Consider the following 72,089-nt stretch of genomic DNA (forward strand, 5'->3'; position numbering starts at 1 on the left):
ATGACATCATGATGGAATTTTACATTATGACATCATAATGGAATTTTGCATTATGACATCATAATGGAATTTTGCATTATGACATCATAATGGAATGTTACATTATGACATCATAATGGAATTTTGCATTATGACATCATAATGGGATTTTGCATTATGACATCATAATGGAATTTTGCATTATGACATCATAATGGAATGTTACATTATGACATCATAATGGAATTTTGCATTATGACATCATAATGGAATTTAAATTATGAGCTCATAATGGAATTTGGCATTATGACATTATAATGGAATGTTACATTATGACATCATAATGGAATTTTGCATTTTGACATCATAATGGAATGTTACATTATGACATCATAATGGAATTTTGCATTATGACATCATAATGGAATTTTACATTATGACATCATAATGGAATTTTACATGATGACATCATAATGGAATTTTGCATTATGACATCATAATGGAATTTTACATTATGACATCATAATGGGATTTTACATTATGACATCATAATGGAATTTTACATTATGACATCATAATGGAATGTTACATTATGACATCATAATGGAATTTTTTCATTATGACATCATAATGGAATTTTACATTATGACATCATAATGGAATTTTACATTATGACATCATAATGGAATTTTGCATTATGACATCACAATGGAATTTTACATTATGACATCATAATGGGATTTTACATTATGACATCATAATGGAATTTTGCATTATGACATCATAATGGAATTTTACATTATGACATCATAATGGGATTTTACATTATGACATCATAATGGAATTTTACATTATGACATCATAATGGAATGTTACATTATGACATCATAATGGAATTTTTCATTATGACATCATAATGGAATTTTACATTATGACATCATAATGGAATTTTTCATTATGACATCATAATGGAATTTTGCATTATGACATCATAATGGAATTTTGCATTATGACATCATAATGGAATGTTACATTATGACATCATAATAGAATTTTGCATTATGACATCATAATGGAATTTACATTATGACATCATAATGGAATTTTACATTATGACATCATAATGGAATTTTGCATTATGACATCATAATGGAATTTTACATTATGACATCATAATGGAATTTAAATTATGAGCTCATAATGGAATTTGGCATTATGACATCATAATGGAATGTTACATTATGACATCATAATGGAATTTTGCATTTTGACATCATAATGGAATGTTACATTATGACATCATAATGGGATTTTGCATTATGACATCATAATGGAATTTTACATTATGACATCATAATGGAATTTTGCATTATGCCATCATAATGGAATTTTGCATTATGACATCATAATGAAATTTTACATTATGACATCATAATGGAATTTTAAATTATGACATCATAATGGAATTTTGCATTATGACATCATAATGGAATGTTACATTATGACATCATAATGGAATTTTGCATTATGACATCATAATGGAATGTTACATTATGACATCATAATAGAATTTTGCATTATGACATCATAATGGAATTTTACATTATGACATCATAATGGAATTTTACATTATGACATCATAATGGAATTTTGCATTATGACATCATAATGGAATTTTACATTATGACATCATAATGGAGTTTTACATTATGACATCATAATGGAATTTTACATTATGACATCATAATGGAATTTTGCATTATGACATCATAATGGAATTTTGCATTATGACATCATAATGGAATTTTGCATTATGACATCATAATGGAATGTTACATTATGACATCATAATAGAATTTTGCATTATGACATCATAATGGAATTTACATTATGACATCATAATGGAATTTTACATTATGACATCATAATGGAATTTAAATTATGAGCTCATAATGGAATTTTACATTATGACATCATAATGGAATTTAAATTATGAGCTCATAATGGAATTTGGCATTATGACATCATAATGGAATTTTGCATTATGACATCATAATGGAATGTTACATTATGACATCATAATGGAATTTTGCTTTATGACATCATAATGGAATGTTACATTATGACATCATAATGGAATTTTGCATTTTGACATCATAATGGAATGTTACATTATGACATCATAATGGAATTTTGCATTATGACATTATAATGGAATTTTACATTATGACATCATAATGGAATGTTACATTATGACATCATAATGGAATTTTGCATTATGACATCATAATGGAATTTAAATTATGAGCTCATAATGGAATTTGGCATTATGACATCATAATGGAATTTTGCATTATGACATCATAATGGAATTTTGCATTTTGACATCATAATGGAATGTTACATTATGACATCATAATGGAATTTTGCATTATGACATCATAATGGAATTTTACATTATGACATCATAATGGAATTTTACATTATGACATCATAATGGAATTTTGCATTATGACATCATAATGGAATGTTACATTATGACATCATAATGCAATTTTGCATTATGACATCATAATGGGATTTTGCATTATGACATCATAATGGAATTTTGCATTATGACATCATAATGGAATGTTACATTATGACATCATAATGGAATTTTGCATTATGACATCATAATGGAATTTAAATTATGAGCTCATAATGGAATTTGGCATTATGACATCATAATGGAATGTTACATTATGACATCATAATGGAATTTTGCATTTTGACATCATAATGGAATGTTACATTATGACATCATAATGGAATTTTGCATTATGACATCATAATGGAATTTTACATTATGACATCATAATGGAATTTTACATTATGACATCATAATGGAATTTTGCATTATGACATCATAATGGAATTTTACATTATGACATCATAATGGGATTTTACATTATGACATCATAATGGAATGTTACATTATGACATCATAATGGAATTTTTCATTATGACATCATAATGGAATTTTACATTATGACATCATAATGGAATTTTGCATTATGACATCATAATGGAATTTTACATTATGACATCATAATGGGATTTTACATTATGACATCATAATGGAATTTTGCATTATGACATCATAATGGAATTTTACATTATGACATCATAATGGGATTTTACATTATGACATCATAATGGAATTTTACATTATGACATCATAATGGAATGTTACATTATGACATCATAATGGAATTTTTCATTATGACATCATAATGGAATTTTACATTATGACATCATAATGGAATTTTTCATTATGACATCATAATGGAATTTTGCATTATGACATCATAATGGAATTTTGCATTATGACATCATAATGGAATGTTACATTATGACATCATAATAGAATTTTGCATTATGACATCATAATGGAATTTACATTATGACATCATAATGGAATTTTACATTATGACATCATAATGGAATTTAAATTATGAGCTCATAATGGAATTTTACATTATGACATCATACAGGAATTTAAATTATGAGCTCATAATGGAATTTGGCATTATGACATCATAATGGAATGTTACATTATGACATCATAATGGAATTTTGCATTATGACATCATAATGGAATTTTACATTATGACATCATAATGGAATTTTGCATTATGACATCATAATGGAATTTTGCATTATGACATCATAATGGAATTTTGCATTATGACATCATAATGGAATGTTACATTATGACATCATAATGGAATTTTGCATTATGACATCATAATGGAATGTTACATTATGACATCATAATGGAATTTTGCATTATGACATCATAATGGAATGTTACATTATGACATCATAATAGAATTTTGCATTATGACATCATAATGGAATTTTACATTATGACATCATAATGGAATTTTACATTATGACATCATAATGGAATTTTGCATTATGACATCATAATGGAATTTTACATTATGACATCATAATGGAGTTTTACATTATGACATCATAATGGAATTTTACATTATGACATCATAATGGAATTTTGCATTATGACATCATAATGGAATTTTGCATTATGAAATCATAATGGAATTTTGCATTATGAGATCATAATGGAATTTTGCATTATGACATCATAATGCAATTTTACATTATGACATCATAATGGGATTTTACATTATGACATCATAATGGAATTTTACATTATGACATCATAATGGAATGTTACATTATGACATCATAATGGAATTTTTCATTATGACATCATAATGGAATTTTACATTATGACATCATAATGGAATTTTTCATTATGACATCATAATGGAATTTTACATTATGACATCATAATGGAATTTTGCATTATGACATCATAATGGAATTTTACATTATGACATCATAATGGGATTTTACATTATGACATCATAATGGAATTTTGCATTATGACATCATAATGGAATTTTACATTATGACATCATAATGGGATTTTACATTATGACATCATAATGGAATTTTACATTATGACATCATAATGGAATGTTACATTATGACATCATAATGGAATTTTTCATTATGACATCATAATGGAATTTTACATTATGACATCATAATGGAATTTTTCATTATGACATCATAATGGAATTTTGCATTATGACATCATAATGGAATTTTGCATTATGACATCATAATGGAATGTTACATTATGACATCATAATAGAATTTTGCATTATGACATCATAATGGAATTTACATTATGACATCATAATGGAATTTTACATTATGACATCATAATGGAATTTAAATTATGAGCTCATAATGGAATTTTACATTATGACATCATACAGGAATTTAAATTATGAGCTCATAATGGAATTTGGCATTATGACATCATAATGGAATGTTACATTATGACATCATAATGGAATTTTGCATTATGACATCATAATGGAATTTTACATTATGACATCATAATGGAATTTTGCATTATGACATCATAATGGAATTTTGCATTATGACATCATAATGGAATTTTGCATTATGACATCATAATGGAATGTTACATTATGACATCATAATGGAATTTTGCATTATGACATCATAATGGAATGTTACATTATGACATCATAATAGAATTTTGCATTATGACATCATAATGGAATTTTACATTATGACATCATAATGGAATTTTACATTATGACATCATAATGGAATTTTGCATTATGACATCATAATGGAATTTTACATTATGACATCATAATGGAGTTTTACATTATGACATCATAATGGAATTTTACATTATGACATCATAATGGAATTTTGCATTATGACATCATAATGGAATTTTGCATTATGAAATCATAATGGAATTTTGCATTATGAGATCATAATGGAATTTTGCATTATGACATCATAATGCAATTTTACATTATGACATCATAATGGGATTTTACATTATGACATCATAATGGAATTTTACATTATGACATCATAATGGAATGTTACATTATGACATCATAATGGAATTTTTCATTATGACATCATAATGGAATTTTACATTATGACATCATAATGGAATTTTTCATTATGACATCATAATGGAATTTTGCATTATGACATCATAATGGAATTTTGCATTATGACATAATGGAATGTTACATTATGACATCATAATAGAATTTTGCATTATGACATCATAATGGAATTTACATTATGACATCATAATGGAATTTTACATTATGACATCATAATGGAATTTAAATTATGAGCTCATAATGGAATTTTACATTATGACATCATAATGGAATTTAAATTATGAGCTCATAATGGAATTTGGCATTATGACATCATAATGGAATGTTACATTATGACATCATAATGGAATTTTGCATTTTGACATCATAATGGAATGTTACATTATGACATCATAATGGAATTTTGCATTATGACATCATAATGGAATTTTACATTATGACATCATAATGGAATTTTGCATTATGCCATCATAATGGAATTTTGCATTATGACATCATAATGAAATTTTACATTATGACATCATAATGGAATTTTAAATTATGACATCATAATGGAATTTTGAATTATGACTTCATAATGGAATGTTACATTATGACATCATAATGGAATTTTGCATTATGACATCATAATGAAATGTTACATTATGACATCATAATAGAATTTTGCATTATGACATCATAATGGAATTTTACATTATGACATCATAATGGAATTTTACATTATGGCATCATAATGGAATTTTGCATTATGACATCATAATGGAATTTTACATTATGACATCATAATGGAGTTTTACATTATGACATCATAATGGAATTTTGCATTATGACATCATAATGGAATTTTGCATTATGAGATCATAATGGAATTTTGCATTATGACATCATAATGGAATTTTACATTATGACATCATAATGGGATTTTACATTATGACATCATAATGGAATTTTACATTATGACATCATAATGGAATTTTACATTATGACATCATAATGGAATTTTACATTATGACATCATAATGGAATTTTACATTATGACATCATAATGGAATTTTGCATTATGACATCATAATGGAATTTTGCATTATGACATCATAATGGAATGTTACATTATGACATCATAATGGAATTTTGCATTTTGACATCATAATGGAATGTTACATTATGACATCATAATGGAATTTTGCATTATGACATCATAATGGAATTTTTCATTATGACATCATAATGGAATTTTACATTATGACATCATAATGGAATTTTGCATTATGACATCATAATGGAATTTTGCATTATGACATTATAATGGAATTTTGCATTATGACATCATAATGGGATTTAAATTATGAGCTCATAATGGAATTTGGCATTATGACATCATAATGGAATGTTACATTATGACATCATAATGGAATTTTGCATTTTGACATCATAATGGAATGTTACATTATGACATCATAATGGGATTTTGCATTATGACATCATAATGGAATTTTACATTATGACATCATAATGGAATTTTGCATTATGCCATCATAATGGAATTTTGCATTATGACATCATAATGAAATTTTACATTATGACATCATAATGGAATTTTAAATTATGACATCATAATGGAATTTTGCATTATGACATCATAATGGAATGTTACATTATGACATCATAATGAAATTTTGCATTATGACATCATAATGGAATGTTACATTATGACATCATAATAGAATTTTGCATTATGACATCATAATGGAATTTTACATTATGACATCATAATGGAATTTTACATTATGACATCATAATGGAATTTTGCATTATGACATCATAATGGAATTTTACATTATGACATCATAATGGAGTTTTACATTATGACATCATAATGGAATTTTACATTATGACATCATAATGGAATTTTGCATTATGACATCATAATGGAATTTTGCATTATGACATCATAATGGAATTTTGCATTATGACATCATAATGGAATTTTGCATTATGACATCATAATGGAATTTTGCATTATGACATCATAATGGAATGTTACATTATGACATCATAATGGAATTTTGCATTATGACATCATAATGGAATTTTACATTATGACATCATAATGGGATTTTACATTATGACATCATAATGGGATTTTACATTATGACATCATAATGGAATTTTACATTATGACATCATAATGGAATGTTACATTATGACATCATAATGGAATTTTTCATTATGACATCATAATGGAATTTTACATTATGACATCATAATGGAATTTTTCATTATGACATCATAATGGAATTTTGCATTATGACATCATAATGGAATTTTGCATTATGACATCATAATGGAATGTTACATTATGACATCATAATAGAATTTTGCATTATGACATCATAATGGAATTTACATTATGACATCATAATGGAATTTTACATTATGACATCATAATGGAATTTAAATTCTGAGCTCATAATGGAATTTTACATTATGACATCATAAAGGAATTTAAATTATGAGCTCATAATGGAATTTGGCATTATGACATCATAATGGAATGTTACATTATGACATCATAATGGAATTTTGCATTATGACATCATAATGGAATTTTACATTATGACATCATAATGGAATTTTGCATTATGACATCATAATGGAATTTTGCATTATGACATCATAATGGAATTTTGCATTATGACATCATAATGGAATGTTACATTATGACATCATAACGGAATTTTGCATTATGACATCATAATGGAATGTTACATTATGACATCATAATGGAATTTTGCATTATGACATCATAATGGAATGTTACATTATGACATCATAATAGAATTTTGCATTATGACATCATAATGGAATTTTACATTATGACATCATAATGGAATTTTACATTATGACATCATAATGGAATTTTGCATTATGACATCATAATGGAATTTTACATTATGACATCATAATGGAGTTTTACATTATGACATCATAATGGAATTTTACATTATGACATCATAATGGAATTTTGCATTATGACATCATAATGGAATTTTGCATTATGAAATCATAATGGAATTTTGCATTATGAGATCATAATGGAATTTTGCATTATGACATCATAATGCAATTTTACATTATGACATCATAATGGGATTTTACATTATGACATCATAATGGAATTTTACATTATGACATCATAATGGAATGTTACATTATGACATCATAATGGAATTTTTCATTATGACATCATAATGGAATTTTACATTATGAGATCATAATGGAATTTTTCATTATGACATCATAATGGAATTTTGCATTATGACATCATAATGGAATTTTGCATTATGACATAATGGAATGTTACATTATGACATCATAATAGAATTTTGCATTATGACATCATAATGGAATTTACATTATGACATCATAATGGAATTTTACATTATGACATCATAATGGAATTTAAATTATGAGCTCATAATGGAATTTTACATTATGACATCATAATGGAATTTAAATTATGAGCTCATAATGGAATTTGGCATTATGACATCATAATGGAATGTTACATTATGACATCATAATGGAATTTTGCATTTTGACATCATAATGGAATGTTACATTATGACATCATAATGGAATTTTGCATTATGACATCATAATGGAATTTTACATTATGACATCATAATGGAATTTTGCATTATGCCATCATAATGGAATTTTGCATTATGACATCATAATGAAATTTTACATTATGACATCATAATGGAATTTTAAATTATGACATCATAATGGAATTTTGAATTATGACTTCATAATGGAATGTTACATTATGACATCATAATGGAATTTTGCATTATGACATCATAATGAAATGTTACATTATGACATCATAATAGAATTTTGCATTATGACATCATAATGGAATTTTACATTATGACATCATAATGGAATTTTACATTATGGCATCATAATGGAATTTTGCATTATGACATCATAATGGAATTTTACATTATGACATCATAATGGAGTTTTACATTATGACATCATAATGGAATTTTGCATTATGACATCATAATGGAATTTTGCATTATGAGATCATAATGGAATTTTGCATTATGACATCATAATGGAATTTTACATTATGACATCATAATGGGATTTTACATTATGACATCATAATGGAATTTTACATTATGACATCATAATGGAATTTTACATTATGACATCATAATGGAATTTTACATTATGACATCATAATGGAATTTTACATTATGACATCATAATGGAATTTTGCATTATGACATCATAATGGAATTTTGCATTATGACATCATAATGGAATGTTACATTATGACATCATAATGGAATTTTGCATTATGACATCATAATGGAATTTAAATTATGAGCTCATAATGGAATTTGGCATTATGACATCATAATGGAATGTTACATTATGACATCATAATGGAATTTTGCATTTTGACATCATAATGGAATGTTACATTATGACATCATAATGGAATTTTGCATTATGACATCATAATGGAATTTTTCATTATGACATCATAATGGAATTTTACATTATGACATCATAATGGAATTTTGCATTATGACATCATAATGGAATTTTGCATTATGACATTATAATGGAATTTTGCATTATGACATCATAATGGGATTTAAATTATGAGCTCATAATGGAATTTGGCATTATGACATCATAATGGAATGTTACATTATGACATCATAATGGAATTTTGCATTTTGACATCATAATGGAATGTTACATTATGACATCATAATGGGATTTTGCATTATGACATCATAATGGAATTTTACATTATGACATCATAATGGAATTTTGCATTATGCCATCATAATGGAATTTTGCATTATGACATCATAATGAAATTTTACATTATGACATCATAATGGAATTTTAAATTATGACATCATAATGGAATTTTGCATTATGACATCATAATGGAATGTTACATTATGACATCATAATGAAATTTTGCATTATGACATCATAATGGAATGTTACATTATGACATCATAATAGAATTTTGCATTATGACATCATAATGGAATTTTACATTATGACATCATAATGGAATTTTACATTATGACATCATAATGGAATTTTGCATTATGACATCATAATGGAATTTTACATTATGACATCATAATGGAGTTTTACATTATGACATCATAATGGAATTTTACATTATGACATCATAATGGAATTTTGCATTATGACATCATAATGGAATTTTGCATTATGACATCATAATGGAATTTTGCATTATGACATCATAATGGAATGTTACATTATGACATCATAATGGAATTTTGCATTATGACATCATAATGGAATTTACATTATGACATCATAATGGAATTTTACATTATGACATCATAATGGAATTTTGCATTATGACATCATAATGGAATGTTACATTATGACATCATAATGGAATTTTGCTTTATGACATCATAATGGAATGTTACATTATGACATCATAATGGAATTTTGCATTATGACATCATAGTGGAATGTTACATTATGACATCATAATGGAATTTTGCATTATGACATTATAATGGAATTTTACATTATGACATCATAATGGAATGTTACATTATGACATCATAATGGAATTTTGCATTATGACATCATAATGGAATTTAAATTATGAGCTCATAATGGAATTTGGCATTATGACATCATAATGGAATGTTACATTATGACATCATAATGGAATTTTGCATTTTGACATCATAATGGAATGTTACATTATGACATCATAATGGAATTTTGCTTTATGACATCATAATGGAATGTTACATTATGACATCATAATGGAATTTTGCATTATGACATCATAATGGAATTTTCCATTATGACATCATAATGAAATTTTGCATTATGACATCATAATGGAATGTTACATTATGACATCATAATGGAATTTTGCATTATGACATCATAATGGAATTTTGCATTATGACATCATAATGGAATGTTACATTATAACATCATAATGGAATTTTGCATTATGACATCATAATGGAATTTTCCATTATGACATCATAATGAAATTTTGCATTATGACATCATAATGGAATTTTTCATTATGACATCATGATGGAATTTTACATTATGACATCATAATGGAATTTTGCATTATGACATCATAATGGAATTTTGCATTATGACATCATAATGGAATGTTACATTATGACATCATAATGGAATTTTGCATTATGACATCATAATGGGATTTTGCATTATGACATCATAATGGAATTTTGCATTATGACATCATAATGGAATGTTACATTATGACATCATAATGGAATTTTGCATTATGACATCATAATGGAATTTAAATTATGAGCTCATAATGGAATTTGGCATTATGACATTATAATGGAATGTTACATTATGACATCATAATGGAATTTTGCATTTTGACATCATAATGGAATGTTACATTATGACATCATAATGGAATTTTGCATTATGACATCATAATGGAATTTTACATTATGACATCATAATGGAATTTTACATGATGACATCATAATGGAATTTTGCATTATGACATCATAATGGAATTTTACATTATGACATCATAATGGGATTTTACATTATGACATCATAATGGAATTTTACATTATGACATCATAATGGAATGTTACATTATGACATCATAATGGAATTTTTTCATTATGACATCATAATGGAATTTTACATTATGACATCATAATGGAATTTTACATTATGACATCATAATGGAATTTTGCATTATGACATCACAATGGAATTTTACATTATGACATCATAATGGGATTTTACATTATGACATCATAATGGAATTTTGCATTATGACATCATAATGGACTTTTACATTATGACATCATAATGGGATTTTACATTATGACATCATAATGGAATTTTACATTATGACATCATAATGGAATGTTACATTATGACATCATAATGGAATTTTTCATTATGACATCATAATGGAATTTTACATTATGACATCATAATGGAATTTTTCATTATGACATCATAATGGAATTTTGCATTATGACATCATAATGGAATTTTGCATTATGACATCATAATGGAATGTTACATTATGACATCATAATAGAATTTTGCATTATGACATCATAATGGAATTTACATTATGACATCATAATGGAATTTTACATTATGACATCATAATGGAATTTTGCATTATGACATCATAATGGAATTTTACATTATGACATCATAATGGAATTTAAATTATGAGCTCATAATGGAATTTGGCATTATGACATCATAATGGAATGTTACATTATGACATCATAATGGAATTTTGCATTTTGACATCATAATGGAATGTTACATTATGACATCATAATGGGATTTTGCATTATGACATCATAATGGAATTTTACATTATGACATCATAATGGAATTTTGCATTATGCCATCATAATGGAATTTTGCATTATGACATCATAATGAAATTTTACATTATGACATCATAATGGAATTTTAAATTATGACATCATAATGGAATTTTGCATTATGACATCATAATGGAATGTTACATTATGACATCATAATGAAATTTTGCATTATGACATCATAATGGAATGTTACATTATGACATCATAATAGAATTTTGCATTATGACATCATAATGGAATTTTACATTATGACATCATAATGGAATTTTACATTATGACATCATAATGGAATTTTGCATTATGACATCATAATGGAATTTTACATTATGACATCATAATGGAGTTTTACATTATGACATCATAATGGAATTTTACATTATGACATCATAATGGAATTTTGCATTATGACATCATAATGGAATTTTGCATTATGACATCATAATGGAATTTTGCATTATGACATCATAATGGAATTTTGCATTATGACATCATAATGGAATTTTACATTATGACATCATAATGGGATTTTACATTATGACATCATAATGGAATTTTACATTATGACATCATAATGGAATGTTACATTATGACATCATAATGGAATTTTTCATTATGACATCATAATGGAATTTTACATTATGACATCATAATGGAATTTTTCATTATGACATCATAATGGAATTTTGCATTATGACATCATAATGGAATTTTGCATTATGACATCATAATGGAATGTTACATTATGACATCATAATAGAATTTTGCATTATGACATCATAATGGAATTTACATTATGACATCATAATGGAATTTTACATTATGACATCATAATGGAATTTAAATTATGAGCTCATAATGGAATTTTACATTATGACATCATAAAGGAATTTAAATTATGAGCTCATAATGGAATTTGGCATTATGACATCATAATGGAATGTTACATTATGACATCATAATGGAATTTTGCATTATGACATCATAATGGAATGTTACATTATGACATCATAATGGAATTTTGCATTATGACATCATAATGGAATTTTGCATTATGACATCATAATGGAATTTTGCATTATGACATCATAATGGAATGTTACATTATGACATCATAATGGAATTTTGCATTATGACATCATAATGGAATGTTACATTATGACATCATAATGGAATTTTGCATTATGACATCATAATGGAATGTTACATTATGACATCATAATAGAATTTTGCATTATGACATCATAATGGAATTTTACATTATGACATCATAATGGAATTTTACATTATGACATCATAATGGAATTTTGCATTATGACATCATAATGGAATTTTACATTATGACATCATAATGGAGTTTTACATTATGACATCATAATGGAATTTTACATTATGACATCATAATGGAATTTTGCATTATGACATCATAATGGAATTTTGCATTATGAAATCATAATGGAATTTTGCATTATGAGATCATAATGGAATTTTGCATTATGACATCATAATGCAATTTTACATTATGACATCATAATGGGATTTTACATTATGACATCATAATGGAATTTTACATTATGACATCATAATGGAATGTTACATTATGACATCATAATGGAATTTTTCATTATGACATCATAATGGAATTTTACATTATGACATCATAATGGAATTTTTCATTATGACATCATAATGGAATTTTGCATTATGACATCATAATGGAATTTTGCATTATGACATAATGGAATGTTACATTATGACATCATAATAGAATTTTGCATTATGACATCATAATGGAATTTACATTATGACATCATAATGGAATTTTACATTATGACATCATAATGGAATTTAAATTATGAGCTCATAATGGAATTTTACATTATGACATCATAATGGAATTTAAATTATGAGCTCATAATGGAATTTGGCATTATGACATCATAATGGAATGTTACATTATGACATCATAATGGAATTTTGCATTTTGACATCATAATGGAATGTTACATTATGACATCATAATGGAATTTTGCATTATGACATCATAATGGAATTTTACATTATGACATCATAATGGAATTTTGCATTATGCCATCATAATGGAATTTTGCATTATGACATCATAATGAAATTTTACATTATGACATCATAATGGAATTTTAAATTATGACATCATAATGGAATTTTGAATTATGACTTCATAATGGAATGTTACATTATGACATCATAATGGAATTTTGCATTATGACATCATAATGAAATGTTACATTATGACATCATAATAGAATTTTGCATTATGACATCATAATGGAATTTTACATTATGACATCATAATGGAATTTTACATTATGGCATCATAATGGAATTTTGCATTATGACATCATAATGGAATTTTACATTATGACATCATAATGGAGTTTTACATTATGACATCATAATGGAATTTTGCATTATGACATCATAATGGAATTTTGCATTATGAGATCATAATGGAATTTTGCATTATGACATCATAATGGAATTTTACATTATGACATCATAATGGGATTTTACATTATGACATCATAATGGAATTTTACATTATGACATCATAATGGAATTTTACATTATGACATCATAATGGAATTTTACATTATGACATCATAATGGAATTTTACATTATGACATCATAATGGAATTTTGCATTATGACATCATAATGGAATTTTGCATTATGACATCATAATGGAATGTTACATTATGACATCATAATGGAATTTTGCATTATGACATCATAATGGAATTTAAATTATGAGCTCATAATGGAATTTGGCATTATGACATCATAATGGAATGTTACATTATGACATCATAATGGAATTTTGCATTTTGACATCATAATGGAATGTTACATTATGACATCATAATGGAATTTTGCATTATGACATCATAATGGAATTTTTCATTATGACATCATAATGGAATTTTACATTATGACATCATAATGGAATTTTGCATTATGACATCATAATGGAATTTTGCATTATGACATTATAATGGAATTTTGCATTATGACATCATAATGGGATTTAAATTATGAGCTCATAATGGAATTTGGCATTATGACATCATAATGGAATGTTACATTATGACATCATAATGGAATTTTGCATTTTGACATCATAATGGAATGTTACATTATGACATCATAATGGGATTTTGCATTATGACATCATAATGGAATTTTACATTATGACATCATAATGGAATTTTGCATTATGCCATCATAATGGAATTTTGCATTATGACATCATAATGAAATTTTACATTATGACATCATAATGGAATTTTAAATTATGACATCATAATGGAATTTTGCATTATGACATCATAATGGAATGTTACATTATGACATCATAATGAAATTTTGCATTATGACATCATAATGGAATGTTACATTATGACATCATAATAGAATTTTGCATTATGACATCATAATGGAATTTTACATTATGACATCATAATGGAATTTTACATTATGACATCATAATGGAATTTTGCATTATGACATCATAATGGAATTTTACATTATGACATCATAATGGAGTTTTACATTATGACATCATAATGGAATTTTACATTATGACATCATAATGGAATTTTGCATTATGACATCATAATGGAATTTTGCATTATGACATCATAATGGAATTTTGCATTATGACATCATAATGGAATTTTGCATTATGACATCATAATGGAATGTTACATTATGACATCATAATGGAATTTTGCATTATGACATCATAATGGAATTTACATTATGACATCATAATGGAATTTTACATTATGACATCATAATGGAATTTTGCATTATGACATCATAATGGAATGTTACATTATGACATCATAATGGAATTTTGCTTTATGACATCATAATGGAATGTTACATTATGACATCATAATGGAATTTTGCATTATGACATCATAATGGAATGTTACATTATGACATCATAATGGAATTTTGCATTATGACATCATAATGGAATTTTACATTATGACATCATAATGGAATTTTTCATTATGACATCATAATGGAATTTTGCATTATGACATCATAATGGAATTTTGCATTATGACATAATGGAATGTTACATTATGACATCATAATAGAATTTTGCATTATGACATCATAATGGAATTTACATTATGACATCATAATGGAATTTTACATTATGACATCATAATGGAATTTAAATTATGAGCTCATAATGGAATTTTACATTATGACATCATAATGGAATTTAAATTATGAGCTCATAATGGAATTTGGCATTATGACATCATAATGGAATGTTACATTATGACATCATAATGGAATTTTGCATTTTGACATCATAATGGAATGTTACATTATGACATCATAATGGAATTTTGCATTATGACATCATAATGGAATTTTACATTATGACATCATAATGGAATTTTGCATTATGCCATCATAATGGAATTTTGCATTATGACATCATAATGAAATTTTACATTATGACATCATAATGGAATTTTAAATTATGACATCATAATGGAATTTTGAATTATGACTTCATAATGGAATGTTACATTATGACATCATAATGGAATTTTGCATTATGACATCATAATGAAATGTTACATTATGACATCATAATAGAATTTTGCATTATGACATCATAATGGAATTTTACATTATGACATCATAATGGAATTTTACATTATGGCATCATAATGGAATTTTGCATTATGACATCATAATGGAATTTTACATTATGACATCATAATGGAGTTTTACATTATGACATCATAATGGAATTTTGCATTATGACATCATAATGGAATTTTGCATTATGAGATCATAATGGAATTTTGCATTATGACATCATAATGGAATTTTACATTATGACATCATAATGGGATTTTACATTATGACATCATAATGGAATTTTACATTATGACATCATAATGGAATTTTAAATTATGACATCATAATGGAATTTTACATTATGACATCATAATGGAATTTTACATTATGACATCATAATGGAATTTTGCATTATGACATCATAATGGAATTTTGCATTATGACATCATAATGGAATGTTACATTATGACATCATAATGGAATTTTGCATTATGACATCATAATGGAATTTAAATTATGAGCTCATAATGGAATTTGGCATTATGACATCATAATGGAATGTTACATTATGACATCATAATGGAATTTTGCATTTTGACATCATAATGGAATGTTACATTATGACATCATAATGGAATTTTGCATTATGACATCATAATGGAATTTTTCATTATGACATCATAATGGAATTTTACATTATGACATCATAATGGAATTTTGCATTATGACATCATAATGGAATTTTGCATTATGACATTATAATGGAATTTTGCATTATGACATCATAATGGGATTTAAATTATGAGCTCATAATGGAATTTGGCATTATGACATCATAATGGAATGTTACATTATGACATCATAATGGAATTTTGCATTTTGACATCATAATGGAATGTTACATTATGACATCATAATGGGATTTTGCATTATGACATCATAATGGAATTTTACATTATGACATCATAATGGAATTTTGCATTATGCCATCATAATGGAATTTTGCATTATGACATCATAATGAAATTTTACATTATGACATCATAATGGAATTTTAAATTATGACATCATAATGGAATTTTGCATTATGACATCATAATGGAATGTTACATTATGACATCATAATGAAATTTTGCATTATGACATCATAATGGAATGTTACATTATGACATCATAATAGAATTTTGCATTATGACATCATAATGGAATTTTACATTATGACATCATAATGGAATTTTACATTATGACATCATAATGGAATTTTGCATTATGACATCATAATGGAATTTTACATTATGACATCATAATGGAGTTTTACATTATGACATCATAATGGAATTTTACATTATGACATCATAATGGAATTTTGCATTATGACATCATAATGGAATTTTGCATTATGACATCATAATGGAATTTTGCATTATGACATCATAATGGAATTTTGCATTATGACATCATAATGGAATGTTACATTATGACATCATAATGGAATTTTGCATTATGACATCATAATGGAATTTACATTATGACATCATAATGGAATTTTACATTATGACATCATAATGGAATTTTGCATTATGACATCATAATGGAATGTTACATTATGACATCATAATGGAATTTTGCTTTATGACATCATAATGGAATGTTACATTATGACATCATAATGGAATTTTGCATTATGACATCATAATGGAATGTTACATTATGACATCATAATGGAATTTTGCATTATGACATTATAATGGAATTTTACATTATGACATCATAATGGAATGTTACATTATGACATCATAATGGAATTTTGCATTATGACATCATAATGGAATTTAAATTATGAGCTCATAATGGAATTTGGCATTATGACATCATAATGGAATGTTACATTATGACATCATAATGGAATTTTGCATTTTGACATCATAATGGAATGTTACATTATGACATCATAATGGAATTTTGCTTTATGACATCATAATGGAATGTTACATTATGACATCATAATGGAATTTTGCATTATGACATCATAATGGAATTTTCCATTATGACATCATAATGAAATTTTGCATTATGACATCATAATGGAATTTTTCATTATGACATCATGATGGAATTTTACATTATGACATCATAATGGAATTTTGCATTATGACATCATAATGGAATTTTGCATTATGACATCATAATGGAATGTTACATTATGACATCATAATGGAATTTTGCATTATGACATCATAATGGGATTTTGCATTATGACATCATAATGGAATTTTGCATTATGACATCATAATGGAATGTTACATTATGACATCATAATGGAATTTTGCATTATGACATCATAATGGAATTTAAATTATGAGCTCATAATGGAATTTGGCATTATGACATTATAATGGAATGTTACATTATGACATCATAATGGGATTTTACATTATGACATCATAATGGAATTTTACATTATGACATCATAATGGAATGTAACATTATGACATCATAATGGAATTTTTCATTGACATCATAATGGAATTTTACATTATGACATCATAATGGAATTTTTCATTATGACATCATAATGGAATTTTGCATTATGACATCATAATGGAATTTTGCATTATGACATCATAATGGAATGTTACATTATGACATCATAATAGAATTTTGCATTATGACATCATAATGGAATTTACATTATGACATCATAATGGAATTTTACATTATGACATCATAATGGAATTTAAATTATGAGCTCATAATGGAATTTTACATTATGACATCATAATGGAATTTAAATTATGAGCTCATAATGGAATTTGGCATTATGACATCATAATGGAATGTTACATTATGACATCATAATGGAATTTAGCATTTTGACATCATAATGGAATGTTACATTATGACATCATAATGGAATTTTGCATTATGACATCATAATGGAATGTTACATTATGACATCATAATGGAATTTTGCATTTTGACATCATAGTGGAATGTTACATTATGACATCATAATAGAATTTTGCATTATGACATCATAATGGAATTTAAATTATGAGCTCATAATGGAATTTGGCATTATGACATCATAATGGAATGTTACATTATGACATCATAATGGAATTTTGCATTTTGACATCATAATGGAATGTTACATTATGACATCATAATGGAATTTTGCATTATGACATCATAATGGAATTTTTCATTATGACATCATAATGGAATTTTACATTATGACATCATAATGGAATTTTGCATTATGACATCATAATGGAATTTTGCATTATGACATTATAATGGAATTTTGCATTATGACATCATAATGGGATTTAAATTATGAGCTCATAATGGAATTTGGCATTATGACATCATAATGGAATGTTACATTATGACATCATAATGGAATTTTGCATTTTGACATCATAATGGAATGTTACATTATGACATCATAATGGGATTTTGCATTATGACATCATAATGGAATTTTACATTATGACATCATAATGGAATTTTGCATTATGCCATCATAATGGAATTTTGCATTATGACATCATAATGAAATTTTACATTATGACATCATAATGGAATTTTAAATTATGACATCATAATGGAATTTTGCATTATGACATCATAATGGAATGTTACATTATGACATCATAATGAAATTTTGCATTATGACATCATAATGGAATGTTACATTATGACATCATAATAGAATTTTGCATTATGACATCATAATGGAATTTTACATTATGACATCATAATGGAATTTTACATTATGACATCATAATGGAATTTTGCATTATGACATCATAATGGAATTTTACATTATGACATCATAATGGAGTTTTACATTATGACATCATAATGGAATTTTACATTATGACATCATAATGGAATTTTGCATTATGACATCATAATGGAATTTTGCATTATGACATCATAATGGAATTTTGCATTATGACATCATAATGGAATTTTGCATTATGACATCATAATGGAATGTTACATTATGACATCATAATGGAATTTTGCATTATGACATCATAATGGAATTTACATTATGACATCATAATGGAATTTTACATTATGACATCATAATGGAATTTTGCATTATGACATCATAATGGAATGTTACATTATGACATCATAATGGAATTTTGCTTTATGACATCATAATGGAATGTTACATTATGACATCATAATGGAATTTTGCATTATGACATCATAATGGAATGTTACATTATGACATCATAATGGAATTTTGCATTATGACATTATAATGGAATTTTACATTATGACATCATAATGGAATGTTACATTATGACATCATAATGGAATTTTGCATTATGACATCATAATGGAATTTAAATTATGAGCTCATAATGGAATTTGGCATTATGACATCATAATGGAATGTTACATTATGACATCATAATGGAATTTTGCATTTTGACATCATAATGGAATGTTACATTATGACATCATAATGGAATTTTGCTTTATGACATCATAATGGAATGTTACATTATGACATCATAATGGAATTTTGCATTATGACATCATAATGGAATTTTCCATTATGACATCATAATGAAATTTTGCATTATGACATCATAATGGAATTTTTCATTATGACATCATGATGGAATTTTACATTATGACATCATAATGGAATTTTGCATTATGACATCATAATGGAATTTTGCATTATGACATCATAATGGAATGTTACATTATGACATCATAATGGAATTTTGCATTATGACATCATAATGGGATTTTGCATTATGACATCATAATGGAATTTTGCATTATGACATCATAATGGAATGTTACATTATGACATCATAATGGAATTTTGCATTATGACATCATAATGGAATTTAAATTATGAGCTCATAATGGAATTTGGCATTATGACATTATAATGGAATGTTACATTATGACATCATAATGGGATTTTACATTATGACATCATAATGGAATTTTACATTATGACATCATAATGGAATGTAACATTATGACATCATAATGGAATTTTTCATTGACATCATAATGGAATTTTACATTATGACATCATAATGGAATTTTTCATTATGACATCATAATGGAATTTTGCATTATGACATCATAATGGAATTTTGCATTATGACATCATAATGGAATGTTACATTATGACATCATAATAGAATTTTGCATTATGACATCATAATGGAATTTACATTATGACATCATAATGGAATTTTACATTATGACATCATAATGGAATTTAAATTATGAGCTCATAATGGAATTTTACATTATGACATCATAATGGAATTTAAATTATGAGCTCATAATGGAATTTGGCATTATGACATCATAATGGAATGTTACATTATGACATCATAATGGAATTTAGCATTTTGACATCATAATGGAATGTTACATTATGACATCATAATGGAATTTTGCATTATGACATCATAATGGAATGTTACATTATGACATCATAATGGAATTTTGCATTTTGACATCATAGTGGAATGTTACATTATGACATCATAATAGAATTTTGCATTATGACATCATAATGGAATTTTACATTATGACATCATAATGGAATGTTACATTATGACATCATAATGGAATTTTGCATTATGACATCATAATGGAATTTTACATTATGACATCATAATGGAGTTTTACATTATGACATCATAATGGAATTTTGCATTATGACATCATAATGGAATTTTGCATTATGACATCATAATGGAATTTTGCATTATGAGATCATAATGGAATTTTGCATTATGACATCATAATGCAATTTTACATTATGACATCATAATGGTATTTTACATTATGACATCATAATGGAATTTTACATTATGACATCATAATGGAATGTTACATTATGACATCATAATGGAATTTTTCATTATGACATCATAATGGAATTTTACATTATGACATCATAATGGAATTTTTCATTATGACATCATAATGGAATTTTGCATTATGACATCATAATGGAATTTTGCATTATGACATCATAATGGAATTTACATTATGACATCATAATGGAATTTTACATTATGACATCATAATGGAATTTAAATTATGAGCTCATAATGGAATTTTACATTATGACATCATAATGGAATTTAAATTATGAGCTCATAATGGAATTTGGCATTATGACATCATAATGGAATGTTACATTATGACATCATAATGGAATTTTACATTATGACATCATAATGGAATTTTACATTATGACATCATAATGGAATTTTACATTATGACATCATAATGGAATTTTGCATTATGACATCATAATGGAATTTTGCATTATGACATCATAATGGAATGTTACATTATGACATCATAATGGAATTTTGCATTATGACATCATAATGGAATTTAAATTATGAGCTCATAATGGAATTTGGCATTATGACATCATAATGGAATGTTACATTATGACATCATAATGGAATTTTGCATTTTGACATCATAATGGAATGTTACATTATGACATCATAATGGAATTTTGCATTATGACATCATAATGGAATTTTTCATTATGACATCATAATGGAATTTTACATTATGACATCATAATGGAATTTTGCATTATGACATCATAATGGAATTTTGCATTATGACATCATAATGGAATTTTGCATTATGACATCATAATGGGATTTAAATTATGAGCTCATAATGGAATTTGGCATTATGACATCATAATGGAATGTTACATTATGACATCATAATGGAATTTTGCATTTTGACATCATAATGGAATGTTACATTATGACATCATAATGGGATTTTGCATTATGACATCATAATGGAATTTTACATTATGACATCATAATGGAATTTTGCATTATGCCATCATAATGGAATTTTGCATTATGACATCATAATGAAATTTTACATTATGACATCATAATGGAATTTTAAATTATGACATCATAATGGAATTTTGCATTATGACATCATAATGGAATGTTACATTATGACATCATAATGAAATTTTGCATTATGACATCATAATGGAATGTTACATTATGACATCATAATAGAATTTTGCATTATGACATCATAATGGAATTTTACATTATGACATCATAATGGAATTTTACATTATGACATCATAATGGAATTTTGCATTATGACATCATAATGGAGTTTTACATTATGACATCATAATGGAATTTTACATTATGACATCATAATGGAGTTTTACATTATGACATCATAATGGAATTTTACATTATGACATCATAATGGAATTTTACATTATGACATCATAATGGAATTTTGCATTATGACATCATAATTGAATTTTGCATTATGGCATCATAATGGAATTTTGCATTATGAGATCATAATGGAATTTTGCATTATGACATCATAATGGAATTTTACATTATGACATCATAATGGGATTTTACATTATGACATCATAATGGAATTTTACATTATGACATCATAATGGAATGTTACATTATGACATCATAATGGAATTTTTCATTATGACATCATAATGGAATTTTACATTATGACATCATAATGGAATTTTGCATTATGACATCATAATGGAATTTTGCATTATGACATCATAATGGAATTTTGCATTATGACATCATAATGGAATTTTGCATTATGACATCATAATGGAACGTTACATTATGACATCATAATGGAATTTTGCATTATGACATCATAATGGAATTTACATTATGACATCATAATGGAATTTTACATTATGACATGATAATGGAATTTTGCATTATGACATCATAATGGAATGTTACATTATGACATCATAATGGAATTTTGCTTTATGACATCATAATGGAATGTTACATTATGACATCATAATGGAATTTTGCATTATGACATCATAATGGAATGTTACATTATGACATCATAATGGAATTTTGCATTATGACATTATAATGGAATTTTACATTATGACATCATAATGGAATGTTACATTATGACATCATAATGGAATTTTGCATTATGACATCATAATGGAATTTAAATTATGAGCTCATAATGGAATTTGGCATTATGACATCATAATGGAATGTTACATTATGACATCATAATGGAATTTTGCATTTTGACATCATAATGGAATGTTACATTATGACATCATAATGGAATTTTGCTTTATGACATCATAATGGAATGTTACATTATGACATCATAATGGAATTTTGCATTATGACATCATAATGGAATTTTCCATTATGACATCATAATGAAATTTTGCATTATGACATCATAATGGAATTTTTCATTATGACATCATGATGGAATTTTACATTATGACATCATAATGGAATTTTGCATTATGACATCATAATGGAATTTTGCATTATGACATCATAATGGAATGTTACATTATGACATCATAATGGAATTTTGCATTATGACATCATAATGGGATTTTGCATTATGACATCATAATGGGATTTTGCATTATGACATCATAATGGAATTTTGCATTATGACATCATAATGGAATGTTACATTATGACATCATAATGGAATTTTGCATTATGACATCATAATGGAATTTAAATTATGAGCTCATAATGGAATTTGGCATTATGACATTATAATGGAATGTTACATTATGACATCATAATGGAATTTTGCATTTTGACATCATAATGGAATGTTACATTATGACATCATAATGGAATTTTGCATTATGACATCATAATGGAATTTTACATTATGACATCATAATGGAATTTTACATGATGACATCATAATGGAATTTTGCATTATGACATCATAATGGAATTTTACATTATGACATCATAATGGGATTTTACATTATGACATCATAATGGAATTTTACATTATGACATCATAATGGAATGTTACATTATGACATCATAATGGAATTTTTCATTATGACATCATAATGGAATTTTACATTATGACATCATAATGGAATTTTACATTATGACATCATAATGGAATTTTGCATTATGACATCATAATGGAATTTTACATTATGACATCATAATGGGATTTTACATTATGACATCATAATGGAATTTTGCATTATGACATCATAATGGAATTTTACATTATGACATCATAATGGGATTTTACATTATGACATCATAATGGAATTTTGCATTATGACATCATAATGGAATGTTACATTATGATGTCATAATGGAATTTTGCATTATGACATCATAATGGAATTTTACATTATGACATCATAATGGAATTTTGCATTATGACATCATAATGGAATTTTGCATTATGACATCATAATGGAATTTTACATTATGACATCATAATGGAATTTTGCATTATGACATCATAATGGAATTTTGCATTATGACATCATAATGGAATGTTACATTATGACATCATAATGGAATTTTGCATTACGACATCATAATGGAATGTTACATTATGACATCATAATAGAATTTTGCATTATGACATCATAATGGAATTTACATTATGACATCATAATGGAATTTTACATTATGACATCATAATGGAATTTTGCATTATGACATCATAATGGAATGTTACATTATGACATCATAATGGAATTTTGCATTATGACATCATAATGGAATGTTACATTATGACATCATAATGGAATTTTGCATTATGACATCATAATGGAATGTTACATTATGACATCATAATGGAATTTTGCATTATGACATCATAATGGAATGTTACATTATGACATCATAATGGCATTTTGCATTATGACATCATAATGGAATTTTGCATGATGACATCATAATGGAATTTTGCATTATGACATCATAATGGAATGTTACATTATGACATCATAATGGAATTTTGCATTATGACATCATAATGGAATGTTACATTATGACATCATAATAGAATTTTGCATTATGACATCATAATGGAATTTACATTATGACATCATAATGGAATGTTACATTATGACATCATAATGGAATTTTGCATTATGACATCATAATGGAATGTTACATTATGACATCATAATGGAATTTTGCATTATGACATCATAATGGAATGTTACATTATGACATCATAATGGAATTTTGCATTATGACATCATAATGGAATGTTACATTATGACATCATAATGGAATTTTGCATTATGACATCATAATGGAATGTTACATTATGACATCATAATGGAATTTTGCATTATGACATCATAATGGAATTTTGCATTGTGACATCATAATGGAATGTTACATTATGACATCATAATGGAATTTTACATTATGACATCATAATGGTATTTTACATTATGACATCATAATGGAATTTTGCATGATGACATCATAATGGAATTTTACATTATGACATCATAATGGAATTTTTCATTATGACATCATAATGGAATTTTGCATTATGACATCATAATGGAATTTTGCATTATGACATCATAATGGAATTTTGCATTATGACATCATAATGGAATGTTACATTATGACATCATAATGGAATTTTACATTATGACATCATAATGGAATTTTGCATTATGACATCATAATGGAATGTTACATTATGACATCATAATGGAATTTTGAATTATGACATCATAATGGAATGTTACATTATGATATCATAATGGAATTTTGCATTATGACATCATAATGGAATGTTACATTATGACATCATAATGGAATTTTGCATTATGACATTATAATGGAATTTTACATTATGACATCATAATGGAATGTTACATTATGACATCATAATGGAATTTTGCATTATGACATCATAATGGAATTTAAATTATGAGCTCATAATGGAATTTGGCATTATGACATCATAATGGAATGTTACATTATGACATCATAATGGAATTTTGCATTTTGACATCATAATGGAATGTTACATTATGACATCATAATGGAATTTTGCATTATGACATCATAATGGAATTTTTCATTATGACATCATAATGGAATTTTACATTATGACATCATAATGGAATTTTGCATTATGACATCATAATGGAATTTTGCATTATGACATCATAATGGAATTTTGCATTATGACATCATAATGGGATTTAAATTATGAGCTCATAATGGAATTTGGCATTATGACATCATAATGGAATGTTACATTATGACATCATAATGGAATTTTGCATTTTGACATCATAATGGAATGTTACATTATGACATCATAATGGGATTTTGCATTATGACATCATAATGGAATTTTACATTATGACATCATAATGGAATTTTGCATTATGCCATCATAATGGAATTTTGCATTATGACATCATAATGGAATTTTACATTATGACATCATAATGGAATTTTACATTATGACATCATAATGGAATTTTGCATTATGACATCATAATGGAATTTTACATTATGACATCATAATGGAGTTTTACATTATGACATCATAATGGAATTTTACATTATGACATCATAATGGAATTTTGCATTATGACATCATAATTGAATTTTGCATTATGGCATCATAATGGAATTTTGCATTATGAGATCATAATGGAATTTTGCATTATGACATCATAATGGAATTTTACATTATGACATCATAATGGAATTTTGCATTATGACATCATAATTGAATTTTGCATTATGGCATCATAATGGAATTTTGCATTATGAGATCATAATGGAATTTTGCATTATGACATCATAATGGAATTTTACATTATGACATCATAATGGGATTTTACATTATGACATCATAATGGAATTTTACATTATGACATCATAATGGAATGTTACATTATGACATCATAATGGAATTTTTCATTATGACATCATAATGGAAATTTACATTATGACATCATAATGGAATTTTGCATTATGACATCATAATGGAATTTTGCATGATGACATCATAATGGAATTTTGCATTATGACATCATAATGGAATGTTACATTATGACATCATAATGGAATTTTGCATTATGACATCATAATGGAATGTTACATTATGACATCATAATAGAATTTTGCATTATGACATCATAATGGAATTTACATTATGACATCATAATGGAATGTTACATTATGACATCATAATGGAATTTTGCATTATGACATCATAATGGAATGTTACATTATGACATCATAATGGAATTTTGCATTATGACATCATAATGGAATGTTACATTATGACATCATAATGGAATTTTGCATAATGACATCATAATGGAATGTTACATTATGACATCATAATGGAATTTTGCATTATGACATCATAATGGAATGTTACATTATGACATCATAATGGAATTTTGCATTATGACATCATAATGGAATTTTGCATTGTGACATCATAATGGAATGTTACATTATGACATCATAATGGAATTTTACATTATGACATCATAATGGTATTTTACATTATGACATCATAATGGAATTTTGCATGATGACATCATAATGGAATTTTACATTATGACATCATAATGGAATTTTTCATTATGACATCATAATGGAATTTTGCATTATGACATCATAATGGAATTTTGCATTATGACATCATAATGGAATTTTGCATTATGACATCATAATGGAATGTTACATTATGACATCATAATGGAATTTTACATTATGACATCATAATGGAATTTTGCATTATGACATCATAATGGAATGTTACATTATGACGTCATAATGGAATTTTGAATTATGACATCATAATGGAATGTTACATTATGACATCATAATGGAATTTTGCATTATGACATCATAATGGAATGTTACATTATGACATCATAATGGAATTTTGCATTATGACATTATAATGGAATTTTACATTATGACATCATAATGGAATGTTACATTATGACATCATAATGGAATTTTGCATTATGACATCATAATGGAATTTAAATTATGAGCTCATAATGGAATTTGGCATTATGACATCATAATGGAATGTTACATTATGACATCATAATGGAATTTTGCATTTTGACATCATAATGGAATGTTACATTATGACATCATAATGGAATTTTGCATTATGACATCATAATGGAATTTTTCATTATGACATCATAATGGAATTTTACATTATGACATCATAATGGAATTTTGCATTATGACATCATAATGGAATTTTGCATTATGACATCATAATGGGATTTAAATTATGAGCTCATAATGGAATTTGGCATTATGACATCATAATGGAATGTTACATTATGACATCATAATGGAATTTTGCATTTTGACATCATAATGGAATGTTACATTATGACATCATAATGGGATTTTGCATTATGACATCATAATGGAATTTTACATTATGACATCATAATGGAATTTTGCATTATGCCATCATAATGGAATTTTGCATTATGACATCATAATGGAATTTTACATTATGACATCATAATGGAATTTTACATTATGACATCATAATGGAATTTTGCATTATGACATCATAATGGAATTTTACATTATGACATCATAATGGAGTTTTACATTATGACATCATAATGGAATTTTACATTATGACATCATAATGGAATTTTGCATTATGACATCATAATTGAATTTTGCATTATGGCATCATAATGGAATTTTGCATTATGAGATCATAATGGAATTTTGCATTATGACATCATAATGGAATTTTACATTATGACATCATAATGGGATTTTACATTATGACATCATAATGGAATTTTACATTATGACATCATAATGGAATGTTACATTATGACATCATAATGGAATTTTTCATTATGACATCATAATGGAAATTTACATTATGACATCATAATGGAATTTTGCATTATGACATCATAATGGAATTTTGCATTATGACATCATAATGGAATTTTGCATTATGACATCATAATGGAATGTTACATTATGACATCATAATGGAATTTTGCATTATGACATCATAATGGAATTTACATTATGACATCATAATGGAATTTTACATTATGACATCATAATGGAATTTTGCATTATGACATCATAATGGAATGTTACATTATGACATCATAATGGAATTTTGCTTTATGACATCATAATGGAATGTTACATTATGACATCATAATGGAATTTTGCATTATGACATCATAATGGAATGTTACATTATGCCATCATAATGGAATTTTGCATTATGACATTATAATGGAATTTTACATTATGACATCATAATGGAATGTTACATTATGACATCATAATGGAATTTTGCATTATGACATCATAATGGAATTTAAATTATGAGCTCATAATGGAATTTGGGATTATGACATCATAATGGAATGATACATTATGACATCATAATGGAATTTTGCATTTTGACATCATAATGGAATGTTACATTATGACATCATAATGGAATTTTGCATTATGACATCATAATGGAATTTTACATTATGACATCATAATGGAATTTTGCATTATGACATCATAATGGAATTTTGCATTATGACATCATAATGGAATTTTACAGTATGACATCATAATGGAATTTTGCATTATGACATCATAATGGAATTTTTAATTATGACATCATAATGGAATTTTACATTATGACATCATAATGGAATTTTGCATCATGACATCATAATGGAATTTTTCATTATGACATCATAATGGAATTTTACATTATGACATCATAATGGAGCTTTGCATTATGACATCATAATGGAATTTTGCATTATGACATCATAATGGAATGATACATTATGACATCATAATGGAATTTTTCATTATGACATCATAATGGGATTTTAGTTTATGACATCATAATGGAATTTTGCATTATGACATCATAATGGAATGTTACATTATGACGTAATAATGGCATTTTGCATTATGACATCATAATGGAATTTTGCATTAAGACATCATAATGGAATGTTACATTATGACATCATAATAAAATTTTGCATTATGACATCATAATGGAATGATACATTATGACATCATAATGGAATTTTTCATTATGACATCATAATGGGATTTTACATTATGACTAGAGATGAGCGAACGTGTCCGTTACGGACACATCCGCACCCGGACACCGGCTTTAGCGAACACTGCAGTGTTCGCGCGTAAGTGTCCGGGTGCCGCCGGGGGGCGGGGAGATGCGCGGCGGCGCGGCCGGCAGTAGCGGGGAACAGGGGGGAGCCCTCTCTCTCTCCCTCTCCCCCCCACTCCCCGCCGCACCCCCCCGCGCTGCCACGGCGGCCCCCGAACTTTTTCGCCCGAACACCGAGGTGTTCGCAAAGTTCGGTGTTCGGGCGAAAAAGGGGCGGGGCCGAACGTGTTCGCTCATCTCTAATTATGACATCATAATGGAATTTTGCATTATGACATCATAATGGAATTTTACATTATGACATCATAATGGAATTTTACATTATGACATCATAATGGAATTTTGCATTATGACATCATAATGGAATTTTGCATTATGACATCATAATGGAATGTTACATTATGACATCATAATGGGATTTTTATTATGACATCATAATGGAATTTTGCATTATGACATCATAATGGAATTTTGCATTATGACATCATAATGGAATTTTGCATTATGACATCATAATGGAATTTTGCATTATGACATCATAATGGAATGTTACATTATGACGTCATAATGGCATTTTGCATTATGACATCATAATGGAATTTTGCATTATGACATCATAATGGAATGTTACATTATGATGTCATAATGGAATTTTGCATTATGACATCATAATGGAATTTTACATTATGACATCATAATGGAATTTTGCATTATGACATCATAATGGAATTTTGCATTATGACATCATAATGGAATTTTACATTATGACATCATAATGGAATTTTGCATTATGACATCATAATGGAATTTTGCATTATGACATCATAATGGAATGTTACATTATGACATCATAATGGAATTTTGCATTACGACATCATAATGGAATGTTACATTATGACATCATAATAGAATTTTGCATTATGACATCATAATGGAATGTTACATTATGACATCATAATGGCATTTTGCATTATGACATCATAATGGAATTTTGCATTATGACATCATAATGGAATGTTACATTATGACATCATAATGGAATTTTGCATGATGACATCATAATGGAATTTTGCATTATGACATCATAATGGAATGTTACATTATGACATCATAATGGAATTTTGCATTATGACATCATAATGGAATGTTACATTATGACATCATAATAGAATTTTGCATTATGACATCATAATGGAATTTACATTATGACATCACAATGGAATGTTACATTATGACATCATAATGGAATTTTGCATTATGACATCATAATGGAATGTTACATTATGACATCATAATGGAATTTTGCATTATGACATCATAATGGAATGTTACATTATGACATCATAATGGAATTTTGCATTATGACATCATAATGGAATGTTACATTATGACATCATAATGGAATTTTGCATTATGACATCATAATGGAATGTTACATTATGACATCATAATGGAATTTTGCATTATGACATCATAATGGAATTTTGCATTGTGACATCATAATGGAATGTTACATTATGACATCATAATGGAATTTTACATTATGACATCATAATGGTATTTTACATTATGACATCATAATGGAATTTTGCATGATGACATCATAATGGAATTTTACATTATGACATCATAATGGAATTTTTCATTATGACATCATAATGGAATTTTGCATTATGACATCATAATGGAATTTTGCATTATGACATCATAATGGAATTTTGCATTATGACATCATAATGGAATGTTACATTATGACATCATAATGGAATTTTACATTATGACATCATAATGGAATTTTGCATTATGACATCATAATGGAATGTTACATTATGACATCATAATGGAATTTTGAATTATGACATCATAATGGAATGTTACATTATGACATCATAATGGAATTTTGCATTATGACATCATAATGGAATGTTACATTATGACATCATAATGGAATTTTGCATTATGACATTATAATGGAATTTTACATTATGACATCATAATGGAATGTTACATTATGACATCATAATGGAATTTTGCATTATGACATCATAATGGAATTTAAATTATGAGCTCATAATGGAATTTGGCATTATGACATCATAATGGAATGTTACATTATGACATCATAATGGAATTTTGCATTTTGACATCATAATGGAATGTTACATTATGACATCATAATGGAATTTTGCATTATGACATCATAATGGAATTTTTCATTATGACATCATAATGGAATTTTACATTATGACATCATAATGGAATTTTGCATTATGACATCATAATGGAATTTTGCATTATGACATCATAATGGAATTTTGCATTATGACATCATAATGGGATTTAAATTATGAGCTCATAATGGAATTTGGCATTATGACATCATAATGGAATGTTACATTATGACATCATAATGGAATTTTGCATTTTGACATCATAATGGAATGTTACATTATGACATCATAATGGGATTTTGCATTATGACATCATAATGGAATTTTACATTATGACATCATAATGGAATTTTGCATTATGCCATCATAATGGAATTTTGCATTATGACATCATAATGGAATTTTACATTATGACATCATAATGGAATTTTACATTATGACATCATAATGGAATTTTGCATTATGACATCATAATGGAATTTTACATTATGACATCATAATGGAGTTTTACATTATGACATCATAATGGAATTTTACATTATGACATCATAATGGAATTTTGCATTATGACATCATAATTGAATTTTGCATTATGGCATCATAATGGAATTTTGCATTATGAGATCATAATGGAATTTTGCATTATGACATCATAATGGAATTTTACATTATGACATCATAATGGGATTTTACATTATGACATCATAATGGAATTTTACATTATGACATCATAATGGAATGTTACATTATGACATCATAATGGAATTTTTCATTATGACATCATAATGGAAATTTACATTATGACATCATAATGGAATTTTGCATTATGACATCATAATGGAATTTTGCATTATGACATCATAATGGAATTTTGCATTATGACATCATAATGGAATGTTACATTATGACATCATAATGGAATTTTGCATTATGACATCATAATGGAATTTACATTATGACATCATAATGGAATTTTACATTATGACATCATAATGGAATTTTGCATTATGACATCATAATGGAATGTTACATTATGACATCATAATGGAATTTTGCTTTATGACATCATAATGGAATGTTACATTATGACATCATAATGGAATTTTGCATTATGACATCATAATGGAATGTTACATTATGACATCATAATGGAATTTTGCATTATGACATTATAATGGAATTTTACATTATGACATCATAATGGAATGTTACATTATGACATCATAATGGAATTTTGCATTATGACATCATAATGGAATTTAAATTATGAGCTCATAATGGAATTTGGCATTATGACATCATAATGGAATTTTGCATTATGACATCATAATGGAATTTTGCATTTTGACATCATAATGGAATGTTACATTATGACATCATAATGGAATTTTGCATTATGACATCATAATGGAATTTTACATTATGACATCATAATGGAATTTTACATTATGACATCATAATGGAATTTTGCATTATGACATCATAATGGAATGTTACATTATGACATCATAATGGAATTTTGCATTATGACATCATAATGGGATTTTGCATTATGACATCATAATGGAATTTTGCATTATGACATCATAATGGAATGTTACATTATGACATCATAATGGAATTTTGCATTATGACATCATAATGGAATTTACATTATGACATCATAATGGAATTTTACATTATGACATCATAATGGAATTTTGCATTATGACATCATAATGGAATGTTACATTATGACATCATAATGGAATTTTGCTTTATGACATCATAATGGAATGTTACATTATGACATCATAATGGAATTTTGCATTATGACATCATAATGGAATGTTACATTATGACATCATAATGGAATTTTGCATTATGACATTATAATGTAATTTTACATTATGACATCATAATGGAATGTTACATTATGACATCATAATGGAATTTTGCATTATGACATCATAATGGAATTTAAATTATGAGCTCATAATGGAATTTGGCATTATGACATCATAATGGAATTTTGCATTATGACATCATAATGGAATTTTGCATTTTGACATCATAAAGGAATGTTACATTATGACATCATAATGGAATTTTGCATTATGACATCATAATGGAATTTTACATTATGACATCATAATGGAATTTTACATTATGACATCATAATGGAATTTTGCATTATGACATCATAATGGAATGTTACATTATGACATCATAATGGAATTTTGCATTATGACATCATAATGGGATTTTGCATTATGACATCATAATGGAATTTTGCATTATGACATCATAATGGAATGTTACATTATGACATCATAATGGAATTTTGCATTATGACATCATAATGGAATTTAAATTATGAGCTCATAATGGAATTTGGCATTATGACATCATAATGGAATGTTACATTATGACATCATAATGGAATTTTGCATTTTGACATCATAATGGAATGTTACATTATGACATCATAATGGAATTTTGCATTATGACATCATAATGGAATTTTACATTATGACATCATAATGGAATTTTACATTATGACATCATAATGGAATTTTGCATTATGACATCATAATGGAATTTTACATTATGACATCATAATGGGATTTTACATTATGACATCATAATGGAATGTTACATTATGACATCATAATGGAATTTTTCATTATGACATCATAATGGAATTTTACATTATGACATCATAATGGAATTTTGCATTATGACATCATAATGGAATTTTACATTATGACATCATAATGGGATTTTACATTATGACATCATAATGGAATTTTGCATTATGACATCATAATGGAATTTTACATTATGACATCATAATGGGATTTTACATTATGACATCATAATGGAATTTTACATTATGACATCATAATGGAATGTTACATTATGACATCATAATGGAATTTTTCATTATGACATCATAATGGAATTTTACATTATGACATCATAATGGAATTTTTCATTATGACATCATAATGGAATTTTGCATTATGACATCATAATGGAATTTTGCATTATGACATCATAATGGAATGTTACATTATGACATCATAATAGAATTTTGCATTATGACATCATAATGGAATTTACATTATGACATCATAATGGAATTTTACATTATGACATCATAATGGAATTTAAATTATGAGTTCATAATGGAATTTTACATTATGACATCATAAAGGAATTTAAATTATGAGCTCATAATGGAATTTGGCATTATGACATCATAATGGAATTTTGCATTATGACATCATAATGGAATTTTGCATTATGACATCATAATGGAATTTTGCATTATGACATCATAATGGAATGTTACATTATGACATCATAATGGAATTTTGCATTATGACATCATAATGGAATGTTACATTATGACATCATAATGGAATTTTGCATTATGACATCATAATGGAATGTTACATTATGACATCATAATAGAATTTTGCATTATGACATCATAATGGAATTTTACATTATGACATCATAATGGAATTTTACATTATGACATCATAATGGAATTTTGCATTATGACATCATAATGGAATTTTACATTATGACATCATAATGGAGTTTTACATTATGACATCATAATGGAATTTTACATTATGACATCATAATGGAATTTTGCATTATGACATCATAATGGAATTTTGCATTATGAAATCATAATGGAATTTTGCATTATGAGATCATAATGGAATTTTGCATTATGACATCATAATGCAATTTTACATTATGACATCATAATGGGATTTTACATTATGACATCATAATGGAATTTTACATTATGACATCATAATGGAATGTTACATTATGACATCATAATGGAATTTTTTCATTATGACATCATAATGGAATTTTACATTATGACATCATAATGGAATTTTTCATTATGACATCATAATGGAATTTTGCATTATGACATCATAATGGAATTTTGCATTATGACATAATGGAATGTTACATTATGACATCATAATAGAATTTTGCATTATGACATCATAATGGAATTTACATTATGACATCATAATGGAATTTTACATTATGACATCATAATGGAATTTAAATTATGAGCTCATAATGGAATTTTACATTATGACATCATAATGGAATTTAAATTATGAGCTCATAATGGAATGTTACATTATGACATCATAATGGAATTTTGCATTTTGACATCATAATGGAATGTTACATTATGACATCATAATGGAATTTTGCATTATGACATCATAATGGAATTTTACATTATGACATCATAATGGAATTTTGCATTATGCCATCATAATGGAATTTTGCATTATGACATCATAATGAAATTTTACATTATGACATCATAATGGAATTTTAAATTATGACATCATAATGGAATTTTGAATTATGACTTCATAATGGAATGTTACATTATGACATCATAATGGAATTTTGCATTATGACATCATAATGAAATGTTACATTATGAAATCATAATAGAATTTTGCATTATGACATCATAATGGAATTTTACATTATGACATCATAATGGAATTTTACATTATGACATCATAATGGAATTTTGCATTATGACATCATAATGGAATTTTACATTATGACATCATAATGGAGTTTTACATTATGACATCATAATGGAATTTTGCATTATGACATCATAATGGAATTTTGCATTATGAGATCATAATGGAATTTTGCATTATGACATCATAATGGAATTTTACATTATGACATCATAATGGGATTTTACATTATGACATCATAATGGAATTTTACATTATGACATCATAATGGAATTTTACATTATGACATCATAATGGAATTTTACATTATGACATCATAATGGAATTTTACATTATGACATCATAATGGAATTTTGCATTATGACATCATAATGGAATTTTGCATTATGACATCATAATGGAATGTTACATTATGACATCATAATGGAATTTTGCATTATGACATCATAATGGAATTTAAATTATGAGCTCATAATGGAATTTGGCATTATGACATCATAATGGAATGTTACATTATGACATCATAATGGAATTTTGCATTTTGACATCATAATGGAATGTTACATTATGACATCATAATGGAATTTTGCATTATGACATCATAATGGAATTTTTCATTATGACATCATAATGGAATTTTACATTATGACATCATAATGGAATTTTGCATTATGACATCATAATGGAATTTAAATTATGAGCTCATAATGGAATTTGGCATTATGACATCATAATGGAATTTTGCATTATGACATCATAATGGAATTTTGCATTTTGACATCATAAAGGAATGTTACATTATGACATCATAATGGAATTTTGCATTATGACATCATAATGGAATTTTACATTATGACATCATAATGGAATTTTACATTATGACATCATAATGGAATTTTGCATTATGACATCATAATGGAATGTTACATTATGACATCATAATTGAATTTTGCATTATGACATCATAATGGGATTTTGCATTATGACATCATAATGGAATTTTGCATTATGACATCATAATGGAATGTTACATTATGACATCATAATGGAATTTTGCATTATGACATCATAATGGAATTTAAATTATGAGCTCATAATGGAATTTGGCATTATGACATCATAATGGAATGTTACATTATGACATCATAATGGAATTTTGCATTTTGACATCATAATGGAATGTTACATTATGACATCATAATGGAATTTTGCATTATGACATCATAATGGAATTTTACATTATGACATCATAATGGAATTTTACATTATTACATCATAATGGAATTTTGCATTATGACATCATAATGGAATTTTACATTATGACATCATAATGGGATTTTACATTATGACATCATAATGGAATGTTACATTATGACATCATAATGGAATTTTTCATTATGACATCATAATGGAATTTTACATTATGACATCATAATGGAATTTTGCATTATGACATCATAATGGAATTTTACATTATGACATCATAATGGGATTTTACATTATGACATCATAATGGAATTTTGCATTATGACATCATAATGGAATTTTACATTATGACATCATAATGGGATTTTACATTATGACATCATAATGGAATTTTACATTATGACATCATAATGGAATGTTACATTATGACATCATAATGGAATTTTTCATTATGACATCATAATGGAATTTTACATTATGACATCATAATGGAATTTTTCATTATGACATCATAATGGAATTTTGCATTATGACATCATAATGGAATTTTGCATTATGACATCATAATGGAATGTTACATTATGACATCATAATAGAATTTTGCATTATGACATCATAATGGAATTTACATTATGACATCATAATGGAATTTTACATTATGACATCATAATGGAATTTAAATTATGAGTTCATAATGGAATTTTACATTATGACATCATAAAGGAATTTAAATTATGAGCTCATAATGGAATTTGGCATTATGACATCATAATGGAATTTTGCATTATGACATCATAATGGAATTTTGCATTATGACATCATAATGGAATTTTGCATTATGACATCATAATGGAATGTTACATTATGACATCATAATGGAATTTTGCATTATGACATCATAATGGAATGTTACATTATGACATCATAATGGAATTTTGCATTATGACATCATAATGGAATGTTACATTATGACATCATAATAGAATTTTGCATTATGACATCATAATGGAATTTTACATTATGACATCATAATGGAATTTTACATTATGACATCATAATGGAATTTTGCATTATGACATCATAATGGAATTTTACATTATGACATCATAATGGAGTTTTACATTATGACATCATAATGGAATTTTACATTATGACATCATAATGGAATTTTGCATTATGACATCATAATGGAATGTTACATTATGACATCATAATGGAATTTTGCATTATGACATCATAATGGAATTTACATTATGACATCATAATGGAATTTTACATTATGACATCATAATGGAATTTTGCATTATGACATCATAATGGAATGTTACATTATGACATCATAATGGAATTTTGCTTTATGACATCATAATGGAATGTTACATTATGACATCATAATGGAATTTTGCATTATGACATCATAATGGAATGTTACATTATGACATCATAATGGAATTTTGCATTATGACATTATAATGTAATTTTACATTATGACATCATAATGGAATGTTACATTATGACATCATAATGGAATTTTGCATTATGACATCATAATGGAATTTAAATTATGAGCTCATAATGGAATTTGGCATTATGACATCATAATGGAATTTTGCATTTTGACATCATAATGGAATGTTACATTATGACATCATAATGGCATTTTGCATTATGACATCATAATGGAATTTTGCATTATGACATCATAATGGAATGTTACATTATGACATCATAATGGAATTTTGCATGATGACATCATAATGGAATTTTGCATTATGACATCATAATGGAATGTTACATTATGACATCATAATGGAATTTTGCATTATGACATCATAATGGAATGTTACATTATGACATCATAATAGAATTTTGCATTATGACATCATAATGGAATTTACATTATGACATCATAATGGAATGTTACATTATGACATCATAATGGAATTTTGCATTATGACATCATAATGGAATGTTACATTATGACATCATAATGGAATTTTGCATTATGACATCATAATGGAATGTTACATTATGACATCATAATGGAATTTTGCATTATGACATCATAATGGAATGTTACATTATGACATCATAATGGAATTTGGCATTATGACATTATAATGGAATGTTACATTATGACATCATAATGGAATTTTGCATTATGACATCATAATGGAATTTTGCATTGTGACATCATAATGGAATGTTACATTATGACATCATAATGGAATTTTACATTATGACATCATAATGGTATTTTACATTATGACATCATAATGGAATTTTGCATGATGACATCATAATGGAATTTTACATTATGACATCATAATGGAATTTTTCATTATGACATCATAATGGAATTTTGCATTATGACATCATAATGGAATTTTGCATTATGACATCATAATGGAATTTTGCATTATGACATCATAATGGAATGTTACATTATGACATCATAATGGAATTTTACATTATGACATCATAATGGAATTTTGCATTATGACATCATAATGGAATGTTACATTATGACATCATAATGGAATTTTGAATTATGACATCATAATGGAATGTTACATTATGACATCATAATGGAATTTTGCATTATGACATCATAATGGAATGTTACATTATGACATCATAATGGAATTTTGCATTATGACATTATAATGGAATTTTACATTATGACATCATAATGGAATGTTACATTATGACATCATAATGGAATTTTGCATTATGACATCATAATGGAATTTAAATTATGAGCTCATAATGGAATTTGGCATTATGACATCATAATGGAATTTTGCATTTTGACATCATAATGGAATGTTACATTATGACATCATAATGGAATTTTGCATTATGACATCATAATGGAATTTTTCATTATGACATCATAATGGAATTTTACATTATGACATCATAATGGAATTTTGCATTATGACATCATAATGGAATTTTGCATTATGACATCATAATGGAATTTTGCATTATGCCATCATAATGGGATTTAAATTATGAGCTCATAATGGAATTTGGCATTATGACATCATAATGGAATGTTACATTATGACATCATAATGGAATTTTGCATTTTGACATCATAATGGAATGTTACATTATGACATCATAATGGGATTTTGCATTATGACATCATAATGGAATTTTACATTATGACATCATAATGGAATTTTGCATTATGCCATCATAATGGAATTTTGCATTATGACATCATAATGGAATTTTACATTATGACATCATAATGGAATTTTACATTATGACATCATAATGGAATTTTGCATTATGACATCATAATGGAATTTTACATTATGACATCATAATGGAGTTTTACATTATGACATCATAATGGAATTTTACATTATGACATCATAATGGAATTTTGCATTATGACATCATAATTGAATTTTGCATTATGGCATCATAATGGAATTTTGCATTATGAGATCATAATGGAATTTTGCATTATGACATCATAATGGAATTTTACATTATGACATCATAATGGGATTTTACATTATGACATCATAATGGAATTTTACATTATGACATCATAATGGAATGTTACATTATGACATCATAATGGAATTTTTCATTATGACATCATAATGGAAATTTACATTATGACATCATAATGGAATTTTGCATTATGACATCATAATGGAATTTTGCATTATGACATCATAATGGAATTTTGCATTATGACATCATAATGGAATGTTACATTATGACATCATAATGGAATTTTGCATTATGACATCATAATGGAATGTTACATTATGACATCATAATGGAATTTTGCATTATGACATCATAATGGAATGTTACATTATGACATCATAATAGAATTTTGCATTATGACATCATAATGGAATTTTACATTATGACATCATAATGGAATTTTACATTATGACATCATAATGGAATTTTGCATTATGACATCATAATGGAATTTTACATTATGACATCATAATGGAGTTTTACATTATGACATCATAATGGAATTTTACATTATGACATCATAATGGAATTTTGCATTATGACATCATAATGGAATTTTGCATTATGAAATCATAATGGAATTTTGCATTATGAGATCATAATGGAATTTTGCATTATGACATCATAATGCAATTTTACATTATGACATCATAATGGGATTTTACATTATGACATCATAATGGAATTTTACATTATGACATCATAATGGAATGTTACATTATGACATCATAATGGAATTTTTTCATTATGACATCATAATGGAATTTTACATTATGACATCATAATGGAATTTTTCATTATGACATCATAATGGAATTTTGCATTATGACATCATAATGGAATTTTGCATTATGACATAATGGAATGTTACATTATGACATCATAATAGAATTTTGCATTATGACATCATAATGGAATTTACATTATGACATCATAATGGAATTTTACATTATGACATCATAATAGAATTTAAATTATGAGCTCATAATGGAATTTTACATTATGACATCATAATGGAATTTAAATTATGAGCTCATAATGGAATGTTACATTATGACATCATAATGGAATTTTGCATTTTGACATCATAATGGAATGTTACATTATGACATCATAATGGAATTTTGCATTATGACATCATAATGGAATTTTACATTATGACATCATAATGGAATTTTGCATTATGCCATCATAATGGAATTTTGCATTATGACATCATAATGAAATTTTACATTATGACATCATAATGGAATTTTAAATTATGACATCATAATGGAATTTTGAATTATGACTTCATAATGAAATGTTACATTATGACATCATAATGGAATTTTGCATTATGACATCATAATGAAATGTTACATTATGAAATCATAATAGAATTTTGCATTATGACATCATAATGGAATTTTACATTATGACATCATAATGGAATTTTACATTATGACATCATAATGGAATTTTGCATTATGACATCATAATGGAATTTTACATTATGACATCATAATGGAGTTTTACATTATGACATCATAATGGAATTTTGCATTATGACATCATAATGGAATTTTGCATTATGAGATCATAATGGAATTTTGCATTATGACATCATAATGGAATTTTACATTATGACATCATAATGGGATTTTACATTATGACATCATAATGGAATTTTACATTATGACATCATAATGGAATTTTACATTATGACATCATAATGGAATTTTACATTATGACATCATAATGGAATTTTACATTATGACATCATAATGGAATTTTGCATTATGACATAATAATGGAATTTTGCATTATGACATCATAATGGAATGTTACATTATGACATCATAATGGAATTTTGCATTATGACATCATAATGGAATTTAAATTATGAGCTCATAATGGAATTTGGCATTATGACATCATAATGGAATGTTACATTATGACATCATAATGGAATTTTGCATTTTGACATCATAATGGAATGTTACATTATGACATCATAATGGAATTTTGCATTATGACATCATAATGGAATTTTTCATTATGACATCATAATGGAATTTTACATTATGACATCATAATGGAATTTTGCATTATGACATCATAATGGAATTTAAATTATGAGCTCATAATGGAATTTGGCATTATGACATCATAATGGAATTTTGCATTATGACATCATAATGGAATTTTGCATTTTGACATCATAAAGGAATGTTACATTATGACATCATAATGGAATTTTGCATTATGACATCATAATGGAATTTTACATTATGACATCATAATGGAATTTTACATTATGACATCATAATGGAATTTTGCATTATGACATCATAATGGAATGTTACATTATGACATCATAATGGAATTTTGCATTATGACATCATAATGGGATTTTGCATTATGACATCATAATGGAATTTTGCATTATGACATCATAATGGAATGTTACATTATGACATCATAATGGAATTTTGCATTATGACATCATAATGGAATTTAAATTATGAGCTCATAATGGAATTTGGCATTATGACATCATAATGGAATGTTACATTATGACATCATAATGGAATTTTGCATTTTGACATCATAATGGAATGTTACATTATGACATCATAATGGAATTTTGCATTATGACATCATAATGGAATTTTACATTATGACATCATAATGGAATTTTACATTATGACATCATAATGGAATTTTGCATTATGACATCATAATGGAATTTTACATTATGACATCATAATGGGATTTTACATTATGACATCATAATGGAATGTTACATTATGACATCATAATGGAATTTTTCATTATGACATCATAATGGAATTTTACATTATGACATCATAATGGAATTTTGCATTATGACATCATAATGGAATTTTACATTATGACATCATAATGGGATTTTACATTATGACATCATAATGGAATTTTGCATTATGACATCATAATGGAATTTTACATTATGACATCATAATGGGATTTTACATTATGACATCATAATGGAATTTTACATTATGACATCATAATGGAATGTTACATTATGACATCATAATGGAATTTTTCATTATGACATCATAATGGAATTTTACATTATGACATCATAATGGAATTTTTCATTATGACATCATAATGGAATTTTGCATTATGACATCATAATGGAATTTTGCATTATGACATCATAATGGAATGTTACATTATGACATCATAATAGAATTTTGCATTATGACATCATAATGGAATTTACATTATGACATCATAATGGAATTTAAATTATGAGTTCATAATGGAATTTTACATTATGACATCATAAAGGAATTTAAATTATGAGCTCATAATGGAATTTGGCATTATGACATCATAATGGAATTTTGCATTATGACATCATAATGGAATTTTGCATTATGACATCATAATGGAATTTTGCATTATGACATCATAATGGAATGTTACATTATGACATCATAATGGAATTTTGCATTATGACATCATAATGGAATGTTACATTATGACATCATAATGGAATTTTGCATTATGACATCATAATGGAATGTTACATTATGACATCATAATAGAATTTTGCATTATGACATCATAATGGAATTTTACATTATGACATCATAATGGAATTTTACATTATGACATCATAATGGAATTTTGCATTATGACATCATAATGGAATTTTACATTATGACATCATAATGGAGTTTTACATTATGACATCATAATGGAATTTTACATTATGACATCATAATGGAATTTTGCATTATGACATCATAATGGAATTTTGCATTATGAGATCATAATGGAATTTTGCATTATGACATCATAATGCAATTTTACATTATGACATCATAATGGGATTTTACATTATGACATCATAATGGAATTTTACATCATGACATCATAATGGAATGTTACATTATGACATCATAATGGAATTTTTCATTATGACATCATAATGGAATTTTACATTATGACATCATAATGGAATTTTTCATTATGACATCATAATGGAATTTTGCATTATGACATCATAATGGAATTTTGCATTATGACATAATGGAATGTTACATTATGACATCATAATAGAATTTTGCATTATGACATCATAATGGAATTTACATTATGACATCATAATGGAATTTTACATTATGACATCATAATGGAATTTAAATTATGAGCTCATAATGGAATTTTACATTATGACATCATAATGGAATTTAAATTATGAGCTCATAATGGAATGTTACATTATGACATCATAATGGAATTTTGCATTTTGACATCATAATGGAATGTTACATTATGACATCATAATGGCATTTTGCATTATGACATCATAATGGAATTTTGCATTATGACATCATAATGGAATGTTACATTATGACATCATAATGGAATTTTGCATGATGACATCATAATGGAATTTTGCATTATGACATCATAATGGAATGTTACATTATGACATCATAATGGAATTTTGCATTATGACATCATAATGGAATGTTACATTATGACATCATAATAGAATTTTGCATTATGACATCATAATGGAATTTACATTATGACATCATAATGGAATGTTACATTATGACATCATAATGGAATTTTGCATTATGACATCATAATGGAATGTTACATTATGACATCATAATGGAATTTTGCATTATGACATCATAATGGAATGTTACATTATGACATCATAATGGAATTTTGCATTATGACATCATAATGGAATGTTACATTATGACATCATAATGGAATTTTGCATTATGACATCATAATGGAATGTTACATTATGACATCATAATGGAATTTTGCATTATGACATCATAATGGAATTTTGCATTGTGACATCATAATGGAATGTTACATTATGACATCATAATGGAATTTTACATTATGACATCATAATGGTATTTTACATTATGACATCATAATGGAATTTTGCATGATGACATCATAATGGAATTTTACATTATGACATCATAATGGAATTTTTCATTATGACATCATAATGGAATTTTGCATTATGACATCATAATGGAATTTTGCATTATGACATCATAATGGAATTTTGCATTATGACATCATAATGGAATGTTACATTATGACATCATAATGGAATTTTACATTATGACATCATAATGGAATTTTGCATTATGACATCATAATGGAATGTTACATTATGACATCATAATGGAATTTTGAATTATGACATCATAATGGAATGTTACATTATGACATCATAATGGAATTTTGCATTATGACATCATAATGGAATGTTACATTATGACATCATAATGGAATTTTGCATTATGACATTATAATGGAATTTTACATTATGACATCATAATGGAATGTTACATTATGACATCATAATGGAATTTTGCATTATGACATCATAATGGAATTTAAATTATGAGCTCATAATGGAATTTGGCATTATGACATCATAATGGAATGTTACATTATGACATCATAATGGAATTTTGCATTTTGACATCATAATGGAATGTTACATTATGACATCATAATGGAATTTTGCATTATGACATCATAATGGAATTTTTCATTATGACATCATAATGGAATTTTACATTATGACATCATAATGGAATTTTGCATTATGACATCATAATGGAATTTTGCATTATGACATCATAATGGAATTTTGCATTATGCCATCATAATGGGATTTAAATTATGAGCTCATAATGGAATTTGGCATTATGACATCATAATGGAATGTTACATTATGACATCATAATGGAATTTTGCATTTTGACATCATAATGGAATGTTACATTATGACATCATAATGGGATTTTGCATTATGACATCATAATGGAATTTTACATTATGACATCATAATGGAATTTTGCATTATGCCATCATAATGGAATTTTGCATTATGACATCATAATGGAATTTTACATTATGACATCATAATGGAATTTTACATTATGACATCATAATGGAATTTTGCATTATGACATCATAATGGAATTTTACATTATGACATCATAATGGAGTTTTACATTATGACATCATAATGGAATTTTACATTATGACATCATAATGGAATTTTGCATTATGACATCATAATTGAATTTTGCATTATGGCATCATAATGGAATTTTGCATTATGAGATCATAATGGAATTTTGCATTATGACATCATAATGGAATTTTACATTATGACATCATAATGGGATTTTACATTATGACATCATAATGGAATTTTACATTATGACATCATAATGGAATGTTACATTATGACATCATAATGGAATTTTTCATTATGACATCATAATGGAAATTTACATTATGACATCATAATGGAATTTTGCATTATGACATCATAATGGAATTTTGCATTATGACATCATAATGGAATTTTGCATTATGACATCATAATGGAATGTTACATTATGACATCATAATGGAATTTTGCATTATGACATCATAATGGAATTTACATTATGACATCATAATGGAATTTTACATTATGACATCATAATGGAATTTTGCATTATGACATCATAATGGAATGTTACATTATGACATCATAATGGAATTTTGCTTTATGACATCATAATGGAATGTTACATTATGACATCATAATGGAATTTTGCATTATGACATCATAATGGAATGTTACATTATGACATCATAATGGAATTTTGCATTATGACATTATAATGGAATTTTACATTATGACATCATAACGGAATGTTACATTATGACATCATAATGGAATTTTGCATTATGACATCATAATGGAATTTAAATTATGAGCTCATAATGGAATTTGGCATTATGACATCATAATGGAATTTTGCATTATGACATCATAATGGAATTTTGCATTTTGACATCATAATGGAATGTTACATTATGACATCATAATGGAATTTTGCATTATGACATCATAATGGAATTTTACATTATGACATCATAATGGAATTTTACATTATGACATCATAATGGAATTTTGCATTATGACATCATAATGGAATGTTACATTATGACATCATAATGGAATTTTGCATTATGACATCATAATGGGATTTTGCATTATGACATCATAATGGAATTTTGCATTATGACATCATAATGGAATGTTACATTATGACATCATAATGGAATTTTGCATTATGACATCATAATGGAATTTACATTATGACATCATAATGGAATTTTACATTATGACATCATAATGGAATTTTGCATTATGACATCATAATGGAATGTTACATTATGACATCATAATGGAATTTTGCTTTATGACATCATAATGGAATGTTACATTATGACATCATAATGGAATTTTGCATTATGACATCATAATGGAATGTTACATTATGACATCATAATGGAATTTTGCATTATGACATTATAATGTAATTTTACATTATGACATCATAATGGAATGTTACATTATGACATCATAATGGAATTTTGCATTATGACATCATAATGGAATTTAAATTATGAGCTCATAATGGAATTTGGCATTATGACATCATAATGGAATTTTGCATTATGACATCATAATGGAATTTTGCATTTTGACATCATAAAGGAATGTTACATTATGACATCATAATGGAATTTTGCATTATGACATCATAATGGAATTTTACATTATGACATCATAATGGAATTTTACATTATGACATCATAATGGAATTTTGCATTATGACATCATAATGGAATGTTACATTATGACATCATAATGGAATTTTGCATTATGACATCATAATGGGATTTTGCATTATGACATCATAATGGAATTTTGCATTATGACATCATAATGGGATTTTGCATTATGACATCATAATGGAATTTTGCATTATGACATCATAATGGAATTTAAATTATGAGCTCATAATGGAATTTGGCATTATGACATCATAATGGAATGTTACATTATGACATCATAATGGAATTTGGCATTATGACATCATAATGGAATGTTACATTATGACATCATAATGGAATTTTGCATTTTGACATCATAATGGAATGTTACATTATGACATCATAATGGAATTTTGCATTATGACATCATAATGGAATTTTACATTATGACATCATAATGGAATTTTGCATTATGACATCATAATGGAATTTACATTATGACATCATAATGGAATTTTGCATTATGACATCATAATGGAATGTTACATTATGACATCATAATGGAATTTTGCTTTATGACATCATAATGGAATGTTACATTATGACATCATAATGGAATTTTGCATTATGACATCATAATGGAATGTTACATTATGACATCATAATGGAATTTTGCATTATGACATTATAATGTAATTTTACATTATGACATCATAATGGAATGTTACATTATGACATCATAATGGAATTTTGCATTATGACATCATAATGGAATTTAAATTATGAGCTCATAATGGAATTTGGCATTATGACATCATAATGGAATTTTGCATTATGACATCATAATGGAATTTTGCATTTTGACATCATAAAGGAATGTTACATTATGACATCATAATGGAATTTTGCATTATGACATCATAATGGAATTTTACATTATGACATCATAATGGAATTTTACATTATGACATCATAATGGAATTTTGCATTATGACATCATAATGGAATGTTACATTATGACATCATAATGGAATTTTGCATTATGACATCATAATGGGATTTTGCATTATGACATCATAATGGAATTTTGCATTATGACATCATAATGGAATGTTACATTATGACATCATAATGGAATTTTGCATTATGACATCATAATGGAATTTAAATTATGAGCTCATAATGGAATTTGGCATTATGACATCATAATGGAATGTTACATTATGACATCATAATGGAATTTTGCATTTTGACATCATAATGGAATGTTACATTATGACATCATAATGGAATTTTGCATTATGACATCATAATGGAATTTTACATTATGACATCATAATGGAATTTTGCATTATGACATCATAATGGAATTTACATTATGACATCATAATGGAATTTACATTATGACATCATAATGGAATTTTACATTATGACATCATAATGGAATTTTGCATTATGACATCATAATGGAATGTTACATTATGACATCATAATGGAATTTTGCTTTATGCCATCATAATGGAATGTTACATTATGACATCATAATGGAATTTTGCATTATGACATCATAATGGAATGTTACATTATGACATCATAATGGAATTTTGCATTATGACATTATAATGTAATTTTACATTATGACATCATAATGGAATGTTACATTATGACATCATAATGGAATTTTGCATTATGACATCATAATGGAATTTAAATTATGAGCTCATAATGGAATTTGGCATTATGACATCATAATGGAATTTTGCATTATGACATCATAATGGAATTTTGCATTTTGACATCATAAAGGAATGTTACATTATGACATCATAATGGAATTTTGCATTATGACATCATAATGGAATTTTACATTATGACATCATAATGGAATTTTACATTATGACATCATAATGGAATTTTGCATTATGACATCATAATGGAATGTTACATTATGACATCATAATGGAATTTTGCATTATGACATCATAATGGGATTTTGCATTATGACACCATAATGGAATTTTGCATTATGACATCATAATGGAATGTTACATTATGACATCATAATGGAATTTTGCATTATGACATCATAATGGAATTTAAATTATGAGCTCATAATGGAATTTGGCATTATGACATCATAATGGAATGTTACATTATGACATCATAATGGAATTTTGCATTTTGACATCATAATGGAATGTTACATTATGACATCATAATGGAATTTTGCATTATGACATCATAATGGAATTTTACATTATGACATCATAATGGAATTTTACATTATGACATCATAATGGAATTTTGCATTATGACATCATAATGGAATTTTACATTATGACATCATAATGGGATTTTACATTATGACATCATAATGGAATGTTACATTATGACATCATAATGGAATTTTTCATTATGACATCATAATGGAATTTTACATTATGACATCATAATGGAATTTTGCATTATGACATCATAATGGAATTTTACATTATGACATCATAATGGGATTTTACATTATGACATCATAATGGAATTTTGCATTATGACATCATAATGGAATTTTACATTATGACATCATAATGGGATTTTACATTATGACATCATAATGGAATTTTACATTATGACATCATAATGGAATGTTACATTATGACATCATAATGGAATTTTTCATTATGACATCATAATGGAATTTTACATTATGACATCATAATGGAATTTTTCATTATGACATCATAATGGAATTTTGCATTATGACATCATAATGGAATTTTGCATTATGACATCATAATGGAATGTTACATTATGACATCATAATAGAATTTTGCATTATGACATCATAATGGAATTTACATTATGACATCATAATGGAATTTTACATTATGACATCATAATGGAATTTAAATTATGAGTTCATAATGGAATTTTACATTATGACATCATAAAGGAATTTAAATTATGAGCTCATAATGGAATTTGGCATTATGACATCATAATGGAATTTTGCATTATGACATCATAATGGAATTTTGCATTATGACATCATAATGGAATTTTGCATTATGACATCATAATGGAATGTTACATTATGACATCATAATGGAATTTTGCATTATGACATCATAATGGAATGTTACATTATGACATCATAATGGAATTTTGCATTATGACATCATAATGGAATTTTACATTATGACATCATAATGGAGTTTTACATTATGACATCATAATGGAATTTTACATTATGACATCATAATGGAATTTTGCATTATGACATCATAATGGAATTTTGCATTATGAAATCATAATGGAATTTTGCATTATGAGATCATAATGGAATTTTGCATTATGACATCATAATGCAATTTTACATTATGACATCATAATGGGATTTTACATTATGACATCATAATGGAATTTTACATTATGACATCATAATGGAATGTTACATTATGACATCATAATGGAATTTTTTCATTATGACATCATAATGGAATTTTACATTATGACATCATAATGGAATTTTTCATTATGACATCATAATGGAATTTTGCATTATGACATCATAATGGAATTTTGCATTATGACATAATGGAATGTTACATTATGACATCATAATAGAATTTTGCATTATGACATCATAATGGAATTTACATTATGACATCATAATGGAATTTTACATTATGACATCATAATGGAATTTAAATTATGAGCTCATAATGGAATTTTACATTATGACATCATAATGGAATTTAAATTATGAGCTCATAATGGAATGTTACATTATGACATCATAATGGAATTTTGCATTTTGACATCATAATGGAATGTTACATTATGACATCATAATGGAATTTTGCATTATGACATCATAATGGAATTTTACATTATGACATCATAATGGAATTTTGCATTATGCCATCATAATGGAATTTTGCATTATGACATCATAATTAAATTTTACATTATGACATCATAATGGAATTTTAAATTATGACATCATAATGGAATTTTGAATTATGACTTCATAATGGAATGTTACATTATGACATCATAATGGAATTTTGCATTATGACATCATAATGGAATTTTGCATTATGACATCATAATGAAATGTTACATTATGAAATCATAATAGAATTTTGCATTATGACATCATAATGGAATTTTACATTATGACATCATAATGGAATTTTACATTATGACATCATAATGGAATTTTGCATTATGACATCATAATGGAATTTTACATTATGACATCATAATGGAGTTTTACATTATGACATCATAATGGAATTTTGCATTATGACATCATAATGGAATTTTGCATTATGAGATCATAATGGAATTTTGCATTATGACATCATAATGGAATTTTACATTATGACATCATAATGGGATTTTACATTATGACATCATAATGGAATTTTACATTATGACATCATAATGGAATTTTACATTATGACATCATAATGGAATTTTACATTATGACATCATAATGGAATTTTGCATTATGACATCATAATGGAATTTTGCATTATGACATCATAATGGAATGTTACATTATGACATCATAATGGAATTTTGCATTATGACATCATAATGGAATTTAAATTATGAGCTCATAATGGAATTTGGCATTATGACATCATAATGGAATGTTACATTATGACATCATAATGGAATTTTGCATTTTGACATCATAATGGAATGTTACATTATGACATCATAATGGAATTTTGCATTATGACATCATAATGGAATTTTACATTATGACATCATAATGGAATTTTGCATTATGACATCATAATGGAATTTACATTATGACATCATAATGGAATTTTGCATTATGACATCATAATGGAATGTTACATTATGACATCATAATGGAATTTTGCTTTATGACATCATAATGGAATGTTACATTATGACATCATAATGGAATTTTGCATTATGACATCATAATGGAATGTTACATTATGACATCATAATGGAATTTTGCATTATGACATTATAATGTAATTTTACATTATGACATCATAATGGAATGTTACATTATGACATCATAATGGAATTTTGCATTATGACATCATAATGGAATTTAAATTATGAGCTCATAATGGAATTTGGCATTATGACATCATAATGGAATTTTGCATTATGACATCATAATGGAATTTTGCATTTTGACATCATAAAGGAATGTTACATTATGACATCATAATGGAATTTTGCATTATGACATCATAATGGAATTTTACATTATGACATCATAATGGAATTTTACATTATGACATCATAATGGAATTTTGCATTATGACATCATAATGGAATGTTACATTATGACATCATAATGGAATTTTGCATTATGACATCATAATGGGATTTTGCATTATGACATCATAATGGAATTTTGCATTATGACATCATAATGGAATTTAAATTATGAGCTCATAATGGAATTTGGCATTATGACATCATAATGGAATGTTACATTATGACATCATAATGGAATTTTGCATTTTGACATCATAATGGAATGTTACATTATGACATCATAATGGAATTTTGCATTATGACATCATAATGGAATTTTACATTATGACATCATAATGGAATTTTGCATTATGACATCATAATGGAATTTACATTATGACATCATAATGGAATTTACATTATGACATCATAATGGAATTTTACATTATGACATCATAATGGAATTTTGCATTATGACATCATAATGGAATGTTACATTATGACATCATAATGGAATTTTGCTTTATGCCATCATAATGGAATGTTACATTATGACATCATAATGGAATTTTGCATTATGACATCATAATGGAATGTTACATTATGACATCATAATGGAATTTTGCATTATGACATTATAATGTAATTTTACATTATGACATCATAATGGAATGTTACATTATGACATCATAATGGAATTTTGCATTATGACATCATAATGGAATTTAAATTATGAGCTCATAATGGAATTTGGCATTATGACATCATAATGGAATTTTGCATTATGACATCATAATGGAATTTTGCATTTTGACATCATAAAGGAATGTTACATTATGACATCATAATGGAATTTTGCATTATGACATCATAATGGAATTTTACATTATGACATCATAATGGAATTTTACATTATGACATCATAATGGAATTTTGCATTATGACATCATAATGGAATGTTACATTATGACATCATAATGGAATTTTGCATTATGACATCATAATGGGATTTTGCATTATGACATCATAATGGAATTTTGCATTATGACATCATAATGGAATGTTACATTATGACATCATAATGGAATTTTGCATTATGACATCATAATGGAATTTAAATTATGAGCTCATAATGGAATTTGGCATTATGACATCATAATGGAATGTTACATTATGACATCATAATGGAATTTTGCATTTTGACATCATAATGGAATGTTACATTATGACATCATAATGGAATTTTGCATTATGACATCATAATGGAATTTTACATTATGACATCATAATGGAATTTTACATTATGACATCATAATGGAATTTTGCATTATGACATCATAATGGAATTTTACATTATGACATCATAATGGGATTTTACATTATGACATCATAATGGAATGTTACATTATGACATCATAATGGAATTTTTCATTATGACATCATAATGGAATTTTACATTATGACATCATAATGGAATTTTGCATTATGACATCATAATGGAATTTTACATTATGACATCATAATGGGATTTTACATTATGACATCATAATGGAATTTTTCATTATGACATCATAATGGAATGTTACATTATGACATCATAATAGAATTTTGCATTATGACATCATAATGGAATTTACATTATGACATCATAATGGAATTTTACATTATGACATCATAATGGAATTTAAATTATGAGTTCATAATGGAATTTTACATTATGACATCATAAAGGAATTTAAATTATGAGCTCATAATGGAATTTGGCATTATGACATCATAATGGAATTTTGCATTATGACATCATAATGGAATTTTGCATTATGACATCATAATGGAATTTTGCATTATGACATCATAATGGAATGTTACATTATGACATCATAATGGAATTTTGCATTATGACATCATAATGGAATGTTACATTATGACATCATAATGGAATTTTGCATTATGACATCATAATGGAATGTTACATTATGACATCATAATGGAATTTTGCATTATGACATTATAATGTAATTTTACATTATGACATCATAATGGAATGTTACATTATGACATCATAATGGAATTTTGCATTATGACATCATAATGGAATTTAAATTATGAGCTCATAATGGAATTTGGCATTATGACATCATAATGGAATTTTGCATTATGACATCATAATGGAATTTTGCATTTTGACATCATAAAGGAATGTTACATTATGACATCATAATGGAATTTTGCATTATGACATCATAATGGAATTTTACATTATGACATCATAATGGAATTTTACATTATGACATCATAATGGAATTTTGCATTATGACATCATAATGGAATGTTACATTATGACATCATAATGGAATTTTGCATTATGACATCATAATGGGATTTTGCATTATGACATCATAATGGAATTTTGCATTATGACATCATAATGGAATGTTACATTATGACATCATAATGGAATTTTGCATTATGACATCATAATGGAATTTAAATTATGAGCTCATAATGGAATTTGGCATTATGACATCATAATGGAATGTTACATTATGACATCATAATGGAATTTTGCATTTTGACATCATAATGGAATGTTACATTATGACATCATAATGGAATTTTGCATTATGACATCATAATGGAATTTTACATTATGACATCATAATGGAATTTTACATTATGACATCATAATGGAATTTTGCATTATGACATCATAATGGAATTTTACATTATGACATCATAATGGGATTTTACATTATGACATCATAATGGAATGTTACATTATGACATCATAATGGAATTTTTCATTATGACATCATAATGGAATTTTACATTATGACATCATAATGGAATTTTGCATTATGACATCATAATGGAATTTTACATTATGACATCATAATGGGATTTTACATTATGACATCATAATGGAATTTTTCATTATGACATCATAATGGAATGTTACATTATGACATCATAATAGAATTTTGCATTATGACATCATAATGGAATTTACATTATGACATCATAATGGAATTTTACATTATGACATCATAATGGAATTTAAATTATGAGTTCATAATGGAATTTTACATTATGACATCATAAAGGAATTTAAATTATGAGCTCATAATGGAATTTGGCATTATGACATCATAATGGAATTTTGCATTATGACATCATAATGGAATTTTGCATTATGACATCATAATGGAATTTTGCATTATGACATCATAATGGAATGTTACATTATGACATCATAATGGAATTTTGCATTATGACATCATAATGGAATGTTACATTATGACATCATAATGGAATTTTGCATTATGACATCATAATGGAATGTTACATTATGACATCATAATAGAATTTTGCATTATGACATCATAATGGAATTTTACTTTATGGCATCATAATGGAATTTTACATTATGACATCATAATGGAATTTTGCATTATGACATCATAATGGAATTTTACATTATGACATCATAATGGAGTTTTACATTATGACATCATAATGGAATTTTACATTATGACATCATAATGGAATTTTGCATTATGACATCATAATGGAATTTTGCATTATGAAATCATAATGGAATTTTGCATTATGAGATCATAATGGAATTTTGCATTATGACATCATAATGCAATTTTACATTATGACATCATAATGGGATTTTACATTATGACATCATAATGGAATTTTACATTATGACATCATAATGGAATGTTACATTATGACATCATAATGGAATTTTTTCATTATGACATCATAATGGAATTTTACATTATGACATCATAATGGAATTTTTCATTATGACATTATAATGGAATTTTGCATTATGACATCATAATGGAATTTTGCATTATGACATAATGGAATGTTACATTATGACATCATAATAGAATTTTGCATTATGACATCATAATGGAATTTACATTATGACATCATAATGGAATTTTACATTATGACATCATAATGGAATTTAAATTTTACATTATGACATCATAATGGAATTTAAATTATGAGCTCATAATGGAATGTTACATTATGACATCATAATGGAATTTTGCATTTTGACATCATAATGGAATGTTACATTATGACATCATAATGGAATTTTGCATTATGACATCATAATGGAATTTTACATTATGACATCATAATGGAATTTTGCATTATGCCATCATAATGGAATTTTGCATTATGACATCATAATTAAATTTTACATTATGACATCATAATGGAATTTTAAATTATGACATCATAATGGAATTTTGAATTATGACTTCATAATGGAATGTTACATTATGACATCATAATGGAATTTTGCATTATGACATCATAATGAAATGTTACATTATGAAATCATAATAGAATTTTGCATTATGACATCATAATGGAATTTTACATTATGACATCATAATGGAATTTTACATTATGACATCATAATGGAATTTTGCATTATGACATCATAATGGAATTTTACATTATGACATCATAATGGAGTTTTACATTATGACATCATAATGGAATTTTGCATTATGACATCATAATGGAATTTTGCATTATGAGATCATAATGGAATTTTGCATTATGACATCATAATGGAATTTTACATTATGACATCATAATGGGATTTTACATTATGACATCATAATGGAATTTTACATTATGACATCATAATGGAATTTTACATTATGACATCATAATGGAATTTTACATTATGACATCATAATGGAATTTTGCATTATGACATCATAATGGAATTTTGCATTATGACATCATAATGGAATGTTACATTATGACATCATAATGGAATTTTGCATTATGACATCATAATGGAATTTAAATTATGAGCTCATAATGGAATTTGGCATTATGACATCATAATGGAATGTTACATTATGACATCATAATGGAATTTTGCATTTTGACATCATAATGGAATGTTACATTATGACATCATAATGGAATTTTGCATTATGACATCATAATGGAATTTACATTATGACATCATAATGGAATTTTGCATTATGACATCATAATGGAATGTTACATTATGACATCATAATGGAATTTTGCTTTATGACATCATAATGGAATGTTACATTATGACATCATAATGGAATTTTGCATTATGACATCATAATGGAATGTTACATTATGACATCATAATGGAATTTTGCATTATGACATTATAATGTAATTTTACATTATGACATCATAATGGAATGTTACATTATGACATCATAATGGAATTTTGCATTATGACATCATAATGGAATTTAAATTATGAGCTCATAATGGAATTTGGCATTATGACATCATAATGGAATTTTGCATTATGACATCATAATGGAATTTTGCATTTTGACATCATAAAGGAATGTTACATTATGACATCATAATGGAATTTTGCATTATGACATCATAATGGAATTTTACATTATGACATCATAATGGAATTTTACATTATGACATCATAATGGAATTTTGCATTATGACATCATAATGGAATGTTACATTATGACATCATAATGGAATTTTGCATTATGACATCATAATGGGATTTTGCATTATGACATCATAATGGAATTTTGCATTATGACATCATAATGGAATGTTACATTATGACATCATAATGGAATTTTGCATTATGACATCATAATGGAATTTAAATTATGAGCTCATAATGGAATTTGGCATTATGACATCATAATGGAATGTTACATTATGACATCATAATGGAATTTTGCATTTTGACATCATAATGGAATGTTACATTATGACATCATAATGGAATTTTGCATTATGACATCATAATGGAATTTTACATTATGACATCATAATGGAATTTTGCATTATGACATCATAATGGAATTTACATTATGACATCATAATGGAATTTACATTATGACATCATAATGGAATTTTACATTATGACATCATAATGGAATTTTGCATTATGACATCATAATGGAATGTTACATTATGACATCATAATGGAATTTTGCTTTATGACATCATAATGGAATGTTACATTATGACATCATAATGGAATTTTGCATTATGACATCATAATGGAATGTTACATTATGACATCATAATGGAATTTTGCATTATGACATTATAATGTAATTTTACATTATGACATCATAATGGAATGTTACATTATGACATCATAATGGAATTTTGCATTATGACATCATAATGGAATTTAAATTATGAGCTCATAATGGAATTTGGCATTATGACATCATAATGGAATTTTGCATTATGACATCATAATGGAATTTTGCATTTTGACATCATAAAGGAATGTTACATTATGACATCATAATGGAATTTTGCATTATGACATCATAATGGAATTTTACATTATGACATCATAATGGAATTTTACATTATGACATCATAATGGAATTTTGCATTATGACATCATAATGGAATGTTACATTATGACATCATAATGGAATTTTGCATTATGACATCATAATGGGATTTTGCATTATGACATCATAATGGAATTTTGCATTATGACATCATAATGGAATGTTACATTATGACATCATAATGGAATGTTACATTATGACATCATAATGGAATTTTGCATTTTGACATCATAATGGAATGTTACATTATGACATCATAATGGAATTTTGCATTATGACATCATAATGGAATTTTACATTATGACATCATAATGGAATTTTACATTATGACATCATAATGGAATTTTGCATTATGACATCATAATGGAATTTTACATTATGACATCATAATGGGATTTTACATTATGACATCATAATGGAATGTTACATTATGACATCATAATGGAATTTTTCATTATGGCATCATAATGGAATTTTACATTATGACATCATAATGGAATTTTGCATTATGACATCATAATGGAATTTTACATTATGACATCATAATGGGATTTTACATTATGACATCATAATGGAATTTTGCATTATGACATCATAATGGAATTTTACATTATGACATCATAATGGGATTTTACATTATGACATCATAATGGAATTTTACATTATGACATCATAATGGAATGTTACATTATGACATCATAATGGAATTTTTCATTATGACATCATAATGGAATTTTACATTATGACATCATAATGGAATTTTTCATTATGACATCATAATGGAATTTTGCATTATGACATCATAATGGAATTTACATTATGACATCATAATGGAATTTTACATTATGACATCATAATGGAATTTAAATTATGAGTTCATAATGGAATTTTACATTATGACATCATAAAGGAATTTAAATTATGAGCTCATAATGGAATTTGGCATTATGACATCATAATGGAATTTTGCATTATGACATCATAATGGAATTTTGCATTATGACATCATAATGGAATTTTGCATTATGACATCATAATGGAATGTTACATTATGACATCATAATGGAATTTTGCATTATGACATCATAATGGAATGTTACATTATGACATCATAATGGAATTTTGCATTATGACATCATAATGGAATGTTACATTATGACATCATAATAGAATTTTGCATTATGACATCATAATGGAATTTTACTTTATGGCATCATAATGGAATTTTACATTATGACATCATAATGGAATTTTGCATTATGACATCATAATGGAATTTTACATTATGACATCATAATGGAGTTTTACATTATGACATCATAATGGAATTTTACATTATGACATCATAATGGAATTTTGCATTATGACATCATAATGGAATTTTGCATTATGAAATCATAATGGAATTTTGCATTATGAGATCATAATGGAATTTTGCATTATGACATCATAATGCAATTTTACATTATGACATCATAATGGGATTTTACATTATGACATCATAATGGAATTTTACATTATGACATCATAATGGAATGTTACATTATGACATCATAATGGAATTTTTTCATTATGACATCATAATGGAATTTTACATTATGACATCATAATGGAATTTTTCATTATGACATCATAATGGAATTTTGCATTATGACATCATAATGGAATTTTGCATTATGACATAATGGAATGTTACATTATGACATCATAATAGAATTTTGCATTATGACATCATAATGGAATTTACATTATGACATCATAATGGAATTTTACATTATGACATCATAATGGAATTTAAATTTTACATTATGACATCATAATGGAATTTAAATTATGAGCTCATAATGGAATGTTACATTATGACATCATAATGGAATTTTGCATTTTGACATCATAATGGAATGTTACATTATGACATCATAATGGAATTTTGCATTATGACATCATAATGGAATTTTACATTATGACATCATAATGGAATTTTGCATTATGCCATCATAATGGAATTTTGCATTATGACATCATAATTAAATTTTACATTATGACATCATAATGGAATTTTAAATTATGACATCATAATGGAATTTTGAATTATGACTTCATAATGGAATGTTACATTATGACATCATAATGGAATTTTGCATTATGACATCATAATGAAATGTTACATTATGAAATCATAATAGAATTTTGCATTATGACATCATAATGGAATTTTACATTATGACATCATAATGGAATTTTACATTATGACATCATAATGGAATTTTGCATTATGACATCATAATGGAATTTTACATTATGACATCATAATGGAGTTTTACATTATGACATCATAATGGAATTTTGCATTATGACATCATAATGGAATTTTGCATTATGAGATCATAATGGAATTTTGCATTATGACATCATAATGGAATTTTACATTATGACATCATAATGGGATTTTACATTATGACATCATAATGGAATTTTACATTATGACATCATAATGGAATTTTACATTATGACATCATAATGGAATTTTACATTATGACATCATAATGGAATTTTGCATTATGACATCATAATGGAATTTTGCATTATGACATCATAATGGAATGTTACATTATGACATCATAATGGAATTTTGCATTATGACATCATAATGGAATTTAAATTATGAGCTCATAATGGAATTTGGCATTATGACATCATAATGGAATGTTACATTATGACATCATAATGGAATTTTGCATTTTGACATCATAATGGAATGTTACATTATGACATCATAATGGAATTTTGCATTATGACATCATAATGGAATTTACATTATGACATCATAATGGAATTTTGCATTATGACATCATAATGGAATGTTACATTATGACATCATAATGGAATTTTGCTTTATGACATCATAATGGAATGTTACATTATGACATCATAATGGAATTTTGCATTATGACATCATAATGGAATGTTACATTATGACATCATAATGGAATTTTGCATTATGACATTATAATGTAATTTTACATTATGACATCATAATGGAATGTTACATTATGACATCATAATGGAATTTTGCATTATGACATCATAATGGAATTTAAATTATGAGCTCATAATGGAATTTGGCATTATGACATCATAATGGAATTTTGCATTATGACATCATAATGGAATTTTGCATTTTGACATCATAAAGGAATGTTACATTATGACATCATAATGGAATTTTGCATTATGACATCATAATGGAATTTTACATTATGACATCATAATGGAATTTTACATTATGACATCATAATGGAATTTTGCATTATGACATCATAATGGAATGTTACATTATGACATCATAATGGAATTTTGCATTATGACATCATAATGGGATTTTGCATTATGACATCATAATGGAATTTTGCATTATGACATCATAATGGAATGTTACATTATGACATCATAATGGAATTTTGCATTATGACATCATAATGGAATTTAAATTATGAGCTCATAATGGAATTTGGCATTATGACATCATAATGGAATGTTACATTATGACATCATAATGGAATTTTGCATTTTGACATCATAATGGAATGTTACATTATGACATCATAATGGAATTTTGCATTATGACATCATAATGGAATTTTACATTATGACATCATAATGGAATTTTGCATTATGACATCATAATGGAATTTACATTATGACATCATAATGGAATTTACATTATGACATCATAATGGAATTTTACATTATGACATCATAATGGAATTTTGCATTATGACATCATAATGGAATGTTACATTATGACATCATAATGGAATTTTGCTTTATGACATCATAATGGAATGTTACATTATGACATCATAATGGAATTTTGCATTATGACATCATAATGGAATGTTACATTATGACATCATAATGGAATTTTGCATTATGACATTATAATGTAATTTTACATTATGACATCATAATGGAATGTTACATTATGACATCATAATGGAATTTTGCATTATGACATCATAATGGAATTTAAATTATGAGCTCATAATGGAATTTGGCATTATGACATCATAATGGAATTTTGCATTATGACATCATAATGGAATTTTGCATTTTGACATCATAAAGGAATGTTACATTATGACATCATAATGGAATTTTGCATTATGACATCATAATGGAATTTTACATTATGACATCATAATGGAATTTTACATTATGACATCATAATGGAATTTTGCATTATGACATCATAATGGAATGTTACATTATGACATCATAATGGAATTTTGCATTATGACATCATAATGGGATTTTGCATTATGACATCATAATGGAATTTTGCATTATGACATCATAATGGAATGTTACATTATGACATCATAATGGAATGTTACATTATGACATCATAATGGAATTTTGCATTTTGACATCATAATGGAATGTTACATTATGACATCATAATGGAATTTTGCATTATGACATCATAATGGAATTTTACATTATGACATCATAATGGAATTTTACATTATGACATCATAATGGAATTTTGCATTATGACATCATAATGGAATTTTACATTATGACATCATAATGGGATTTTACATTATGACATCATAATGGAATGTTACATTATGACATCATAATGGAATTTTTCATTATGGCATCATAATGGAATTTTACATTATGACATCATAATGGAATTTTGCATTATGACATCATAATGGAATTTTACATTATGACATCATAATGGGATTTTACATTATGACATCATAATGGAATTTTGCATTATGACATCATAATGGAATTTTACATTATGACATCATAATGGGATTTTACATTATGACATCATAATGGAATTTTACATTATGACATCATAATGGAATGTTACATTATGACATCATAATGGAATTTTTCATTATGACATCATAATGGAATTTTACATTATGACATCATAATGGAATTTTTCATTATGACATCATAATGGAATTTTGCATTATGACATCATAATGGAATTTACATTATGACATCATAATGGAATTTTACATTATGACATCATAATGGAATTTAAATTATGAGTTCATAATGGAATTTTACATTATGACATCATAAAGGAATTTAAATTATGAGCTCATAATGGAATTTGGCATTATGACATCATAATGGAATTTTGCATTATGACATCATAATGGAATTTTGCATTATGACATCATAATGGAATTTTGCATTATGACATCATAATGGAATGTTACATTATGACATCATAATGGAATTTTGCATTATGACATCATAATGGAATGTTACATTATGACATCATAATGGAATTTTGCATTATGACATCATAATGGAATGTTACATTATGACATCATAATAGAATTTTGCATTATGACATCATAATGGAATTTTACTTTATGGCATCATAATGGAATTTTACATTATGACATCATAATGGAATTTTGCATTATGACATCATAATGGAATTTTACATTATGACATCATAATGGAGTTTTACATTATGACATCATAATGGAATTTTACATTATGACATCATAATGGAATTTTGCATTATGACATCATAATGGAATTTTGCATTATGAAATCATAATGGAATTTTGCATTATGAGATCATAATGGAATTTTGCATTATGACATCATAATGCAATTTTACATTATGACATCATAATGGGATTTTACATTATGACATCATAATGGAATTTTACATTATGACATCATAATGGAATGTTACATTATGACATCATAATGGAATTTTTTCATTATGACATCATAATGGAATTTTACATTATGACATCATAATGGAATTTTTCATTATGACATCATAATGGAATTTTGCATTATGACATCATAATGGAATTTTGCATTATGACATAATGGAATGTTACATTATGACATCATAATAGAATTTTGCATTATGACATCATAATGGAATTTACATTATGACATCATAATGGAATTTTACATTATGACATCATAATGGAATTTAAATTATGAGCTCATAATGGAATTTTACATTATGACATCATAATGGAATTTAAATTATGAGCTCATAATGGAATGTTACATTATGACATCATAATGGAATTTTGCATTTTGACATCATAATGGAATGTTACATTATGACATCATAATGGAATTTTGCATTATGACATCATAATGGAATTTTACATTATGACATCATAATGGAATTTTGCATTATGCCATCATAATGGAATTTTGCATTATGACATCATAATGGAATTTAAATTATGAGCTCATAATGGAATTTGGCATTATGACATTATAATGGAATGTTACATTATGACATCATAATGGGATTTTACATTATGACATCATAATGGAATTTTACATTATGACATCATAATGGAATGTAACATTATGACATCATAATGGAATTTTTCATTGACATCATAATGGAATTTTACATTATGACATCATAATGGAATTTTTCATTATGACATCATAATGGAATTTTGCATTATGACATCATAATGGAATTTTGCATTATGACATCATAATGGAATGTTACATTATGACATCATAATAGAATTTTGCATTATGACATCATAATGGAATTTACATTATGACATCATAATGGAATTTTACATTATGACATCATAATGGAATTTAAATTATGAGCTCATAATGGAATTTTACATTATGACATCATAATGGAATTTAAATTATGAGCTCATAATGGAATTTGGCATTATGACATCATAATGGAATGTTACATTATGACATCATAATGGAATTTAGCATTTTGACATCATAATGGAATTTTACATTATGACATCATAATGGAATTTTGCATTATGACATCATAATGGAATGTTACATTATGACATCATAATGGAATTTTGCATTATGACATCATAATGGGATTTTGCATTATGACATCATAATGGAATTTTGCATTATGACATCATAATGGAATTTTACATTATGACATCATAATGGAATGTTACATTATGACATCATAATGGAATTTTGCATTATGACATCATAATGGAATTTAAATTATGAGCTCATAATGGAATTTGGCATTATGACATTATAATGGAATGTTACATTATGACATCATAATGGGATTTTACATTATGACATCATAATGGAATTTTACATTATGACATCATAATGGAATGTAACATTATGACATCATAATGGAATTTTTCATTGACATCATAATGGAATTTTACATTATGACATCATAATGGAATTTTTCATTATGACATCATAATGGAATTTTGCATTATGACATCATAATGGAATTTTGCATTATGACATCATAATGGAATGTTACATTATGACATCATAATAGAATTTTGCATTATGACATCATAATGGAATTTACATTATGACATCATAATGGAATTTTACATTATGACATCATAATGGAATTTAAATTATGAGCTCATAATGGAATTTTACATTATGACATCATAATGGAATTTAAATTATGAGCTCATAATGGAATTTGGCATTATGACATCATAATGGAATGTTACATTATGACATCATAATGGAATTTAGCATTTTGACATCATAATGGAATTTTACATTATGACATCATAATGGAATTTTGCATTATGACATCATAATGGAATGTTACATTATGACATCATAATGGAATTTTGCATTATGACATCATAATGGGATTTTGCATTATGACATCATAATGGAATTTTGCATTATGACATCATAATGGAATTTTACATTATGACATCATAATGGAATTTTACATTATGACATCATAATGGAATTTTGCATTATGACATCATAATGGAATTTTACATTATGACATCATAATGGGATTTTACATTATGACATCATAATGGAATGTTACATTATGACATCATAATGGAATTTTTCATTATGACATCATAATGGAATTTTACATTATGACATCATAATGGAATTTTGCATTATGACATCATAATGGAATTTTGAATTATGACTTCATAATGGAATGTTACATTATGACATCATAATGGAATTTTGCATTATGACATCATAATGAAATGTTACATTATGAAATCATAATAGAATTTTGCATTATGACATCATAATGGAATTTTACATTATGACATCATAATGGAATTTTACATTATGACATCATAATGGAATTTTGCATTATGACATCATAATGGAATTTTACATTATGACATCATAATGGAGTTTTACATTATGACATCATAATGGAATTTTGCATTATGACATCATAATGGAATTTTGCATTATGAGATCATAATGGAATTTTGCATTATGACATCATAATGGAATTTTACATTATGACATCATAATGGGATTTTACATTATGACATCATAATGGAATTTTACATTATGACATCATAATGGAATTTTACATTATGACATCATAATGGAATTTTACATTATGACATCATAATGGAATTTTGCATTATGACATCATAATGGAATTTTGCATTATGACATCATAATGGAATGTTACATTATGACATCATAATGGAATTTTGCATTATGACATCATAATGGAATTTAAATTATGAGCTCATAATGGAATTTGGCATTATGACATCATAATGGAATGTTACATTATGACATCATAATG

This window comes from Eleutherodactylus coqui, chromosome 8, assembly GCF_035609145.1.
Source record: "Eleutherodactylus coqui strain aEleCoq1 chromosome 8, aEleCoq1.hap1, whole genome shotgun sequence".
In the NCBI taxonomy this organism is placed as follows: Eukaryota; Metazoa; Chordata; class Amphibia; order Anura; family Eleutherodactylidae; genus Eleutherodactylus; species Eleutherodactylus coqui.